This window comes from Dendrobates tinctorius, unplaced genomic scaffold, assembly GCF_039654945.1.
Source record: "Dendrobates tinctorius isolate UK_male_01 unplaced genomic scaffold, ASM3965494v1 ptg000069l, whole genome shotgun sequence".
NCBI lineage: Eukaryota > Metazoa > Chordata > Amphibia > Anura > Dendrobatidae > Dendrobates > Dendrobates tinctorius.
The window spans coordinates 34,526,656-34,598,744 of record NW_027361737.1 but is presented as its reverse complement, the minus strand read 5'-3'; the positions used below and the strand labels follow the sequence as shown (position 1 = coordinate 34,598,744).

Sequence of the window (72,089 nt, the reverse complement as noted above, 5' to 3'; positions counted from 1 at the left end):
CCACAAGTGTCCAGTGTCCAAAAGTGTGCGCAGAGATTCAAAATCTCCATTATCCTCTCGTCACTTTGGTCACAGGCAGCTGTGCCATCGAGCGTGTCACATAGCGCTCAGATATCAGTGGGCCTCACACAATCCACAAGTGTCCAGTGTCCAAAAGTGTGCGCAGAGATTCAAAATCTCCATTATCCTCTCGTCACTTTGGTCACAGGCAGCTGTGCCATCGAGCGTGTCACATAGCGCTCAGATATCAGTGGGCCTCACACAATCCACAAGTGTCCAGTGTCCAAAAGTGTGCGCAGAGATTCACAATCTCCATTATCCTCTCGTCACTTTGGTCACAGGCAGCTGTGCCATCGAGCGTGTCACATAGCGCTCAGATATCAGTGGGCCTCACACAATCCACAAGTGTCCAGTGTCCAAAAGTGTGCGCAGAGATTCAAAATCTCCATTATCCTCTCGTCACTTTGGTCACAGGCAGCTGTGCCATCGAGCATGTCACATAGCGCTCAGATATCAGTGGGCCTCACACAATCCACAAGTGTCCAGTGTCCAAAAGTGTGCGCAGAGATTCAAAATCTCCATTATCCTCTCGTCACTTTGGTCACAGGCAGCTGTGCCATCGAGCCTGTCACATAGCGCTCAGATATCAGTGGGCCTCACACAATCCACAAGTGTCCAGTGTCCAAAAGTGTGCGCAGAGATTCAAAATCTCCATTATCCTCTCGTCACTTTGGTCACAGGCAGCTGTGCCATGGAGCGTGTCACATAGCGCTCAGATATCAGTGGGCCTCACACAATCCACAAGTGTCCAGTGTCCAAAAGTGTGCGCAGAGATTCAAAATCTCCATTATCCTCTCGTCACTTTGGTCACAGGCAGCTGTGCCATCGAGCGTGTCACATAGCGCTCAGATATCAGTGGGCCTCACACAATCCACAAGTGTCCAGTGTCCAAAAGTGTGCGCAGAGATTCAAAATCTCCATTATCCTCTCGTCACTTTGGTCACAGGCAGCTGTGCCATCGAGCCTGTCACATAGCGCTCAGATATGAGTGGGCCTCACACAATCCACAAGTGTCCAGTGTCCAAAAGTGCGCGCAGAGATTCAAAATCTCCATTATCCTCTCGTCACTTTGGTCACAGGCAGCTGTGCCATCGAGCGTGTCACATAGCGCTCAGATATCAGTGGGCCTCACACAATCCACAAGTGTCCAGTGTCCAAAAGTGTGTGCAGAGATTCAAAATCTCCATTATCCTCTCGTCACTTTGGTCACAGGCAGCTGTGCCATCGAGCGTGTCACATAGCACTCAGATATCAGTGGGCCTCACACAATCCATAAGTGTCCAGTGTCCAAAAGTGTGCGCAGAGATTCAAAATCTCCATTATCCTCTCGTCACTTTGGTCACAGGCAGCTGTGCCATCGAGCGTGTCACATAGCGCTCAGATATCAGTGGGCCTCACACAATCCACAAGTGTCCAGTGTCTAAAAGTGTGCGCAGAGATTCAAAATCTCCATTATCCTCTCGTCACTTTGGTCACAGGCAGCTGTGCCATCGAGCGTGTCACATAGCGCTCAGATATCAGTGGGCCTCACACAATCCAAAAGTGTCCACTGTCCACAAGTGTGTGCAGAAATTCTAAATCTCCCCTGTCCTATAGACACCTTGTACCTTGTTTTACATTACTATATAGTTTGTTGGATTTTGTCTACATTTCTACCAAAAATGAGGAAGGCTGGTGGAAGAGGCCGTGGAATTGGGCGGGGGTTGGCAGCTGGTAATGATGGTGTTGGTGGTGGATCTGATGGTAGTGGCAAGAGCAAAATAGGACCGAATGCAGGAGGTGCTGACCCTGCGTCATCGTCTGTCTACATAAGGCCTCGAACGCTTAGTTTTCTAGGAGTTGGCAAACCGCTTTTAAAGGCAGAGCATCAGGAAAAAGTTTTGTCTTACATTGCTGACTCAGCCTCCAGTTCTATCGCCTCCTCTTCTTCAGTTGTAAAAAGTAAAAGCACTGAGTCGTCATTGGAGGCTCATGTTCATGAACCACACCTTTCCTTGTGTCCTTCACCCCAACCAAGATTGAAGGATGACGCAGGCCATACTACTGATTACTCCATGGAGCTGTTTTCACATACCATGCCTGGATTATCAAGTCAAATGGTGAATTACCCAGGCCAAGATGAATCTGACATGGAGTGCACTGATGCACAGCCGCTGATGGATGATTCTGCTGGTACATTCACTCAGAGCACTACATTGTCCTCGCAGTGTACAGAGCCAGATTTTGACCCTGATGAGACTCAGGTGCCCCTTCCCGCACACTATACCACCATACACGGTGACACAGAGAAAGGTGCACATGACATAGAAGAGGAGGTGATGGATGACCCAGTTGTTGACCCAGATTGGCATCCATTGGGGGAAGAGGGTGCTGCTTCCAATAGCTCAGATGAGGAGCATCCACAGCAGACATCGACATCGCAACAGCTGTTATCTGGCAGGCCCGGAGCACTCCAAAGACAGGTTCCAAACATCAAAAGAGTTGCTGGACAACTTGTCCAGAGGGTAAAAAGATCACAGCGTGCTAGGCCGCAAAATGTCTGCCAAAGTAGGAAGAGTGCAGTGTGGCACTTTTTTGAACAAAATCCTCATGATCAGGCCAAGGTTATCTGTAAGGAGTGCGCAAAGACCTTTAGCCGAGGGAAAAATCTGAAAAATTTGAATACCAGTTGCATGCTTAGACATTTAACCAGCATGCACTTGCAAGCGTGGACACAACACCAAACCTCAAGTGCCACATGTGCAACTGATCACAACGAAGGAAGTCAGCAACGCTACATTGTTTCCCCCACTGTAAGCCCACCGGTTAGCACAGCAGCAAATGTTGAGGTGTCGTTGCAAGGCCACAGCAGTCAGGGAATCCCACTGTTATATCAACGAAAGACTGATTCTAGGCCATCAGAAAGAACACCAACTCCATCACCATCATCAACCCTCTCTCAGTCCGCCCTGTCCACCGCTACTTCCACCATATGCAGCTCTCAAGTCCAGCTCACCCTCCCAGACACTATGAGTAGGTCAAGAAAGTACTCAGTCTCTCATCCACGTACACTGGGTTTGAACGCCCACATTGCCAAACTAATCTCGTTTGAGATGATGCCCTTTCGGTTGGTGGAAAGCACAGCTTTCCGCGAACTCATGGCCTATGCAGTACCACGCTATGACCTACCCAGTCGCCACTTCTTCTCTCGCAAAGCCATCCCAGCCCTCCACCATCATGTGAAAGACCGCATTGTCCATGCACTCAAGCAGTCAGTGAGCGGAAAGGTGCACCTCACAACTGATGCATGGTCCAGTCGGCATGGCCAGGGCCGTTACGTGTCCATCACTGCGCACTGGGTTAATGTGGTGGATGCAGGGTCCACAGGGGACAGCGGTGGTGGGACAGTGCTGCCTAGCCCACGGTATAGGAAACAGTTGGCTGTAGGCGTTCGACCCTCCTCCTCCTCCTCCTCCTCCAGAAGCGACAGCTCGTCCACAGAGCGCAGTCGTACGAGCACTCCATCTGCAGCTGCCACTGTTGCACACGATGTGTCCCCCTATCGAGCAGCTAGTGGAAAGCGTCAGCAGGCTGTGTTGCAGATGATGTGTTTGGGCGACAGACACACCGCCGAGGTGCTGGCCGAGTACTTGAAGCGACAAACTGAGTCATGGCTGGGCAGTGTACATCTTGAGGCAGGCAAGGTAGTTAGTGATAACGGCCGTAATTTTGTGGCAGCCATAGCCCTTTCAAAACTCAGCCACATACCTTGCTTGGCTCACACCTTGAACCTGGTGGTGCAGTGCTTCCTCAAAATTTATCCGGAGTTAACAGCCCTGCTCCAGAAGGTGCGAAGACTGTGCGCGCACATCCGCCGGTCACCTGTACACTCCGTTCGTATGCAGAAGCTGCAGCGATTGCTCCACCTTCCCAACCACCGCCTCATTATCGACATTGCAACAAGGTGGAACTCCACCCTGCACATGGTGGAGCGGCTGTGCGAGCAGAGGCAACCCATAATGCATTTGTGGGAGGATACACGGCCAGGCACTTTGAGAGCAGACATGGAGTTGACAGGCGTGCAGTGGTCGAAGCTGAAAGACCTTTGTAAAGTCCTTCAGTGTTTTGAGGAATGCACACGGCTGGTAAGCGCAGACGACGCCATCCTAAGCATGAGCATCCCACTTATGCGTCTGCTCATGCAAACTTTGACGCACCTTAAGGAGCAGGCGTCTGCAGCCAATGTTGATGAGGAGGAAGAGGAGGAGGGAATCCTTGATGACATTCAGCCATTGTCTGCTCAGGGACCTCTCCTGGACGAGGTGGAGGAAGAAGAGGAGGAGGAGGAGGAGGATGATGGGGATGATTACTTAGGGGAGGAGGATGCATCTCGTGGGGCAAGTGAAAATGTTGGCGTGGCAAGGTCTGGTACAGGGTTTGTGCGTGACTGGAGGGATGTGGATTTGCCAGAAAGTGCTCCTCCAACCAGCACTCGCAGTGCATCATTGACACCGGGAACATTGGCCCATATGTCAGATTATGCCTTGCGGATCCTAAAAAGGGACCCCCGCATTGCCAAAATGATGAACAATGACGACTACTGGTTGGCCAGCATCCTGGATCCACGCTATAAAGGCAAATTACAAAACATCATGCCACAGGAGAACCTTGACCTAATATTGGCTAATAAACAAGCAACTCTGGTAAATCGGTTGCTTGAGGCATTCCCAGCACACAGCAGCGGTGATGGTTCTCACACGAGCCGTACGGGCCGGGGGCAGCTTGGCAGAGGTGTTCGTGGTGCACACAGTAGAAGTGGCGTTGGAGACAGGGGTTTCATGACAATGTTGTGGACTGATTTTTCAAATACCGCTCACACAACTGGTAATACTGCATCGATGGAAAGTGACAGGAGACAGCAGTTGTCAACTATGGTTACAAACTACTTTTCCTCCCATATCGATGTTCTCCCACACAGGTCATTCCCCTTTGACTATTGGGCCGCTAAACTGGACACCTGGCCTGAATTGGCACAATATGCCTTACAGGAGCTCGCTTGCCCAGCTGCAAGTGTGCTATCGGAAAGAGTCTTCAGTGCAGCTGGATCAATCCTGACAGAAAAAAGGACCCGTCTGTCAACCCAAAATGTGGATGATCTAACTTTCATTAAAATGAACCACGCATGGGTTTCCAAGGATTTTGTCCCACCTTTCCCTGATGACACATAGGGTGACAGAAAAATGGCTTGCTTTGGTCCACCTCTTCCTGGTACTTCACCTATTTCGCCTTTTGCATCAGCTGAATGTCCAACATCAACATATGCCACTTTCTAAAACTCCATAACTGTGCTGCCTCCCCCCCCATGGCCGGGGTCACCACCTACCGCACGACACCGTGCGAGTTTCGTTGCCCTGGACAGGTGGGTAGGTCGACTCTTGGGCGCGGGCACTAGCACAGGGTCCCTCATAGTGCAATCAAGTGTCTCTGACGGTGGTGGTGCACACCCGCCGTCAGACACACCGCTGTACTATGAGGGGCCCAGTGCCAGTACCGATGCACACGAGTGGGCCCCCCTTGCTTGGGCAGGGCCCCAGCATTTGCAATCTTTACCTCTCCCTGCTCCTCCGCTGTGTAATCTGGGCCGTCAAATCCATACTGTGCCTGACACCGTCTGAGCCTGCCTCCTGAGACATATATTTTGAATGTGTACGCTATCCATACATGTTATCCAGGGATACGGTACCCTTTCTAACCTTTGTGCAATCACGTGCAATCCATACTGGGCCTAACACCGTCTGAGCCTGCCTCCTGAGACATATATTTTGAATGTGTACGCTATCCATACATGTTATCCAGGGATACGGTACCCTTTCTAACCTTTGTGCAATCACGTGCAATCCATACTGGGCCTAACACCGTCTGAGCCTGCCTCCTGAGACATATATTTTGAATGTGTACGCTATCCATACATGTTATCCAGGGATACGGTACCCTTTCTAACCTTTGTGCAATCACGTGCAATCCATTCTGGACCTAACACCGTCTGAGCCTGCCTCCTGAGACATATATTTTGAATGTGTACGCTATCCATACATGTTATCTGGGGATACGGTACCCTTTCTCACCTTTGTGCAATCACGTGTAATCCATACTGGGTGTGAGAACGGCTGGCGAGCTGTTAAGCAAGCTACAGCACCTGTCCAGACAAGTACAGGGATTCCCTAGCGAGGAGACTTATTTGATTGTTTTCAATGTTGGGACAGCAATTTTTGGGGAGCACTATACTCTGGAGAATGATAGATGGGGCCCACCATACACTGGAACATTCCAAAGGTGGACATCAGACACTGGAGCAGCATTTACAGGGCCCATTATACACTAGAGCATTAGAAATGGGGCCCATTATGTTTGGAGCATTATTTGGGCCCATAAGACAGTGGAGCTTCATCCATGGGGACCAACATATACTGTAGCATTATGTGGAGCTCATCATATACTGCTTCAAACATTATATGGGACTAATGATTCTGTATGGAGAAATAGATGGGCCTCGTCATGAGATGTAAAAAGTGAGGTATTTTTCATTGTACTATACCGCTATTTCTCTGCCGTATCGGAGCATGATGAGTTGTGGTATGTGTTAAAGGGGCGCTCTTTCGCCCAGGGCACATGAAAACCTGCAGCCAGCCCTCCCCCCCCACAACTTTAGCCAAATAACCCCCATTTTTCAGTGCGTAACTTGTATTATGAAGTTAATTAAGGTTGACAAGCTTAAGAAAGAAGAATTGATGCTTTTGGCATTCAAATGGGCACTGTAGGTGTGTTTCCTGTCCTCCTCTCACTGCCGACTTTTATTCCCCATTGACTTACATTGGGTTTCGTGTTTCGGGACGACCCCGACTTTTCCCTATAATCGGACGATCTTGCTCGACCCGACTTTTGGAAAAGTCGGGTTTCACGAAACGAAACGCGACCCTAAAAAACCAAAAGTCGCTCAACTCTACTCTTCACCCTTAGGTGCTGTTTTTTTTTGTGGCTAAGAAACATGGTTCATTAAGGCCTTGTATTGACTATCATTCCCTTAACAAGATTACGGTTAAATATCAGTATCCGTTACCCCTGATTTCTGATTTATTCTCCAGAGTTAAAGGTGCCTGCTGGTTTACTAAGCTTGACCTCAGGGGGGCGTATAATCTTATTCGCATCAAGCATGGGGATGAATGGAAGACAGCGTTTAATACGGAGGGACATTTTGAGTACCTGGTGATGCCTTTTGGGCTCACTAATGCCCCTTATGTCTTCCAATACTTCATGAATGATATTTTCCGGGACTTTGTGGATAAATTTTTGATCATCTATTTGGATGACATTCTGATCTTTTCCAGTGATTGGGATTCTCATGTGGAACATGTTCGGACTGTGTTCCGGATTTTGAGGGAGAATTCCCTGTATGTTAAGGGATCGAAATGCCTTTTTGGTGTACAGAGGATTTCATTTTTGGGATTTATTTTGTCTCCGTCAACTATTGAAATGGACCCGGCCAAGGTACAGGCCATTTATGATTGGGTTCAGCCCACTTCTTTGAAGGCTCTCCAAAAGTTTTTGGGTTTTGCTAATTTTTATCGTAAATTTATAGCTAATTTTTCTGGTATTGCCAAACCACTGACTGATCTGACCAAGAAGGGCGCTGATGTGCTGAATTGGTCTCCAGAGGCTGTTTTGGCATTTCAGGAGCTGAAGCGGAGGTTCACTTCTGCTCCGGTTTTATGGCAACCTGATGTCTCACTTCCATTTCAGGTAGAGGTAGATGCTTTGGAGATTGGTGCAGGAGCTGTTTTGTCCCAAAAAGATCCGGTGACTTCTAAAATGAATCCCTGTGCCTTCTTTTCCCGAAAGTTCTCCCCATCTGAACGCAACTATGATGTGGGGAATCGGGAATTGTTGGCCATGAAGTGGGCATTCAAGGAGTGGAGACATTGGTTGGAGGGAGCTAGACATAAAGTTGTGGTCCTTACTGACCACAAGAATTTGATCTACCTGGAGTCGGCCAAACGCTTGAATCCTAGACAGGCTAGGTGGGCCTTGTTTTTCACGCGTTTTGATTTTGTGGTCTCCTTTCTTCCGGGCACTATGAATGTTAAGGCAGACGCCCTTTCTAGGAATTTCTTTGCTGATTCTCCTATTGTGACAAAACCTACTACCATCCTAGGTGAGGGGGTAGTTCTTTCTGCCATCTCGCCAGATTTGAGATGTGCCCTGGAAGAATTTCAGGAGGACAAACCTGAGCATTGTCCTATGGGAAAATTGTATGTTCCTGACCAGTGGAGGAAGAGAGTGATATCTGAAGTTCATTGCTCCGCGTTGGCTGGTCATCCAGGTACTTTTGGTACCAGAGATTTGGTGAGTCGGTCTTTTTGGTGGCCCGCCTTATCTCGTGATGTCAGGAATTTTGTGCAGTCTTGTGGGACTTCTTCCCGGTCTAAACCCTGTTCTCATCCTAGTGGGTTGTTGATGCCCTTGCCGGTGCCCAAGAGGCCATGGACCCATACTTCAATGGATTTTATTTCTGATCTTCCTGTCTCTCAGAGAATGACTGTTATCTGGGTGATTTGTGATAGATTTTCTAAGATGGTCCATCTTGTACCACACCCAAAGCTGCCATCTTCCTCAGAGTTGGTGCCTTTGTTTTTACAACAGGTGGTTCGGTTGCATGGGATTCCTGAGAACATTGTGTCGGACAGAGGAGTCCAGTTTGTCTCCAGATTTTGGAAAGCTTTTCTTTCCAAGCTGGGAATTCAGTTATCCTTCTCCTCTATGTTTCACCCACAGACCATTGGGCAGACTGAGAGAACAAACCAGACTTTGGAGTCCTATTTGAGATGTTATATCTGCTGATCAGGATGATTGGGTCTCATTTTTGCCCTTGGCCGAATTCGCCCTAAATAATAGAGCTAGTTCTGCCACATTCATGTCACCCTTTTTCTGTAACTTTGGGTTTCATCCTCGATTTTCTTCAGGGCAAGTGGAGTCTTCAGCCTGCCCAGGAGTTGACATTGTGGTAGAGAGAATGCAGCAGATTTGGGAACAAGTGGTGGATAAGTTGTCCCTCTCTCAAGAAAAGACCCAACGGTTTTCCAACCGGCATAGGACCATTGGTCCCCGGTTCAAAGTGGGTGATATGGTTTGGTTGTCGTCATAAAATATCTCTATGAAGGTTGCATCTCCAAAGTTCAAGCCAAGATTTATTGGACCTTATAGGATTTTGGAGATTCTTAACCCGGTTTCTTTTCGATTAGCTCTTCCAGTTACGTTTAAGATCCATAATGTGTTTCTTAAGTCTCTGTTGAGGAGGTTTGTTGAGCCAGTGGTTCCTGTGGCGGCACCTCCTGACCCTGTGTTGGTGGAAGGTAATGTGGAATATGAGGTAGAGAAAATACTGGATTCTCGTCTGGCTAGACGGAGACTCCAGTATTTGGTCAAGTGGAAGGGTTATGGCCAGGAGGCCAATTCTTGGGTCACTGCCTCTGACATTCATGCCGATAGATTGGTTCGTGCTTTTCACCGGGCCCATCCTGATCGGCCTGGTGGTGTAGGGTTCGGTGACCCCTCCTCAAGGGGGAGTACTGTTGTGAACTCATTTTCTGGTTTACCTCTGGCTTCTGGTGAGGGTGGTGGAGCTGGCTGTGTTGACAGAGGATTCGTGAGTTCCCCATCCGGGCTCCCTCTAGTGGTGACAGTAGGTAATGAAGCTGATCTAAATGGCAGAGACCTGCCACCTGAGGAGGAGGACTGTGAGTGGACATCATGAGTCTCTGACTGGATTTAAGACAGCCAACTCCCTAATTTTGTGCTGGTGATTTTTCCTGCCCTGAGGTTCTGGTTTCCAGTTCTGTTCCTGCCTTCTCAAGCTAAGTGTGCTCAGATATTTTTTCACATGAGATTTGGTCTGGTTTACTCAGTTTTTGTGGTCAGCCAGCCCCTGCTGGGGCTGTGCTGAATTTCCATTCTTATGTCTCTGTTTATGCCAGTTTGCTTTTTGTCCCTGATCAGATTGGTCTCTTTTTGCGCTGTCTTCAGAATATACCAGAGTGCTGATATAGGGAATTGAAGTCTAGCGGCTTCAGGGCTTTTTTTGTTATCAGAAGGTGTTGGACATTTTTTGGCAGGGTTTTGTGCGTGATTGCAGACAGCATCTTTCCTTTCCTGTCCTTTCTAGTTAGTGTGGGCCCCATCGTTTGCTCAGCCTATTTTTCTATCTGTGTTTGTGTTTTCATCTTGTCTCACCGACAATACATGTTTGGGGGCTGTCTATTGCTTTGGGGTCTGCTCTGAGGCAGTTTAGATTTCCCCTTCTCTTGCTTTAGGCTTACTTAGTTCTCCGGCTGTGATGAGGCGTCTAGGATCATCGTAGGTACGCTCCACGGCTACTGCTAGTTGTGTAGATAGGATCAGGGGTCTGCAATCTGCTTAGTTACCAACCTCTCTGGCTTTCTGTGGCTTAGTTTGTTTTTGTTTTTCCTCCTCGGTGACTCATTCATAACAGTGGACCATTCCCATTTACTACAGAATCTCTCATCTCTTGGCATCATAGACTTGGCCCTATCTTTGAGCTCCTCATACCGAACAGACCGACATTCAGTGTCTCCCACACACACACCACCTCCTCATCTCACCCTCTATCAGTCAGTGCCCCCAAGGCTCAGTTTTAGGACTCCAGCACTACTCCATCTACACCTTCACCTGGGATAGCTCATAGAGTCTCACAGTTTTCATTATCTACCTCTCTGGACCTGATATCACCTCCTTACTTACCAGAATCCCATAATGTCAGCCCTCTATTTCATCTTTCTTCTCTGCTAGGTTTCTAATACTTAACATGGATAAAACCGAATTCATCATCTTTCTACCATCTCATTCAAACCCACCCCAACTGACCTATCCATTAAAATCAATAGCTTGACTATGATCTTTCCTTCAAATCTAAGATCCAAGCCCTTTCATTTACCTGCTGACTCAAGCTCAAAATATATCTCCCGAATCTACAGATTGCTATGAATCTGCTAAACCACTAGTGCATGTCCTCATCATCTCCTGCCTCGACTACTGCAACCTCCTGCTTTGTGGCCTCCCTTCTAACACTATTGCACCTATCCAATCTATCCTAAACTCTGCTGCCCGATGAATCCACCTGTCACTCTGCTATTCCCCATCTTCTCCCCTCTGTCAATCCCTGCACTGGCTCCCATTGCCCAGAGACTCTGGTTCTGAACCCTGTTTGGCATACAAAAAGAGATCCAAAACCTGTCTTTTCCATACATCTGTGACCTAGTCTCCTGGTACCTACCTGGATGCAACCTCTGATCGTCACAAAATCTCCTTCTCTACTCATCTTTTATCTCCTCTTCCCACAATAGCATACTAGATTTCTCCCATAGATCCCCTCTCCTCTGGAACTGTGTCCCTCAACATATCATACTCTCGCCCACTATGGGAACCTTCAAAAGGAACCAGAAGAAATTCCTCACCCACTATGGGAACCTTCAAAAGGAACCAGAAGAAATACCTCTTCTGACAAGCCTACAACCTACAATAACCATCGCTCCACGCTCCACCATACCACTGCGCAAGCAGCTCTCCCCTCACCTATTGTATCCTCACCCATCCTTAGTAGGCTGTGATCCCTCATGGGCAGGGTCCTCTCTCCTCCATATGCAGTCAGTTACTTGTATTGTTTAAGATAATTGTACTTGTTTTTATTTTGTATACCCTTTTCACATAAATGGTGCTATAACAATAAATAATAATAATATTATTATTATTATTATTATTATTATTATTATAATACCATTGTGCGGCTGCCAAAGAATGGGAGTCTAGTAAACTGTACAATAACTGAAGTTATAAAAAAAAAAAAACGCTTAATTATAATATTTCTACTCTGTGAAATTGATGACACTTTAGTGGTGTGTAATATTGGGAAATCTTTGTACTCCAAGTTGGGACTCGTTCATAAGTGTTGCTTGTAGCAGTAGGGTTCCCAGACCGGAAGGCCTGCAAATACTTTCAGTCAACTAGCTGTGTTACTATCATTAAATTTTTATAACATTTGTGGTCTACCAAGCTGATATTTGTGCCACCTGAGTGTGCTGATCAAAAATCACTTTTAAGATGTTGAATGAAGTACCAGGTCTCTCTGCACAGCAGGCTTACCAGTCCCTCACCTATCTTGTTTTAATTGAAACTTAATTTCAAAGTTGTAAATGCTGGCCCAGACCCTGATTGCTTATGCATGGCTCATGGCTAAAGGCTTTGTGCCATTATAAAACATTCTACCGTGGATCATTTGATCATTCAACTCCCTGTGCTACTATGCTTACATTAATCACCATGTCCTCATTGAAACTTCAATTCTAAGCTGTAAATGGTAAATGCTGGGCCAGGTCCTGATACCTCATGCATGACCCATGATTGACTGCTGCCATTTGCAAATTTCTACCGTGGGTCAATTGATGCCACTTTTAATGGTGTCTGCCCCTAATTTTAGCTGTTTTGGAAGCTTTTTGTCATCCCTTAAGGTGTTGTCTATGCGTTTGGTTTTGCCTCTCATTGAATCTAAAGGGATGCGTTCGTCGAACCGTTTAGCAAACTGTTCGGCGAACAGTGGTCCATTAGGTGAATCCGAACCATCTATAATTACAATTACACATGTTTTGTTATACACAGGTTTATTTTCTTTGTGTGTATTGGAACAACACAAAAAAAACAGAGAAAAAAGCAAATTAGACATATTTTCAAACAAATCTCCCAAAATGGTATTGACAACATTAGCATTTTTTCAAATGATGGCTGTTCAAACTCATCTGTGGCAAGTAAAATGTATGAGCAATATGAAAATCCCACCTGAAACCAGATTAAAAGGGGAGAATTTGATGCAATATTTGCATTGTGTGTCTGTTTGTGCCACACTAAGCATAGAGTACAAAAGAGGAGAACAGAACTGTCTGAGGACTTTAGAACCAAAATTGTTGAAAGATATAAAAAATATCAAGGATACAAGTCCATCTACAGTGATCTTGATATTCCTTTGTCCATGGTGTGCAACATAATCAAAAAGCTTACAACTCATAGTACTGTAGCTAATCTCCCTGGACTGGACGTGCACGGCAGAAAAAAAATTGATGAAAGGTTACAACGTAGGTTAGTCTGGATGGTGAAGAAGCAGCTTCAATTATGTTCCAATGAAAATTTAAGTTGTCCTGCAGGCTCGGGGTGCATCAGTGTCAGCACAATCTATCTGTTGACATTTGAATGAAATGGAATGCTATAACAAGAGACCAAGGAGGACCTCACTGCTGACAAAAAAGCTAGACTGCAGTTTGCCAAAATATAAGTGAGTAAGCCAAAATCCTTCTGGGAAAGTGTCTTGTAAACACATAAGACAGAGCTTTTTGTAAAGCACATCATTCTACTGTTTACTGAAAACAGAATGAGTCCTACAAAAAAAAGAACACAGTACCTATGGTCAAATATGGTGGTGGTTTAAAGATGTTTTGGGGTCATTTTGCCGGCTCTGGCACTTGGTGTGTTGACTATGTGCAAGGCATGAAGAAGTCTGAAGATTACCAAAGGATTTTGGGCCGCAACATAGTGCCCAGTATCAGAAAACTGGGTGTGCATCCTAGGTCATGAGTCTTTCAGCAGGTCAATGACCCCAAACATACTTCAAGAAGCACCCAGAAATGGCTGGAAACAAAACACTGGAAAATTCTGAAGTGGCCAGTCATGAGTCCAGATGTAAATTTCCCTGCCAGTTTCAAAACATGTTTTGCCTCCCAGGAAGAATAAACTGTGATCCCATGCTGTCCTGTCTGTATATTATTTTGCTTCCTCCCCTGCCCAGGAGCTGTGGTATGATCAGACCACGTCCCCGTACGGTCAGATACAGCCATTACACAGTACACAGCAAAGGCACATTTATAACATTATCTCTGCACAGGAACTTTTTTTAAGAACATTAGTTTTATTCCCACATCAATTAATTAAAATGTGCTTTGCCCGTGGGACAACCCCTCTAATAATTTAGTACAACCCTTTTAAGAATACATTCTTAAAAGAGGTCCGGTGCCTGTGTACTGCAGTATTCTGCTCTGCCCTCAACAGGGCAGAGCAGTGCTCCTGCGCCGGAGCCACGACAGGAAGGGAAGAAGAGGACGGCATCGTATGAAGATGGGAGGCGCCGGACCGCAACACCCATCGGACCAAGACCGGACCACCCCTGGTGAGTATAATATAACTCCTTTTTCTTCTCTTTCAGGTTACATCGGAGGCTTATCTACAGCATTACAGAATGCTGTAGATAAGCCCCTGATGTCAGTGCCGGCAGCTCATAGTCCAAAAAAAGGGTGACAGATTCCCTTTAATATAATACTGCTTGGCAGAATGTTTAGGAGCTCTGTAGAGCTATTTGCAGTTTATATGGCACTGGCTGCAGCTCCGTTAAGTGGTTTGGTCTCAATTATGGCAAATACTGTCTTTATCTCTGTTATTTGCTGCAAAGTGCATCCAATGTTTTTCTCATTACATCAGTTCACGATGATATTAGGCACAGTTTACATGCACAGATGCCAGGGCAGCAATATGTATACAACACCTGGGTAGCGGATTCTCACTTCACATAACAGCAGGGTACAGATCTGTACCAACTCTTCACCCACTCATTAATCACATTGCCTCTTTGCTCCACCAAAACTCTACTAGTAAAGGCACTAAGAATGGAGCGAATCTGCAAGGAAAGGGATCACAAAACCTGTTTATTATATTTATATCAATTATTTAGTTTTTACTTCTAGGGTGTTATATATACAGAGATTTTAACTATACAGAAATACTGAAGTGTATAAATATATAATATAAACCAAACAACAGACTGGTAAAGAAGGAAGGAGAGCACTGTGGTGGTATAATATGATATGAGGTCACTAGGGAAAGGCATTGATGGCAAATCACTAGATAATTTCAATTGTCGTCCAGTCACTAGAATTAAGTGGTAGAAATAATAAAATAAAGAAAATGTATTTTTTTCTGTTTTTCCATTAGGGCTAGGATTGGGCTAGATTTAGGGATGGGGCTATGGTTAAAGTTGGTGCTAGGGTTATGGTTGGGCTAGGGTTAGGTTTGGGATAGGGTTAGGGATGGGGATAGGGTTAGGGATGGGGATTGGGTTGGGATTAGGGTTAGGGGTGTGTTAGAGTTAGGGTTGGAATTACAATTAGGGGTTCCACTGTTTAGGTACATCGGGGGTCTCCAAACACGACACGGCACCCACCATTGATTCCAGCCAATTTTGCATTCAAAAAGTCAAAAGGTGTTCCTTCCCTTCTGAGCACTGCCATGCGCCCAAACAGTGGCTTTGCCCCACATACGGGGTATCGGCATTCTCAGGAGATATTGCCCAACAAATTTTGTGGTCCATTTTCTCCTGATACCCCTGGGAAAATAAAAAAATTTGGTTCCAAAGTAAATTTTTTGTAAAAAAAGTAAAATGTTCATTCTTTCCTTCCACATTGCTTTAGTTCTCGTGAAGCACCTGAAGGGTTAATAAATTTCTTGAATGTGGTTTGAGGACCTTGAGGGGTGCAGTTTTTAGAATGGTGTCACTTTTGGGTATTTTCTGTTATATTGACACCCCAAACTCACTTCAAATGTGAGGTGGTCCCTAAAAAAATGGTTTTGTAAATTTTGTTGGAAAAATGAGAAATCGCTGGTCAAATTTTAACCCTTATAACGTCCTAACAAAAAAAATGTTTCCAAAATTGTGCTGATGTGAAGTTGGCATGTGGGAAATGTTATTTATTAACTATTTTGTGAGACACCACTCTCTGATTTAAGAGTACAAAAATTAAAAGTTTGAAAATTGCAAAATTTTTTGTTTTTTTCATAAATACACGCAACTTATATCGAAGAAATTTTACCACTAACATGAAGTACAATATGCACTCAGAATCAATGGGATATGTTGAAGCATTCCAGCACTATAATGTCATAAAGTGACAGTGGTCAGAATAGTAAAAATTGGCTTAGTCATTAAGTACCAAATTGGCTCTGTCACTAAGGGGTTAATATTTGCCAAATGCCAGCATAATGAGAGAGAGAGAATGTTTTAAGGCATTTTATTACTGCAAAGCCAAAAGTTTACATACATTTCATTAGCATTTGGTACCATTGCCCCTTACACTGAATGACTTGGGTCAAATGTTTTGGATATCCTTTCACAAGTTTCACAATTGTTGGTCAGAATTTGGGCCCATTCCTCCTTACAAAACTGGTGTAACTGATCCAGGCTTGTAGGTCACCTTGCTTGCACCTGCCTTTTCAGCTTTGCTCAGAAATTTTCAATAGGATTGAGATCAGGGCTTTGTGATGGCCACTCGAAAACATTGACTTTGCTATCCTTAAGCCACTCTGTTACCATTTTGGCAGTATGCTTCGGGTCATTGTCCATTTGGAAGACCAATTTCCGCCCAAGCTTTAACTTCTTGCCTGATGTCTTGAGATGTTGCTTCAGTATTGCCATATAATCTTCTTTTCTCGTGATGCCATCTATTTTGCAAAGTCACTAGTCCCTCATGCAGCAAATGAAGCCCACAACATGATGCTGCCACCCCCGTGTTTAACAGTTGGGATGGTGTTCTTAAGCTTCCAAGCTTCTCCCTTTTTCCTCCTCCAATGCTCAGCACACTGTCTGGAAGCAGTTCCAGGAGAGTTGATCTAGGAGGGAGAGCTTAGATTAGAGCAGGCATATAAGCAGTGTTTAATTACTAGTGATGGTCGAATAGTGAAATATTCGGATTCAGGAAAATCGGCAAGAATAATTTCTAAGGCTGGTTTCACATTGGCGTTTTTTAGCGCAGCGCATCCATGCGCATGCGCCTCTATGTTTAACATGGCGGGCGCATGGTCTAGAGTTTGCACACGTTTGTATGCGTTTTTGTGCGCATGTGGTTTTTTGTAGTGTGCGCCTAGGCACGCCCAATGCAACCTGTTGCATTTTTGGATCCGTCCAACAGCGTAAAAAAAAACACATGCGCATGCTTACACACGGAATGCGACAAAATAACACAATACAGTCTATGGAAATGCAGGCGTGCGCATGGGTATGCGCACGCCTGTGTTTGAAATCGCATGCGTTTTAAGAGTTAACATGGCTAGAAACTGGTTAAAACACATGCGCCCAAAAAACAAACGCATGAAAAACGCATGATGCGTTTTTTGCATGTTTCTATTGCACACGAAGCGCAGCGCTAAAAAACGCTAATGTGAAAGCAGCCTTATAGCCATGTTTTCGTACTGAATAACGAATACAATGCAAGTCAAATGGAAAGCAGAATATTTTTCTGCTGGACCCAACAAACAAACAGGTCTGGGGACATGAGAAAAAAGCTGAAATGGATGAGAAAGAGCAAAAGCTAAATGAGAACAGCATGGAGAAGATGCCTGCATGCCTTTTTGTCTCACATATGGTATCTGGGAATAATGTTGCCAGACTATTGCGCCGCTTGTACAGATTTTTAAAAAGTCCTACCAAACCATACAAAAACATTTTTTTACAGGGACAAATGCTAAGAAACATTATTTCCTTCATAATTACATGTATATACCACAAAATAAAAACCTCACCTTTAGCATATGTTCACACAGAGCGTTTTGGCTTTCGTTTTAATTTAATATTTGTGATGGCTAGCACTCCTACATTTCGGAGGACCCTCCCTCATGCCAAATAGTTAGCAAGATAGTGAAATACATATTCTCCATTCCTTTACAATGCCATTTCAAACATGCATATTTGAATTTTGGGCTTTGCTGCCACCACCACCATGTCCATCGCCATGTCATTATGCGGCCTTCACTGACAATTAGCAGAGTGCCAGCAGGTGCTATGACATCTGAGTTTGGTAAGGGCCCGGGGTCGAGCCCATATGAGCGTCCAATCTGCTCGATTTGAGTAATGAGCACTCAAGCATTTTAGTGCTTTATCATCACTAATTGTTACCCTTTTGCTCGTCAGTGTAATCCATGGGGTTTCTGATCACGTTCTGCAAAGCATGGGGTATCATGATAAAGTCACAGGACTGGCGCATAGCAAATGTAGTACCAATATTCAAAAAGGGTTCTAAAAGTGAACCTGGAAATTATAGGCCAGTATGTCTAACCTCTATAGTTGGTAAAATATTTGAAGGGTTTCTGAGCGATGTTGAGAATGAGAATAACTGTTTAACTTCATATCAGCATGGGTTTATGAGGAATCACTCCTGTCAAACCAATCTAATCAGTTTTTATGAAGAGGTAAGCTATAGACTGGACCAAGGTAAGTCATTGGACGTGGTATAGCTTGATTTTTCCAAAGCATTTGATACCGTGCCACATAAGAGGGTGGTACACAAAAAATGCGAGTGCTGGTTCTGGGGGAAAATGTGTGTAAATGGGTAAGTAACTGGCTTAATGATAGAAAGCAGAGGGTGGTTATAAATTATATATTCTCTAACTGGGTCGCTGTGACCAGTGGGGTACCGCAGGGGTCGGTGTTGGGTCCTATTCTCTTCAACATATTTATTTACGATCTGGTAGAATGTTTACACTGTAAAATATCAATATTTTCAGATGATACAAAACTATGTAAAGCAGTCAATACAAGAGAATATAGTATTCTGCTACAGATGGATCTGGAAAACTTGGAAACTTGGGTGGAAAGGTGGCAGATGCGGTTTAACAATGATAAATGTAAGGTTATACACATGGGAAGAAGGAATCAATATCACCATTACACACTGAATGGTAAACCACTGGGTAAATCTGACATGGAGGAGGACTTGGGCATCCTAGTTAATGATAAACTTACCTGGAGCAGCCAGTGTCAGACAGTGGCTGCCAAGGCAAACAGGATCATGGGGTGCATTAAAAGAGGTCTGGATACACATGATAAGAGCATTATACTGCCTCTGTACAAATCCCTGGTTAGACCGCATATGGAGCACTGTGTACAGTTTTGGGCACCGGTGCTCAGGAAGGATATAATGGAACTAGAGCGAGTACAAAGGAGGGCAACAAAATTAATAAAGGGGATGGGGGAACTAGAATACCCAGAGATATTAGCAAAATTAGGATTATTTAGTCTAGAAAAAAGACGACTGAGGGGCGATCTAAAAACCATGCATAAGTATATAAAGGGACAATACAAATATCTCTCCCAGGATCTGTTTATACCAAGAAATGGGACGGTCACAAGGGGGCATTCTCTGTGTCTGGAGGAGAGAAGGTTTTTCCACCAACATAGAAGAGAATTCTTTACTGTTAGGGCAGTGATAATCTAGAATTCCTTGCCTGAGGAGGTGGTGATGGCGAACTCAGTTGAGGGGTTCAAGTGAGGCCTGGATGTCTTCCTGGAGCGTAACAATATTGTATCTTACAGTTATTAGGTTCTTTAAAAGTACGTAAATCTGGGGATTTATTCTGACGGAATATAGGCTGAACTGGATGGACAACTGTCTTTTTTCGGCCTTGCTAACTATTTTACTATGTTACTAAAGTCACAATAAAGTGCATCAAGAGAAGCTGTACCAACATTGGGTAGAAGTTGCATGTTCTCTGCCAACAAGTGTGATCAAGGACCTAAACTAAACTAATAATACAACGTGGCAAAAGCCTGAAACTGCCAAACATCTGTACCAGTGTTAGGAGATAGACCGGACCTCGGGTACCTGCATGCCGAGTCTGGAACTAGAAGGGCTGCATCCTCTGTTCCCGGGGGGAAAGCCTGAGTGGGATGGACCTCCCTCTGCTGCATGAGAGAAGTCTGAGAGAGACAGAGTTTAATGCTGACAGGAGGGGGTGGGGAGGGCCAGAAAAGGGCACGCAGCAGCCGGCAGTAAAAATGAGAAAGCACGCCAAAAAAGTCAGTCTGACGCCGGCGCAGAGCAGTGCAGAGGGCAACGTGCAGAGCAGTGAGCAGCGCGCTCTGCTTCCCCTATCAGAGTATCCCGGTGTGGTGACAGGCCATATAGAAGGAGCCCCCGTCACCTGCTGAGCAGAGCCTTGCCAGCAGAGCAGAGCTTTGTCAGCAGGGAGAGCTGTGTCAGCTGAGCAGAGCTGTGCCAGCAGTGAAAGCCGTGCAAAGCCATGCACTCAGAGCGGAGCCGAGCCGGGTGTCGCAGCAGACCAAGAGAGGGGTGCTCCGACCAGGAGTACCAGTGCCAGGCAGACCAGCGTCGCCCGCCGTCAACAACGCGGACCAGGAAGACCTGGACATCTGTGTCCAGTGACAGCCAGAGAGTACCAGGTGCCGTATATGAACAGACCGTGAGTACCGCACACGTGATGCCTAAAAGAAACCATACAGGACTGACACTCGCACCCTGACGTGGACACAGAATAGTTGTCCTGACCTTTGTGACCTACAGTTAAGGAGCCACATTGGGCTTGTACCGGTCTGAGACTCGTGCCTTTAATAGCCACAGCAGTATATGGACTAGGGGCAGTGGAAGGTACCGGAGACCGACCACTGTTACCAGAATACGGGGTATTATTGTATACCTGACCCCACTAGAGAGGATACCATGCCAGCTGTTGCAGCGCAATTGAGTTCTCAGCAGAAGCTGCAGTTTAAGGACTGCCTTACATCTATGCTAATGAACTGCCATCATCTGAACCGTTGCTATATCCTTTGCCTTTAATGTACCGCTTGTCTCCCCTGACTAACCCTTTATCTTCTGACTGTTTAACTATTTAATTCCCTGCATGGAGTATTCCCCTGTAAATAAACCTGTTAACCCTTGCTCTGCCTGCGTCCCGTCACTGCATCCCGCGTTCCTGCTCACAACCTTACACCACTAGACTATGAACTCCAGGCATTTGTACCACCAGACTGTAAATGCCAAATATCTGTGAGAATAGACTGTAACAATCAAGTATTTGTACCATTAGACCGGGGTTACATTAGCGTATGGCATTCGATGCAAGAGCATCAGATGCGATATGCTAATGACTCTCGGCTCCTGCTTTGCTGGGGGCCAAGTGTCATGTGTCTGTGCGCCGAGCATCTCGCACAGAGAGGATTGGAGCACAGCTGCAGAGGAGGCGGAGAAAGTCATTTCTCCATCTCCTCCCTTGCCGGGGTCAGAGAATATCGCAGAGCATTCGGACCTCCGATCCTCACAAGATCTCCTATTGTACTCCCCTCTTATCTCCTCTTCCCACAATCACATACAAGATTTCTCCCGCGCATCCCCTCTACTCTGGAACTCTCTACCACAACATATCAGACTCTCGCCTACCATGGAAACCTTCAAAAAGAACATGAAGACCTACCTCTTCCGACAAGCCTACAACTTGCAGTAACCACCGATCCACCAAACCGCAACCCGACCAGCTCTACCCTCACCTACTGTATCCTCACCCATCCCTTGTAGATTGTGAGCCCTCGTGGGCAGGATCCTCTCTCCTCCTGTACCAGTCATGACTTGTATTGTTAAAGATTACTGTACTTGTATGTATTATGTCTACCCCTCCTCACATGTAAAGCGCCATGGAATAAATGGCGCCATAATAATAATAATGATATCCGAATGATGTGCGCTGTCACTCGCACCCATAGGCTTACATGGGTACGAGTGAGCCGAGACTCGGCATGCTGCGATTTCACTCGCACGAGGAATACGGTCGAGAAAAGAAACGCTGATAGAAGCTGCCCTATAGATGAATACTGGTCCGAGTGCTAGGCGATGTTTTATTACATAGCACTCGTCTGTATTCATCGCTAATGTGACGTCGGCCTCAGACTGTAAATATTAAGCATTTGTGCGGATAGACTGTAATCGCCAATCAGCTACGTCTATAGTCTGTAACTTTCAAGCATCTGTATACCCTTGATTTGGATTACATAGAGGTGACACATCTCAGAGTCTCTCAACCACAGCCAGTTTTGTTCCCAGGGAAACTGTCATCATGAGTTATTGCATGCATATGCCTTATGTGACCTGTGTGATAGCACTTTTCTTTTCTAACGAGACTTTGCTATCTTAAAAGAGGGAAGATTCCGCATCTATGACATTGCTCCTTTACACCTTTAACCTCATCATTGTCCATGTGAATAGATAAGGAACATCTTAACAGATTTTGTAGACCTATGCACAGGGTCCTAGCACCTATACCATTTAATATTAATAAACAAGTTCTTTGTGGCTCTGCTCCAGACCGCAACATGAAGATTAACCCATTACTTTCTTCTCGTTATAGGAAAATAGCGTTACAAAGCTGCATAGTATGATTGAACAAAATCACATGTCCTTTAAGTCCAACCAAGGGATAGTTAAGGGTAAAGGGAAGGGGTATAGGTATATCCATAACTCATGACTCAGTCTGCTCTAAAGTGCAAGAATTTTGCACCTTTACATGTTATTTTCTTATGAAAAAGCATCATAGCCTTTTTTTAAACCATCGCGGTCCTAGCTGTTTCCGACTTTTGAGGTCGGCTGTTCCACAGATTAATATATCTAAAAAAGAAAAAAAAAAGACTTGCCTTCCATGGCGATTGAATCTTTTTTTTTCTCCAGGCAGAGGGAGTGAACCATTGTTTTTTTTGGGAGTTTTACGTCACACAGCTATTGGCCATATTTTTTGTATGCATCATTTATGTACTTGTACAAGTTTTTTATGTAGCTCCTTGTTTTTTCTCAAGATTAAATAAATGTAATTCTTTTCATCTCTCCTCAAAACTAACATCCTTCATGCCTACACTGTTTGCACGATTATTAGGCAGTGAGCATTTTGACCATATCATTATTTTTATATAGATTTTCCAACTTGAAGCCATATTATCGTGAATGCTTATTGGATGACGCGGATCAGGTGATGTGTATTTGTGGAATGAGGGAGGGTGAGGCCTATGGATACGGTTTCTGACTTAATTAAGGTGTCCAGATTTATTGGATAGCTTGTTTTCCTCAGGCAAAATGGGCCAAAAAAGAGATTTAACTGACTCTGAAAAGTCAAAATTGTTAAGTCTTACAGAGAGTTTCAACACTCCTGAAATTCCTAAAATACTGAGTTGTGATCACAGAACTAGTGATCAGCGAAACCGTGGATGTTTGGGTTTGCCAGGTTCGGACAGACTTCTTAACTCCTTCACTCCTCCGTCTTGCTCGGCTGGAACTTACCAACATTGGACGTACTGAGCACGTCCAGGCAATTTTGCATGCACATGGCTGTGGGTGTGCAATTGCCACTGGGTGTCAGCTAATTATGACAGCAGACACCCAGCAGTTAGTGCAGGAACAGTGCCTGCACCGCTCCCAGCACTTTAACCCCTTAAATACTACAAAAAACAATCCGCCATACAGCTCCAACAGAAAAAAAAAAAAGCTATAGCTCTCAAAATGAAGGTAAGCAAAAATATTTTGTTTTAGAAAATAGTTTTATTGTATAAAAGCGACAAAACATGAAAAAGACAAATGTGGTATCGCTGTAATCATACCAACCCGAAGAATAAAGAAAGTGATCAAAAAATGATATCTGATTGAAAATGGGACCAATGAAAATGTCGACTCGCCCCACCAAAAACAAGCCATCACATGATTCTGTCGGCATAAATATAGAAACATTATAGCTCTTAAAATATGGCAATGCAAAAACTAGTTTTTGGAATAAAAAGCATTTTTTAGTGTGTGATAGCAGTCAAACATAAAAAACTATATACAGTAAATTTGGTAATCACACTTACCCGAAGAATAAAGTCGCCTAATCACTTATACCGCACAAGGAGCAGCGTAAAAAATAAATCAAATCAATTCTTCACCTGCTTTTGAGTTTTACATTCTGCATCCCAAAGATCGCAGCAAGGCTAGGCCCACATTTATCCTCTGCTCAGCGCTGAGAGCTAGAGTAGGGGAGAGGGCCCCGGAAAAAGGGCCCGCCGTGTGTCTGGGCCGGAACTAGGAGGGCTGTCATCCGAGTTCCCAAGGGGTACGTTTCCGGGGGGAACAATTACAGGCCAGGACCGACAGTCGACCAGGAAATGTTGGGGCGGGACAAAGTAAGGGGTCGGAGCGACAATAAAACGAGCGGTGGAGACCAGCAGGGGATGCTCGGTGGGGAGAGAGACCAGAGACAGAAGGGAGGAGTCTAAGTTGTGTCCAGGAATGAGAGTGAGTCAGCACTTTCGGGACAGCAGTGACGGGGGCTCACCTGACAAGGGAAGTGGATGGTGCCGAGCAGCGTGAGGAGGATGCTCAGTGAGACCCGCGGCCGCCTCTGCCCCACTCCATACCGCGGCTGCAGCCTGTACAGCGAGACCTGCAGCTGCCTCTACCCCGCTCCATACTGCGGCTGCAGCTTGTACAGCGAGACCCGTGGCCACCTCTGCCCCGCTCCATACCGCGGCTGCGGCCTGTACAGCAAGACCCACGGCCGCCAATGCCTCGACTCCCGAGGAGACTACACCATAGAATCATAGAATCGTAGAGTTGGAAGGGACATCCTGGGCCATCTGGTCCAACCCCCTGCTCAAAGCAGGATTTGCTAAATCATCCCAGTCAGAAGTCTGCCCAGCCCCTGTTTGAAGACTTCCATTGAAGGAGAACTCACCACTTCTCGTGGCAGCCTGTTCCACTCATTGATCACTCTAACTGTCAAAAAGTTTTTTCTAATATCTAATCTGTGTCTCCTCCCATTCAGTTTCATCCCATTGCTTCTAGTCTTTCCTTGTGCAAATGAGAATAAAGTTGATCCTTCTACAATGTGACAGCCCTTTAGATATTTGTAGACAACTATTAAGTCTCCTCTCAGTCTTCTCTTTTGCAAACTAAACATTCCCAAATCCTGCAACCTTTCCTCATAAGACAGGGTTTGCAGAACGGTCACCATTCTGGTCGCTCTTTTCTGAACTTGCTCCAGTTTGTTGATGTCTTTTTTAAAATGTGGTGCCCAAAACTGGACACAATATTCCAGATGAGGTCTGACCAAAGAGGAGTAGCGGGAAATAATGACTTCACGTGACCTAGACTGTATGCTTCTGTTAATACATCCTAGAATTGCATTTGCCTTTTTTGCTGCTGCATCACACTGTTGACTCATATTCAGTCTGTGATCTATTAGTATACCCAAGTCTTTTTCACATGTGCTGTTGCTTTGCCCTATTCCTTCCATTCTGTATATGCTTTTTCATTTTTATTGCCCAGATGTAGTACTTTGCAATTTTCCCTGTTAAAAACCATTCTGATAGTTGCTGCCCACTGCTCCAGTTTATTTATAACTTTTTGAATCCTCTCTCTCTCTTCTCTAGTATTAGCTATCCCTCCTAGCTTTGTGTCATCAACAAATTTAATCAGTTTACCCTCAATTCCTTCATCTAAATCATTGATAAAGATGTTGAACAATACAGGGCCCAGGACAGAGCCCTGTGGTACCCCACTTGAGACATTCTTCCAACTGGATGTGCAGCCATTTGCGACCACTCTTTGGGTCCGATCACTAAGCCAGTTATGAATCCACCTAACAGTTGCCTTGTCCATTCCATACTTAGTCATTTTTTCAATAAGGATTGTATGAGATACTTTGTCAAATGCTTTGCTGAAGTCAAGATATACTATATCTACAGCATTTCCTTGATCCACCCAATCAGTGATTCCGTCATAGAAGGAAATTAAGTTAGTCTGACATGACTTATTAGTTACAAACCCATGCTGACTCTGTTTAATCACTTCATTCTTATCCAGGTACTGACATACATGTTGTTTAATAATTTGTTCAAAGATCTTTCCTGGTATAGAAGTCAGACTCACCGTCCTATAGTTGCCTGGGTCCACCTTCTTCCCCTTTTTGAAGATAGGAACAACATTTGCTCTTCTCCAGTCTTCTGGGACTTCTCCTGTTCTCCAAGAATTTTCAAAGATTATGGAGATGGGTTCAAAAATGTCTTCTGCTATCTCCTTCAGTACTCTGGGGTGTAATTCATCTGGACCTGGAGACTTGAATTCATTTAGGTTAGCTAAGTGTTTCCTCACTATCTTTCTGTTTATAGATATCCTGGATTCTTATATTCCCTTAATAGGACAGTGAAGAACAGTTGATGTTACATTTCCTTTCTGAGAGAAAACAGATGCAAAATAGGAATTTAAAAGTTCAGCCTTCTCAACATCCTGTCTTACCATTTCATCATTTTCATCCTGTAAAAATCCTATAGCATCTTTGACTTTTCTTTTACTTTTGACATATCCCCAAAATCCTTTATTATTGCTTTTGACATCTCTTGCAAGCCTCAATTCATTGTCAGCTTTAGATAATCTGATTTGTGCCCTGCAGGATCTGCAGACAGCATTATATTCTTCTTTAGATATGCCTCCCTCTTTCCATTTTATAAACATTTTTTTCTTCCTTTTTAGTATGTGCTTAAGTTCTGTGTTCATCCATCCTGGTTTCCTCAAATGCTTCCTATTCTTCCCTCTTTTCGGAATTGTTAACAATTGTGCTTTGAGAATTTCATTTTTCAAGATTTCCCATCCTTCCTGGACATTTTTGTCTTTAATGATATCCAGCCATTGGATCCTTCCAATTCTCTTTCTGAATCCCTTAAAATCTGCCCTTCTGAAATCTAACCTTGACGTCTGAGTCTTCACAGGTCTTCCTCCTCTAGTTATCCAAAATTCTAAAATAGCATGGTCGCTACCTCCTAGGGTCCCAGCCACTTTTACCTCCTCAACCATTTCCTCCCTGTTGATAAGGATTAGATCAAAGTTAGCAGTTCCCCTTATTTTTTCCCCACCTTTTGGAAGATAAAGTTGTCAGCAAGAGAGGATAAGAATTTCCTTGACCTGTTAGTTTTGCCTGAGAGAGATTCCCAACAAATGTCTGGATAGTTGAAATCTCCCATGACAACTATGTCATATTTTTTGGAGAACTTGGCCATTTGATGCATAAAGAGTTCATCCATATCTTCAGCTTGCATAGGCGGACTGTAGTAAATGCCTACAATGGTGTCCTTTCCATTGTTCTGTCCTTGTATTCTTACCCAAACAGTTTCCACAGAACTCCCAGTCTCTGAAGCTTCAATCTCTGTGCAGATATACGCATTTCTAACATACAATGTGACACCTCCTTCTCCTCCGCCTTCGGCAACTCTTCTTTGGCTGAACCCGGCGGCTAAGGCACCGCCCGGACATTCCCCAGACTCCAACTCTGCAGGACGTCAGAGACCGATAAGTGAAACTCCTTTGTTCATATTCCCGTTTAGTCCAAGGATTTGTAGCCGGCCATACCGTGGCCATATAGCCGTCACTTCTCGTCGTACCTTTTAGTTCTGTGTTATTTGTGTATTTGTGTTTTGCTTCCCTGCGTGGAAAACCGTTGTCAGCTTTATCCTTTATCTATATATAAAAGTTGGGTTTAACCCTTGCTCTGTCTCCGGCTCGTCACTGCATCCTGCGTACCTGCGAGTACCACACTTGCACCAGGGTTTCCGTGTAAATATCTGAAATGTGTCATTCAGATAGAACCCCCTGTCAGAAGATTCCCTATGATGCAGATGAAAGCACTGTGGGTGCTGTCTGGACTGTGATCCAGCAGTGTCCGTCCTTTAAAGGGCATGTCACACTAAGAGATATCGCTAGCAATATCACTATAACTTGTGACGTTATAGCGATATTGCTAGCGATATCGCTATGTCTGATACTTACCTACGACCGGCTCCCCCGCTGATTATCGCTGATCGCGCGAGAACATCCTGGACCGTTTCTCGTCGTCAGCTTCCTGTGGCGACGAGCGACGCGTGGAGCCAGGCGGGAGGACGCAGGATCGCCTGGTGTGACAGGTAAGTAGCGACCCACGACCCCTGCAATGTCGCTAGTGAGATCTGCCTGTTTGGCAGCTCACTAGCGACCACTTAGTGATGTACCAGCGATACTGACCGCATCATATCGCTGGTCGGGATCGTTGGTACATCGCTAAGTGTGACAGTACCTTTAGGCATGCATAAAAGTGCAATCAGCCACAATTTTGTGCACTTTAGAAAAAGAAGGAAACCGCTGAACAGAGGCCAGACAGAGTCCAGAGAAAGTCTGCTGCCTCATTATACTGAGTGACTCTTCATATGAATCACGTCACTCGGAGATTTAGATGGAAACCCCAAAGTAAGTGCTCAGCGTAGGGCGCTGGATAAATGGGATCCCAAGCATTATTTAAAATGTTCCCAATAAAAACTTCAACTCAATTCACAAAAATAGCAAGTATCCACTCATGATCATCACCTGTCAATGGAAATATAGGGGGCTTCCATGTTACTGGTAGTACAAAGGCTCTGGAAAAGCGCTACAGCTTCTCGCATGGCAAAAGAAATCCAGCAAATTCTGAGCTCCCAAAATCTAAATGCCCCTCTCCCTTCTGAGCTCCAGTGTGCTTAAACCACATTTATAGTCAACGTTTGGCAATTCTGTAGTGATGAGAGATGCTTATTTTACAGGTATGTGTCTCCAGAAGCATGAGCTGGCCTTAACGTACTGGTCACTACAACGTACTGGTCACTACAACGTACTGGGCACTACAATTTGCTGGTCACTACAATGGCAGTTTGCAATTTACTGAATAATATCAACTGCTTCTTGTTTCTGGAAAACCCCCATGAAGTAAAAATCATTACTACACCTGTAGATAAATTCCCAAAGATGTATACTTTCCAAAATGGGGTCACTTGAATTGGAATTCTGCTCTTCTAGAACTTAGGGGCTCTGTATATGGAGTCCGCAAACTACAGTATTCTAGGAAAATATTGGCTTCAGGAGGCAAATAGCGCACCATCCCTCCAGAGGGAAATTGTGGGACAAATTTCGGCACAATTTTTACCCATTTCTCCTTGTGAAAATGCAAAATATGGGGCTAAAACAAAATGGTATAAAATTCTGTGCCACACCTGTTATATCAATGTGCACTGCAACCCTTCAGCACAGGGGCTCTCACAGTGGGTCATGCCACCCGCAAACCATAACAATAAAATCTGTACTATAATATGGTACGCCTTCCCTTCTGAGATTTGTACTGTGCCTGAAAAGTATTTTCTGTTTACACGTAGGGTATTGGTACACAGGAGAAATTTTTACAGCAGGTCCATTTTTTTCTATTAGCCCTTAGAAGAATTAAAAACTTGGGGCTAAACAACATTGTAATGGTAAAAATGTAAATGTAACCGTCCAATAGTATAACATTCTGTGAGGCACATATTGCGTCAATATGATCACTGCACCCCTAAATTAATCATTGGGGGAGTGTAGTTTGTAAAATGAGGTCATATATGGGGGAGTTTGCTGTTCTTGCACTTTAGGGGCTCTGCCAATGAGATATGGCATAAAACACAAAAATTGAGCTTGATTTAAGTTGGTATACATGTAGCATATAAACGCATGTTCACTGTGGCCATAAAGCATACAAAACCTACAAGAAGCAAAATAAACATAAGCCCTATTGTAAAGAAATAAGTAAAACGCAAAAATGCATTTAAATAACACAGGGTTCTTAGTAATACTGCTTTTGATCAAAAATAGCATAAAAGCCATTCCACTGCCGACAAGGTGACCATGATTGGGATGATCCTACGCTGTCTAATATTAAAAAACCTTGCCATGTGCCAAAGTTGATCTCAGTGTGTGAATAAGGGCAGACAAAAGTACCACACCAGTCTAGGGAACACTTTAAATGTTATGTCCAGCTCAGGAGAGAGAGAGGCCACACCCCGGCTTGCACAGAATGCAAAAATGCAAAGAAAAAAAACACAAATTGAGCTTGATTTAAGTTGGTATACATGCAGCATATAAACGCATGTTCACTTTGGTCATAAAGCATACAAAAACTAAAAGAAGCAAAATAAACAAAAACTCTACTGCAACTGAATAAGAAAAAAGCAAAAATGCATTTAAATAACACATGGTTCTTAGTAATACTGTTTTTGAGCAAAAATAGCATAAATGCCACCATCAACAAGGTGTGCCTCATCTGGAGGGACCTATGCTGGCTAATATTAAAAATCTTACCATGTGTCAAAGTTGACCTCAATGTGTGAATAAGGGCAGACAAAAGGACTGGGTTCCGACCTGTGGACACCAGTTTAGGGACATGGCACCCTGAAACCATTCCAGCAAAATTTAAACTCCAATATGGCACTTCTTCCCTTCTCAGCTTTGCACTGTGCCTCAAAAGTAGTTTTCGACCACAAGTGGTGTATCAGCGTACTCAGGAGAAATTGTACAGCACACTGTGGGGTCGATTTTCTCCTGCTATCTTTGGGAAAATTAAAAAAATGAGGCTAAAGCAACAGTTTTGTGGGAGAACTTTTTTTTCATTTTCACAGATCAATGTTGTGTAATTCTGTGAAGCACCTGGGGGGCTCAAGGAGCTCACTAGACATCTAGATACATTCCTTGAGGGGTCAAGTTTCTAAAATGGGGTTATTTGTGTGTGTTTTCCACTGTTTAGGCACACCAGTGGCTCTCCAAACATGACATGTCACCAGCACACAATTCCATCAAAGTTTGCATTTCAAAACTCATTTTCTGAGCCCTTTCGTGTGCCCAAACAGTAGTTTTCCCCCCACATATAGACTATCGATGTATTAAGGAGATATTGTACAACAATTTCTAAAGTGCTATTTCTCCTGTTCCCCTTGTGAAAATAAAAAAAAATTGAAGCTAACATAACTTTTTTTGTGAGAAAAATTTTTTCTTATTTTCACAGCTCAGTGTTATAAACTTCTGTGAAGCATATGGTGGTTCAAGATGCCAACCACACATCTAGACACATTCCTTGAGTAGTCTAATTACCAAAATGGGATCACTTGTGGGGGTTTTCTTTCGTTTAGGCACATCACGGGATCCCCAAACGGAACATGATGTGCACTAGGCCATTACAGCAACCTGCAATTATATAAATACAGTTAGAACATTTGCTGCTACAATAATACCATTTTATTTTTTTATCATAGCCCATTTAAAGTGGGGGGTCAGTAGGTGAGTTCAATTTTTTTTACTATTTTTAGGCCTCACTGAGCCCTGCTTAAGTATAAAGAGGAAAAAAAAGAGATACATAACCCCTTTGAGGGAAAGAAAGTGAGAAAGAAAGAAAGTGAGAAAGAAAGAAAGAAAGAAAGAAAGAAAGAAAGAAAGAAAGAAAGAAAGAAAGAAAGAAAGAATTTCCAAATACTAAACTGTTGCCCTGGAGTAGAACAGTTTATGGTGTGCTCATTTAGTAAAGTACATTCAGTAATTTTGCTGATATATTTCAGCAATACACGCTCCTGCATAAATTAATGTCAAAGACTTTCTTGTCTCTTACATCTTCATACTGTCTAGTGCTGGTGAGGATCCTTAAGTTCATTAGAAGTTATTTTTGCTCATTTTCTGTACCGTTGCTATCCGTCAGTAGATACATTACTGCTGAGGGTGTTATTATTTTAATTAAAACAGAACATGAGGCAGCATTACAATTACGAGTAAATTGCATCCATAAACATTGCGGGAAGTATTGCAGCTTCCACAGTAACAGAAGTTAGGGATCTAGGGAGGTAATTGAATATTATTCATCCTTCGCTCTGTGGAAGCAGTGTACAAATATGTGTAATCTAATTCATAGATCAAAACAGACAGAAAGTGATTTACAATCACGTGCAGAAGAGGCTCCTGGAAAAGTGGGAACCTCCCAGACTCCTAGAAGACTTTACTAAGGGTATGTGCACACGCTGTGGATTCTACTGCGGATCTGGCCTCTGCGGATCCGCAGCAGTTCTGCAGACAGTGTACAGTACCATGTAAGTCTATGGGATTTACAATCCGCAGTGCACATGCTGCAGTTTTTTCACTGCGGAAAAGCTGAGGTTTTAAATTCGCAGAAATAATTGACATATCAATTCTTTCTGCGGATTCCGCTGCGGTTTGCCACCTATTCCATTGTCCAGGTGTCAAACCGCAGGGGAAAACCGCATCCGCAGGTAAAACCGCAGGTCAATTTACCTGCGGTTTTACCTGCAGATCCGCACGGAAAAATCCGCTGGTGAATCCGCAGCATGTGCACATAGCCTAATTGTTTCCTGTGTGTGATGCCGGAAGCCGTGTCATCAGATGGAGTTCCGGTGAGCAATTACACATTCGGATAACAGATATGGAGGGCTGTAGCTTCCACAAATGGCAGTATGCAAGTGTCTATTAAACCTGTAGTAAGTACAAAAACTACTGAAAGGAAAGACAAACTTTCTGTAGCCTCATGTGTATAGTAATTTATAAATACATATAAGAAAATAATATTGTCTTACTGCCTTCCTGATTACCGATGGTCTAGATCAGGGTTCCCCAACTCCAGTCTTCAAGGCCCACCAACAGATCATGTTTCCAGGATTTCCTTAGTATTGCTCAGGTCATAATTGCTTCACCTGTAGAATACGAGGGAAATCCTGAAAACATGATCTGTTGGTGGGCCTTGAGGACTGGAGTTGGGGAACCCTGGTCTAGATCATGTCTCTCAAACACTTGACATGAGAGCCGCTTTTGGTTTTTATCTGTGTGTAACGGGGGCCCGAGGGCCAGCTGTGATGAGGGGTTTTAAGGGTGTGTGCACACGCTGCGGATTCTGCTGCGGATTCGCAGCGGATTTGGCCGCTGCGGATCCGCAGCAGTTTTTGCTGCCGTGTACAGCAACATTCAAATCTATGAAAAAAAACCGCTGTGCAGATGCTGCGGAATTTTCCGCGCGGATTTGCTGTGGTTTCAAAACCGCAGAAAGAATTGACATGTCAATTCTTTCTGCGGATTCCACTGCGGTTTGCCATCTCCTCCATTGAGGAGTTGAAAAACTGCAGGGCAAAACCGCAGGCTAATCCGCAGGTAAAAACGCAGGTCTTTTGACCTGCGGATTTACCTGCGGATTTTACAAAATCCGTTCTGCCAAATCCGCACCCCAATCCGCAGCGTGTGCACATACCCTTACTCTTCGGCACCCCGAAACTACAACTTTGGAGTGTGTCTTGGTGTTAGTGCAGCATATGTGCAATTCTTCACTCACCTGCGGGACCGGAGCCAGGTCAGGATACAGTGTCCCATGGGGATCTGAACGTGCACAAATGTCCGCAGAATTCTTGTTCTTTTCTTTAAGGTTTTATTTGAAACAAGTTTTGGCAGCACAGTTACAGTCCTTCCATTCCAGTAAAACATAACAATCTGTACAGTTGCTGGTCTGGCCCTGCCACTTCTTGTCCTGCACGTTCTCTGATCCCAAGGCCTGCAGAACCCTCCTGTTGGCAGTCACTAGATGCTCCTGTGGCGCCCCTGAGGCTTCAGTCGCCACAGAGGTACTGCACCTTCTCCTAAGGTGTAGTGCCCCACCATCGAGGTAGGGTGGGAACTCCTGACCACACTCCACACCTGCATTTCACACACAGGATAGTTGAGTGGGGCCACCTAACAGCTTCAGGCTGGGGGTTAGCAGAGCACCCCTCGTGGAACCCTGCTTCGTAACACGAGATGTGCTGGGAGGCGGGTGGAGTGAGATGATACAAAAGAGTGGGAAGAGTGAGAGTTAGTGAGTAGTTGGTGAGAGGAGAGAGAAGAGAGAAGATGGATGTCTGAGGGACGTGCTGCAGCAGGTCCCAGTGATCTGGGCTGTTGGCACGAGAAAGACAGAGAAAGAGACTGATAAGATTGATAACCTAACCTTCCATGAGAGAGATAGAACAGGTCGGAATGAAGGAGAATAGAAGGACGGTGGGAAGCTGGTTGAAGAAAGATAGAGAACCCTTCCAGTCCAGAGAGCACAAAGGCCGGGGCTCGGTCCCCAAGGTTGATTGGATCTTTAGGTCCGACAACAGACATCGGAGGAGTAGTGAGCCGCTAACGCCTTGCTCCCATCATAGACTTGGGACACAACAGCAACTGAATAGAGAACCGGGACGCAGTGTGGAGTCCCCAAAGCAGGCTACAGCTGTCTGTCATACAAGTAAAGACTAGGAACACCTAGAGAGAGGCATTCCAGGGTAAATAAGTACTGGAGTGCTTCACACCTAAAGGCGCATTGGAGGAGTCGTTCAGTAAGGTACATGTTGGTGGAGTGTGGAAGGGAGAATCCTATCCTGCCTGGAGGTTGGCTGGAGCCCTGACCTGGAGAACACAGTACGGAGGCAGGCAGTTGTGTGAACTGCAAACAGTGAGTAAAGCTTTGGAACCGCATACTCGGTTGTCCTCCAGTTATTCCCACACCACTACACCTGGGTAACAGCATCCATACCATTCTGTGCCTCTCCTCATCCATTGCACCTACACTGCCCTGGGACTACAGCTCCACCTGTGGGGAGCTATACCATCTCTGCTGCACCACACCATCAGTCCCAGTGGATCTGTATGCAGCGTTGGCTTACCATCTCCCTTGCCAAACACCATGGGTGGCGTCACAAACTATTCATATAAACTTTAACACCATTAACATCACCGCCATTGATATTGGGCACCCAGGGCCACGGACCGGGTCACTGCTGCTGTGACACATCCTCCTGACACCGGCCCGGTACCGAGTAACCCGCTGCCCTGGGCGAGCGAGGGCGACCCACTCCCTTCTACGTTGCCCATCTTTGGCAAAAGAACCAGACTGCCACTTGCAGCCTCAACTGGACCTTAGGTCCCTGACAGTTCCAGACGGTGTCCCCAGACTCCAACTTGTGATCCTCTTCCTGGCCTCTCCCTGAGAGTGCTCCCCAGAAGTGCAACTAAAATCTTTCTTCAGACCACTGTCCCACGTCTTGCCTGTACTCACACTCCAACTGCAACTGAACTGTTGTTCTGCTCCATTTGCTTCCTCACACACACTCTGACTAACTTTCTAGAACAATTCTGTCTCCTCTGGGTAACTACTCCCACCAATAATTCCATTGGTACAGCTAATTAACTATTTCTATTCTGGCCAAACCCAGCTAACTACTGCTATCCTATCTAGCATCTAATCTCCCTATATCTATAGCTAACAACTTATATTCTAAGGGTACAGTTACAAGTAGTGATGCACCAGCGATCCCGACAACGATATGGATCGCTGGTGCATCGCTAAGTGGTCGCTAGTGAGCTGCCACTCAGGCAGATCTCACCAGCGACATAGCAGGGGTCGGGGGTCGCTACTTACCTGTCAGGCGCGGCGATCCTGATGTCCTCCCGCCCGCCTCCACGCCTCGCTCGTCAGCGCCACAGGAAGCCCAGCAGGAAGCGCCCGACGAGAAATGGTCCAGGAGCTTCTCGCGTGACCAACGATGAGCAGCGGGGGAGCCGGTCGGAGGTAAGTATCACATGCAGCGATATCGCTAGCAATATCACTGTAACGTCACAAAATCGGTGACTTTACAGTGATATTGCTAGCGATATCGCAGTGTGTAACGGGGGCTTAACCCTACAGTGCCCTCTAGTGTCCTAAGCACTACATAACTATGCTATCCCTACAATACTTTGTCATTACAACAACACATATTATATATATATATACAAAACAATTAAAGGGAGAGACACATAGCACATACAATACCCCCTTTACATGTGGACATGGTAAACTGGAGCTCACAAGTCACCCTCAGGACAGCTAAGAGCCAGCTGAAGGAAGAGCGTGCCAGTGGCCCTTAATGAAATCATGCTAGAGCTCAGTGTGTCAGAGCGGGGGTGTCTCCTTCCCATGAGGCTAAATTGCTGGTTGTAGATGAATATCTCCTTCCTGGTATCAGCCATACATGATCGGCACAGCGGGAGGTAACTTCATCAAAACTATCATATAGAGTATATGGGGTGCGATGATTGGCCAGCTTGCAGATAGAGCCGGTACCATCATTAGTAGATGACAGCTGTATTCCATAGCTGACATATTCACACCAATTGTAGTCATATAATTCTTTAGATACCACTGCCAATAGTGACCTCAACACCATCGGAGCTACTGCAACCCCCCAACCTACTGTCTCCTTCCCCATCATCCTGTATAATGTAAGCCCACAAGGGCAGGCTCCTCCTCCCTCTGTACTAGTCTTTCATTGTTAGTTTACTGTAAGTGATATCTGTAATTTGCATGTAACCCCTTCTCATGTACAGCACCATGGAATCAATGGTGCTCTGTAAATAAATAATAATAATAGTGACAACGATATCCTGATGGTTATTTGAGAGACGAGGCTCCCTTGTTAAGCCTATCGGCACATTGCGATCACGGTAGTTGAAGACAATCCAAACGCTCAGTAATGACATTTGGACCAGTCAGCTACAGTGGTCTGTAAGGCCCTACAATAAGCAGGGCCTAATAGCAGAAGAATTTGGCTGGAGTCACACTAACCAGCGCAAAATACGGTCCATAGTTTACATGCGTAATACGGATGAATGACCCCTAAATAGTGCTCCGTAGGTCATCCGTAAGCCAGGTGTGGTCGCGTATTTTGCGCATGTCTGCATCCGTATGTAATCCGTATGGCATCTGTATGCAATCCGTATGGCGAGATTTTCTCGCAGCCTTGCAAAATGGACATTTAACGGTTTTGAGGCCTGCTAACTATTTAAATCATTAGCCTGCACCCTATTTATACACTCAGAAACAGGTGGCTGCCTCCATTCTGTCCATTTGTGAGCTTGCTTTCACGAGGTGTGTTGGTGTTCTTTGTGCAACATGGCAGAGGGTCTGAGATTCAATACAACTGAGCAGGTTCTGTTTAACTGGCTTTTGTCACGGCGCTTTGGGCAACCATACCCAGTGATAGTGGATCCGCGGAGGAGGAGATGCATGTGGGTCCCTCCACTTTTGAGGCAACGACTCACAAGAGGTCATTTTCACCTCCTCTATTCTTCTCTGCGGGAGCATCCTGAGAAATTTTACCAGTACTGTCGCATGAGCATTTCCACATTTGATCGACTCTTGGAGACAGTGCGCCCTGGGATAACCTTTCAGGACACAAGGATGCGCAAAGCTATATCTGCAGAGGAGCGACTTCTACTCACAATACGGTATGTACTACACAACCACATTCTCTATGTTGATAATGTGTGTGCTAAAGTCTGTTTTTTTGCCTTCTTGGACAAAGTTTAATGCCCTCATCTTACTCCAAATATGTTTCAACTTACACACCAGAATGTTAGCTCTAATATGTCCTGCATATCACTTAGTCATTGTGCAACCAAATATGTGTGTGTTATTCTATCTCAATTCCTACCAAGTTTGGTCGGCATGTAACTGATGTTTTTGGACTTTATGCATTCTAAACTTATCAATTTATGTTGTTCTACAGCTTCCTGCCCACTGGCCTGTCTTATGCCACCCTCCACCATGAGTTTCTCATTGGAAGATCAACCATTTCAGGCATAGTGAGGTCTACATGTACAGAAATCTGGACAAGACTCCATCAAGTGGTCACGCCCGAGCCCAGGATGAAAGACTGGTTGAGGATATCGAGGGACTTTGAGGAGGACTGCCAGTTTCCAAATTGTATTGGGGCCCTGGATGGCAAACATATCCGGGTGCGTAAGCCGCCGAACTCTGGCTCCCAATTCTTCAATTATAAACAATACTTTTCTGTTGTATTGTTGGCTCTGGTAGACCCTCAATACAAGTTTATAATTGTTGACATTGGGGCCTATGGAAGGACGGGAGACTCTAGAGTCTTCAATACTTCCATAATGGCTCGGCGGCTACGCACCAACCAGTTGGATCTACCACCACCAAGCCAGCTACCAGGCTCCCCTGAAGAATCAGTCCCTTATGTCCTTGTGGCAGATGAGGCCTTTCAGTTATCGCGCAATGTCATGAGGCCATATCCCCGGCACAACCTTGACCACAGGCGCAGAATTTTTAACTTGCGCCTATCACGTGCTAGGCTACTGGTGGAGTGTTCCTTTGGGATTCTTTGTACCAAATGGCGGTTACTCCAGTCTGCCATTCAGTTGAGTGAACAAAATGTGAATGAAGTTGTGAAAGCCTGTGTTGTTCTCCATAACTTCACCAGGATACATGATTGTTCCTCCTCTGATGGTGTTGTGCGTAGGCCGGACAATGTGCGCAGGGTGATTGGAAAACATTGTTAAAAAATTAGAATGCTAAATTAGGTAACAAAGTTTGGTGATGGAGAACACCTGTTTTTTCCTTTGTATTTGGAGCACCAGGTAAACCGCACTGGACATCTACGGCCATCAGACTTATAAATCCTCATAGGTTGGGGAAGGGGAACGTGGAAGAGCAGCCTGTGGGTGCTGCTGGACACTGTGGCCAACATCGCCCTGTGTGGGGCCATACTGTTGCCCATGATGTTTGAACTGTCCTGCCTCCTGGGACTGTTGGGGATACTGGCCAGAGTAATGATGATGGTGAGGGGCATCTTGTTGGCTGTGGTAGGCACATGGCTCATACCCACCAAGATAGCCAGATCGTCCCCAACCAGGTTGGGACCAGCCTCCAACACTGGGTGGGTACAAGTGGCCATATTGGTGGGGTTGGCTAGAGGCTGACATTTGTGGCTGCTGAATAGAAGGTTGGGTAGTGGGAGGAAGGGGTTGAGGTGTAGGCCCACGTATTAGAGGATGTTCGGACCCTGCTTGAGCAAGCATCTGTGTGGATGGTCTCATGCGCATTAGATTTCGGGGGGAGAGCTGCCACCTCTCCAGATATTCGAATAGCTCATATGGGGTATTGGGGGGGGGTGCTTGCATCAAGCAGGATCTGAAAACATCCCCTAATACGGAGCCTGACCTCACGGGTAAGGGCATGGAGATAAAGGGTGAGGCTACATGAGTAGGCCTCCTCCCCATCATCTGTAGTTACTCTTGATAAATAATTGAGCACCCCTGTGTTCACATTGGTCCTGCTCTCTTGAATTGTGACCTGGCGCCTTCTTCGTGTTCGCCGTGATGTAAGAGCAGCCTGTGGGGATGCCCTGATCTGGCCAGTTGGGCTGCTGCTCAAGTTGCCTGGCTCTTCCAGGATGGGTGATGGGGCAGCAGCAGACCATCCTGGTGGTGTTGTGTGTTGGGCAGCCAATGGGTTGTCCTGTGATGCCTCATCTTCTGCCATCCTTCTTGTAGGGGGAGAAGATGGGCCAGCCACCTCATCCCCTACAGGATCTATAATGGGCTCTGCCTCTGAGGCCGTTCCTCGATCCGTAAGGTTGGATTGAGTTCTGTTATGAAATAGAACAGAGGCAAAAATACATCAATATTTTTGGCCCTGTAAAGTATTTGTGTAATGTGGTGTGAGGTATGTACTTAAGGTCTCAGATCCAGAATTGGGGCGAGGAAGGAGAGACGGTCATAATAGATGTACTTCCTTTTTACATATCCAGCATCCCCACTCCTGGACCGCTGCTGGCGTTCCCGGCGGTACTGGTCCCGGATGCTTCGCCAGCGTTTCATCATATCTTCCACTGCAATGTGACAGGAAATATTGTCAAATTCACATATTTGAGAGGTCACATTTGCTACCAATAGTCTAGGCATGGGGCCTTCTGGGGTGTGCTTTCTACCCATGGTGGCATATGTAATTGGGCAGATACACAGGGTCTCTTTAGCTACACTTAATAATTGTTTGGTCTAGGAGGATAAGGAGCTTGTGGCCTAACCCCAAATTATGGCTGTGTGAATCCACGTGTCACATCCAAATCTAACGGCCTCATGAGGCAAAAAGTACATGCACAGGAAGGGGGGTGCTGATTCTATATTCCTTTTTTGTTGTGCGCTAAGGTTACTCATGTTTTGCGTTGTACTTACGAATTTTATGCTGCTCCTCACGTGGTCGGTCACCAAAGTCATGGTACATCTGGCGACAGATGCGCCTCCATGACGCCTCCTTTCTTGCCCGGTTTGCATAATTTGCATATCGTTGGTCCCAGATTTCGGGACGCTCCTGCACCAGGACAATGAGCATCTCAACATTTATGTAAGTGGATGCCATGCTGCTGCTGTACTCCGTGGAGGCGTACTTCCGGGATGTCTGGAGCGCTTTTTGAGCTCATTTGCATGTCTAGGCTTCCTGATGATGGATTGGCCCATTTCCTGTCACCAGGAAGCCTGTGGGCTTGCATTTGCGACATTGCTTCCAGATCTAAGATCTCCACAGTCCCCATTAATGCACTTTGTGCAGAACTGTCCCGATTAACCCTCTCAGTCAAGAAGCCAGACCAGCTTTTATAAAGGGTGTTCTTTTATGCACAGTCAAACAGGTGAACAGGGAGTATCAGGTTATGCATTCTTCATCACTTCCCACACAGTACACCTATCTCCATTCTCAGAGTTACAGTTTGCAATTTGTTTCTGGCAACAGGGACGGTGAAGTAGTGAGATGTTAAATGTCTGCATTTTCCTTTGGAATATGGTCATACGAGTCCACGTGTTTTGCTATGCCCTGGTACCCTGTGTGCATGCTTATATCAGGCTCAGGGGCCGCTCGTAGAAACGTGCTTCCTGTTTCAGTACCCACAGCAGGGTGATGTCTTGTCCCAATGTCTCTTTCTTGACAGACAGTACCTTCAGTACCCACAGCAGGGCGCTACTTTGCCCTAAGGTCCCCTTCTTGCTAGACAGTACACTTCCTGGACTTGTAAGCCTCTCTCTTGCAGGGCTCACCACTTGGTTGTGTCATCCTGCTGCCTCTGTAACTAGATCCTTTTCCTCATGGACCTAGTAGTTCCACACTAGGAAAAACAGGCCTGTTTTCTTTCTCTTCCTTGTCTAGACTGACTAAAATGGAGTTCCTTTTTCCAGAAGCCACAGAACTCCCTCTCACTATGGGCTGTACTTTAAGTTAACCCTCATACTGTCTTTGTGCCTGCTGACTGTGTTAGGCTAATTTCACATTAGCGTTCGGCAGGGGTGTGGATGGCAGCCTACTTCCTTTTTTCGTCCTCCGTTAAGCCCCGGCCACTGACACACCTCTTAATTTTGCTCCGCCTATGTCTGCATGCGTCCCCTATCTTTAACATTGGGTTCGCAGGCCATACAGATGTATGCTGATGCATCCGCATGGGTCATTTTGATGCGTCCGCCGACCCCAACAAGATGCAACTTGTCGCATTCGGCGCAGCGTCAAAACGACGAACGCGGATGCACCAACATATATCCGCGTGGCCTGCGAACCCAATGTTAAAGATAGGGTATGCAAGATGCATGCCGACATAGGTGGAGCTGAAGGAAGGGGTGCAGCAGTGGGCAACGCTTAAAAGAGAATGGAAGAAGGAAGTAGGCTGCCATCCGCAGTGCTGCAAAACACTAGTGTGAAGCCAGCCTTACCTGGCAGACTTCACCTTTCACCTCCATTCTATACAAGAGTGAAAAAGAAGACAATTACATCTTGTGGACATTGGTTAGTAGTGCAGCCCACAGATAAATTAACAGTTGTTACTTCAAGAAAAAAGATCAGTAACAAAACATTATTCGCATTCTGTATAATTTATACCACAATAGCACTGACATCTTCAGGGAGGAAACATGGCAGCTGGTCCACCTTCTCACATGCATACAAGTCTATGGGTGTATGTGAAACATTGGACTGCACTCAGATTACATTTGAGTGCAGTCCAATTACCGTGGTCACAGAGAATGGAGAAGATGGAGAAATTAAGTTCACAGTTTTCTCCGCATCTTTGATATGATTATGTCATGAGTGTTACGATCACGGACGCAGCGTGGCTTACCCAGGTGATCATGGAATGTGGACCCACTGGACCACAGAGGGGAACCCGGGCCTACCCGGACTAAGGAAGGGTAGAGACTGGGCTCTCTGTGGCAGCTGAGCTTGTGGACAAGATGGCCATATGCAGGACTAAAAGACACCGCACAACTTCAGGTAAGAGGAAACAAAGTTTACTTAAATAAAGCAAAATGACATCTAAACACCAGGTTCCAGATTACGCATGTGGCGCCCCCAGGAGTATGGTCGCCACAGTGGCATTGCCTTACTCCAGGGAGGGTGATGTCAGGCTTGGAAGCAATGAAGGGTCTCTCTAGCAGTTAACCATAACATGCAACATAGTTCCCACTCCGGGCCAGCAGAGGGAGCTCTGAACCAGAATTGGGGGAGGATTGCTCTCTGAGGGTCAGGAAGGGAAGTGAGGAGTTAGTGTGAGGAGGCCGAAGTGTGTAGACATGGAGAGAGAAGCTGGGGGACTGAGCGGAGTTGAGAGCTCGTTCCCAGCTGGAGCGCATGATCTGGAGCCTGGTCTCCATGGTTGTATGGATACTAATGGTCCTGCAACAGAAACCAGAGGAATAGGAAGCTGTAAATGCTCTATTCCCATCTAAGACTCGGAGGCACAACAGCGACATGTGAGCCAAAGGAGATAGAAGGCTACAGCTGTCTGCCATACGAGGTAGATCCAAAAGGGAAGAAGAAGGAGGAATGTCAGTGTAACACAGTACTGCATATACCTCAAGTAAGCGCTAGGAAGGAAACTACACAACCTATCTGCATAGAGAGATTCCTGAGTTGCTTCCAGGCTAATCAGCTCCTGTGCCATCTGTAATCTGGACCCTGGACTGCACCTACAAAGTAAAGGTAAAGAAACTACATTCTGCTGTGTCCTTGCTTTCTTTCTGCAACTTCTCCAGCACTGCTACATCTCTGTGCCAGACACTGCAACCTCCTCCCCAACACCGATCTACAATGCCCTGGGACTACAGCCCTGCCTGTGGAGGGCTACACCATCATTGCTGCACCATCTGTCCCAGAGGATCTGTCTGCAGCGTTGGCTTAACATCTTCATTGCCGAATACCACAGGTGGCGTCACGAATCACTCATAAACTTTATTCCACCACTCCACCCCTTTTACATGGGCGTCCAGGGCCACGGACCGGGTCACCGCTGCTGTGACATTCCCCTCTGAGAGACCGACCCGGTACTGAGTACCCCACAGCCCTGGGAGGGCGACCCATTTTGACGTCACGAACAGGATTTACGGAGCCCGGTGTCTCCGGGTCCTGTGTGCCAGAGACTGTGTTGTGTGCTATAGACTGTTTGTGAAAGTGCCGCCTTTATCCCGCTGCTTGGCGCGCGCGGAAACCCAAGGAGGCGGGCCGTTGTGGACGGAGCCAGCCGAAGAACGCAAAGTGAAGTGCCGCGAGGGAAGTGACAGCGCGCAAGAGGTGGGAGGAGCAGAGGCCTGCAGCCCCGATCATCCAGCCTGCAAAGCTGCCTCCGGTAAGCCTGCTCAACCCCGGGGCCTGGCTAACATTAACTAGGGGGGAAGAGAATGTCGGAGGCACGCGCCGATGCAACGGCGGACACCCCCGCCAACCCCTCAGCGCCGCAAGATGCAGGGCCCAACACAGCTGCGGCTCCAATAGCACCCACCGCAGCGGTCCCCATAATGCCACTGTCTATGCCTTACATACCGGGAGCAGCATGGCTACCGCAGTATTCAGGGGAGTCACATACCCTGAGTGACGTCAAAGAGAGACTGTGCAGTTTGTTTGAAGTGTATCCGCTGTCTGAAAGCCAGAAGGTGAACATCCTTATTGGGCAGCTAACAGGTGCAGCACAGAGAGAGGTAAAAGCCTGGCTGGACACTGATAAGGAGACTGTTAAAAAAAGATCCTGGCTAAGCTAAGAAGCACCTTTGACACCCGTACTGCCGCTGAAATCAAGATGAGATTCTTTGGGTGTAAGCAGAAAGTGCAGGACAGCATACAGGACCATGCTCTTAACCTGCAGGAGGCGCTGCGAGCCGTCAAGCAGATTGACCCAGACAGTGTGAAAGATAGAGAAGGACTGTTAAAGGAACAGTATATTGAAGGACTCCTATCCAGTACCCACAGAGCACAGCTGCGCATCATAGCCCTACAAAACCCTGACCTAGACTTTGCTGATTTCAAAGACAGGGCTATCCGGGTGCTGCATGAACCAAATGTCAGCTGTCGAGCGCCCCCTAGGCGCACAGTGATTACATACCACCAGGAAGCAACATCTTTCCCTTCCATCCCTGTGGAGGCTGATGCACAGACTCTGGACAAAGATCCATCTGCAGAACTGCGTCTTCGGGTCCAGGAGATGACCAAGGGTATGGCTGCACTTGCTAAAACCGTGCAGTCCCTGCAGGTATCCTCCAAGGAGAAGATCCAGCTCGCCTCCAGTCCAGAGGATGTCCCGTAGCTAAAGAAGAAGAGGATCCCGCCACTCCGAGGGAGAACCAACGATCGCTATAACCAGGACGGACGTCCCATCTGTCATCACTGCCACAAGGCAAGTCACATCGCAAAGATTCTGTCATTTAAACGAGCAACCCCTGGGGCAGAGGGCCAACCCCCAGGAGTAGGACTGCAAGACCCAAAGAACTGGCGAGCCAAGTATGTTGGAGGGCAACCGGTCCTCCCAGTGGTGATTGATGGTATCCCTATGAACGCTTTGCTGGACACTGGCTCCCAGGTGACAACCATGCCCTATATCCTTTACAAGCCGTATTGGGCTGATTCTGAACTTACTCGCGGCCCAAGTGATGAACTCACAGTAGTTGCCAGTAATGGTCAGTCTTTACCGCAAGTGGGATGTAAAGAAATTACTGTTAAAGTGGGTCGAGTAGAGTTAAAATCTCAAGGTCTGATAGTTGTGGATATTGATCAATGAAATTGTAACCCAATGATGACTCTTGGTACCAATGTGATTGAAAATTGTCTTTCCGAGGTTATTGTCTTGTTGCAACAGGTGACTGAGACTGCTGGTTCCAGTGAACAACGAGTCCTGCAGAAGGAGATCAGTGCCCTGATGCAAAGACAGCAGGTAGAACTCTCTGGCGGCGAAATTGGCAGCGTCAGAGTGAGTGATTCTTTCCCAATCGCAATACCCCCCAGATGTGAAATGTTGATTTGGTGTCGGGCAGCCATAGGCCTCAGAGGAAAAGATTGCCAGTCAATGGTAGAACCAGTGTACTCTGATAGCAGGCCCACTGTCCTGACAGCCAGAGGGGTAGTTGATGTCCGTAAAGGGAGGGTACCTGTACGCCTCTTGAATTGTGGGGAGGAGGAGGCCACAATACCTCGGTATGCCACAGTTGCTAAGCTACTTACTGTCAGTAACAATGCAATGCAGGCAGCAGAGCCCTTGGTCTCATCCGACCAGGTGGAGGACAATGGCTCTGTAAAGCAGCTGGAGGACTGGTGCCAGCAACTGCAGGAGGGGACTGACTCCACCCCTTCATACCGAAAGAATGGGGTTTACCGAGTGACTCAGGAGTATGAGCGGGTATTTAGTAAACACCCTCTAGATTTTGGGAAGGCAAAAGGGGTTCAACACCATATCCCCACTGTAGACCATCCTCCCATAAAAGGAAGGTACCGGCCTATACTCCCAACACAATACCAGTGTGCCGAAATTGCGGGAAATGAAGGAGGCTGGGGTGATCAGAGACAATTGTAGCCCCTGGGCAGCTCCAATAGTCTTTGTGAAAAAGAAAGATGGTACCATGAGAATGTGTGTTGATTACAGAAAAATTAACAGCATTACACATAAAGATGCCTACCCATTACCCAGAATTGAGGAGTCATTAGCTGCACTTAAAACTGCTAACTATTTTTCCACCTTGGATCTCACTAGTGGGTATTGGCAGGTTCCCGTGGCAGAGGCAGACAAGGAGAAAACATCGTTTACCACCCTAATGGATCTCTGTGAGTTCAACTACATGCCATTCGGGCTCTGTACCGCTCCAGGGACATTCCAACGGCTAATGGAATGCTGTCTTGGGCACAAGAACTTCAAGACAGTCCTGTTGTACCTTGATGATGTCATTGTTTTCTCCAAGACTTATGAAGACCATCTGAAGCACCTGGCTGAGGTGTTTGAAGCCTTGTCCAACTTTGGCCTGAAGGTGAAGCCTTCCAAATGCCACCTCCTGAAGCCCAAGATCCAGTACCTCGGTCATGTAGTGACTGCAGAAGGTGTAGCACCGGATCCTGACAAAGTCACAGTCATCCGGGACTGGCAGAAGCCCAGCAACCTCCATGACGTACGTCAATTCCTCGGGCTGGTAGGCTACTACCGAAGGTTCATCAAAGGCTTCACTGAGATAGCCACTCCTATGCAAAATCTTCTGGTGGGTCAGCCCAAGAAGGCCAGAAAGCAGAGTCCTACATTCGAATGGAATGAGGAGCTGGAGAGGTCCTTCACTCGACTGAAGATGGCTCTCTCAGGAGATGAAGTTCTGGCCTACCCAGATTATGACCAACCCTTTGTGTTGTATACTGATGCCAGCAACGTGGGACTTGGAGCAGTACTGTCACAGGTATAGAATGGCAATGAAAGAGTGATCTCCTACGCCAGCAGGAAGCTTCGTCCCACTGAAAGGAACCCTGACAACTACAGTTCCTTCAAGCTGGAATTCCTCGCCATAGTGTGGGCTTCAGCCAAGTTTACCATCTTCATGGACAACAACCCGTTGACTCACTTGGAAACTGCCAAGCTAGGTGCACTGGAGCAGCGATGGATGGCTCGGCTGTCTAACTATGAATTCACCATCAAGTACCGAGCAGGGCAAAAGAATGCCAATGCTGATGCACTGTCCAGAATGCCTAATCTGCCAGATGCAGGAGAAGACTCTGAGGCACTTGAAGAAATAGAGTTACGTGCCTTGCACCGGCCAATTGCGGCCCAACATGCTCAAGGAGTGAGAAACAGATGGTCTATCATGAAAGAGGCCACCCTAAACCCATTGCCTCATCATGACTGGGCAGAAACGCAGGATAGTGACCCCGAAGTCTGCCTCGTGAAGGAGCTACTGTCACAAGCTGACTCACGCCCAGAATCGGATGCTCCTGATGAAACCCAGCAGTTGTGGAAGGAAAGAGGCCGGCTGTTCATCTATGAAGGAAAGCTGTGCCCCCACTCATCAGTTGGTTTGGCAAGTGGTAGTCCCAAAGAAGGAAGCATCAATGTTCTTGGAAGCATACCACAATGGAGCTGGACACTTCAGATGGAAGAAGTTGGAGGCCTTGCTCTGAGAGAGATTCTACTGGGCTGGTATGAGGAAAGCCATTTAAAATTGGTGCCGGGAGTGTGGACAATGTAAACTGCACAGGAAGGACCGTAGCAGCCAGCGAGCTCCTTTGCAGCCAATAGTAACCAAACAGCAACTCGAGTTGGTCGCCCTGGACCATGCGAAGTTGGTCCCAAGCCGCTCAGGCCACATTTATGCTTTTACCATCGTTGACCAATACTCAAGATTCTTGATAGTTGTGCCTGTCAAGGATCAAACAGCCAGGACAGCAGCCAGAGCCTTCCAACAGCACTTTTGTCGACCACACGGATATCCCGAGCGAGTGCTTACAGATCAAGGTCCAGTTTTTGAGGCGGAAGCGTTCCAGGAATTCTGTATCTTGTACGGTTGCAAGAAGATCAGGACCACGCCGTTCCATCCACAGACCAATGGCATGTATGAAAAGATGAACCAGGTGGTGATCGACCTACTGAAGACCTTGCCTTTGGAAGAGAGGAATCTGTGGCCAGAAAAGTTGCCAGATCTGGTAGACCTCTACAACCACATTCCTGTGAATTCCACCAACTGCACTCCAGCCTACCTAATGAGATCGAGGCCTGGCAAGTTGCCTATTGATTTGGATATGTGAGTCCTTACACCTGAGGTGAAGTCAAGAGATACTGACTGGGATACAGAACGGCAGCAACAATATTGAAGAGTACAAGAGTGTGTAGATAAGAGTCTAGCTCAGGCAAGACAAAAACAAGAAAGGCACTACAATCACCATGCACCTGCAGTTCCCTTATCACCAGGAGAACAAGTCCTAAAAAGGAAAAGAAGGATGCATAAATTGGATGACCAATGGGAAGCTGAACCCTACACTGTCTTACCATCAAACTTCGACAACACCAAGGTGTGCCTTATCAGTAAGGATGGAGGAGAAACCTCATCAGCAGTATCGAGGGATCACTTGAAATTGTGCCCTGACCAGAAGGAGAAAAGGTCAGCACTGTACTTGGGGAATTCCCTGCAAATTGGACTAGAGCAAATAATGCCATAGTGGTGCCAGTTTTGACCTTTCCCCAACTGGTAGTACAAGAAGTGACTCGAGAGAACTCTGAAAATCAGGAAGTTCAGGCAGCAGATGCCACACCAGCAGTGGAGCCAGAGAATCCTCACCTTGCCAGTGGTCAATCTGTCATACCCATGGTGAGTCTAAGAGTCCGTAGATGGCTACTACCCAGTTTACCCAGTTTACCCACACCAGAGCTACGTAGGTCTGTCCGTAGTACCCAAGGTATACCAACCCTCAGGTTTCGCATCTAAATAAGTTATGCAAATAATGTAAATGTTAAATTGTATGTATATATGTAACGTTTAAGTTTTGTGCCTACAGAGACTCTGTAAGAAATCTCCTTTTTGAATTTTCCAGTTTGTTTTGATGGACAATTGGGCCACAGGACTAGGTGTGGTCAAAAACTTCTTTTGTAGATAGTTCACCATTTGCCCAGGAATGGACCATGGACATTGACGCATGGACTAAGCATCACAGGACTATTTTTGGAGCTTTTGGTTTTTGTATTTTTCATTTTTTTTCTCTAAATCTTGTACATTTATAAGTGTTAATGTGTTAATAGGTTCATATTTGGTTTTTTTATCAGTCCAGGAGTACTGAATTGCATTAGGGGGAATGTGGCACCCCCAGGAGTATGGTCGACACAGTGGCATTGCCTTCCTCCAGGGAGGGTGATGTCAGGCTTAGAAGCAATGAAGGGTCTCTCTAGCAGTTAACAATAACATGCAACACAGTTCCCACTCCGGGCCAGCAGAGGGAGCTCTGAACCAGAATTGGGGGAGGAGTGCTCTCTGAGGGCCAGGAAGGGAAGTGAGGAGTTAGTGTGAGGAGGCCGAAGTGTGTAGACGTGGAGAGAGAAGCTGGGGGACTGAGCGGATTTGAGAGCTCGTTCCCAGCTGGAGCGCATGATCTGGAGCCTGGTCTCCATGGTTGTATGGATACTAATGGTCCTGCAACAGAAACCAGAGGAATAGGAAGCTGTAAATGCTCTATTCCCATCTAAGACTCGGAGGCACAACAGTGACGTGTGAGCCAAAGGAGATAGAAGGCTATAGCTGTCTGCCATATGAGGTAGATCCAAAAGGGAAGAAGGAGGAACATCAGTGTAGCACAGTACTGCATGTACCTCAAGCAAGCCCTAGGAAGGAAACTACACAACCTATCTGCATAGAGAGATTCCTGAGTTGCTTCCAGGCTAATCAGCTCCTGTGCCATCTGTAATCTGGACCCTGGACTGCACCTACAAAGTAAAGGTAAAGAAACTACATTCCACTGTGTCCTTGCCTTCTTTCTGCAACTTCTCCAGCACTGCTACATCTCTGTTCCAGACACTGCACCCTCTTCCCCAACACCGATCTACACTGCCCTTAGACTACAGCCCTGCCTGTGGAGGGCTACACCATCATTGCTGCACCACACCATCTGTCCCAGAGGATCTGTCTGCAGCGTCAGCTTAACATCTTTATTGCCGAATACCACAGGTGGCGTCACGAATCACTCATAAACTTTATTCCACCACTCTACCCCTTTTACATGCGCGCCCAGGGCCACGGACCGGGTCACCGCTGCTGTGACATTCCCCTCTGAGAGACCGGCCCGGTACCGGGTAACCCACAGCCCTGGGAGGGCGACCAACGCACATCACAAAGGAAACACATCTCAAGTTGACAGACGAAGCAAGAGGTCATCACAGGTTGACGCAGTCCAGGGACATGTGGCAGCGATCGACAGGCTCCGGACATCAGGCTGCGGACATCAGGCTCCGGACATAAGGCCGCAGTCATCAGGCTCCGGATATCTGGCAGCGATCAGCAGGCTCCAGGCATCAGGCAGCAAAGGATAGGATCCGGACATCTGGCTGCGGACATCAGGCTCCGGACATCAGGCCGCAGTCATCAGGCTCCGGATATCTGGCAGCGATCGGCAGGCTCCAGGCATCAGGCAGCAAAGGATAGGATCTGGACATCTGGTGGAGGACATCAGGCACCGGACATCTGGGAGTGGTCATCAGGCTCCGGGCAAGAGGCCACGGTCATCAGGCTCTGGACATCTGGCAGCAACCTAAAAAGGAACTCAAGCAGTCTGGTGCAACACCGCCAGATTGGACTGGAGCCGGCCAATGATTGCACCGAATAGCAAGCTGAGTACAGAGTATTAGAAACTTCGCAGAGACACCGGACTCCAACTTCCAAGATGAACCCAGGTTTGTTCACAGAAAGTCAGTTTGAAAAAAGTCACAGTCACTGGGTACAGAGTTCAAGACACAGAAGGACTTCAGGAACATAACACAGCAGGAATCAAGACAAGGACATTGGTACCAACACATAACCAGGACAAGTCCAGGAACTCAGACATCAGCTGTCCCAAGGCTGATAACAGACTGAATAGAAACGGATCTGGGTACTCAGCCCCCAGAGCAGGCGGAAAACAGGCATCAGCTCACCTAGAACTGCAGGCAGGCAGAACAGGCGCTGAACACCAAACATACATAGCAAGACTCAGAAACTTAATGCAAAGCTCTGGCAACGCCCCTCAGCGCAGGGGAACTTTATATAGGAGCTGCCTCTCAGCGATAGGCTGGGGCCAGCAATTCAAGCACACAACTATTCCTCATAAAAGCAGGGGAAGTGTGGCCGAGCGCACACTAAGCACAACCATAAACAAATCAGCATAGCAAAGGACACCTGACAGCGGCTGCAAGCCTAGACACACATGGTGAGTCATGCACAACTGCAGAGGACCTAGCAACCCGCAGGTAACTTCCACAGCGGCAGCCAGGGACCACACATGCGGGTGGTCATGCAGTGCAACGGAGACACTCATGCATGTACAGCTACGCAGTGGAGTCAGGAACTGAGCAGCATCCATACAGGTAACTGACAACAGCATTACAGCTCATTAGAGGGAAAGGAGCAAAGGGTTAAAGCAGAGATATGCAGATTAACACTGGGGAAACAAAGTACAAACACAGTGGCATAACAATGAGAGATAATTTTATCACAGTAAGCTGACACTTGGCTCAAACTTGATATGAGTGACATTAACATAATTGATCCAATTCTCTCACATGCAAGAATACATGGCTGTTTGGCCCCAGCCTAAAACTGACAGATGTAATATCCTGCAGTACAGAAATATTGCAGAATATTAGATCAGTAATCAGGCAAGTAAAAGTTAAGGCTCCATATAGGGACTAGGTAAAAAAGAGAAAATAAAACTAAAAATAAAGTATTAAAAAACGAAAAATATTTTACCACTAAAAACATTGGTTTATGTAAAAAAAAAAGTAGATAAAAATATACACATTTGGTATCACCATGTCTGAAATGATCCAAGCTATGAAACTATAACATAAACCAAACAATGAACAAAAGAAAATAAACACTAAAAATATAGTTTCTTCAATATACTGACACACAAAAAATGGAATAAAAAGAACATTATAGAAAAAAATGGTATCAATGAAACGTAATCTCACAAGGAATGTGACCCATCAACATCAATTTTTTTCTATATGCGGCTCAAACACCCAGATAATTTTGAGACCCCTAGTTTAGATGACTGCATTCTAAAATCATTTTGCTCTTCCTATCAAAATCAAGAAGGGGGCTGGAGAGGGCACAGCCTAAGGGAAGCCCCCCATGACTGCAATGGGCGGGTAAGTTTTTAAACTTGTTATGGCCGGATAATAGTGATTGGCTGGGATGGGCCAGGGGGGGAGTTTGGGGTGGGGGGGCAGCCTGGTCAGTGGAAAAGTGCGGGAAAAGCCACACTTCACCAACGTAACTGATGGAGAGAAGACCCTACCTTACAGACGGCTAGCAGATGGAGACTGTGGAGCAGCTGATGGCCAGACTTCAGGAGGCAGCCCGGTCCAGGAGGGGAGGATGGCTTCAAACCCAACTGTCCTCCCTCCTCAGAGCAACAGACCTTCCAGGGACCAGCCGGCGAGGAAGAAGGACCAGGCCCCCCGAAAGGCTGTCACCGGAGGTGACTCGGCGCAGCAGGCGACGGCTGCGGAGCCCCTCTAGGGACCCTGCGGGCGGCGCAGGCACTGGGGTTGCTTCCCCTCCTAGCGCCCGTCCCGGCAGGAATCCGCTTAGCCGGCCTGTGGGCGCTTACAGCCGGAGAACGGAGGCCGCGCAGGAGCAGGAGGCAAGACCAGAAGTGACGTCGCGGGCGGGAGACGAATCATCGCGGGGCCCAGTAGCGTCCAGCCGGCCCCAGGGAGAAGGAGCAGGCCGCGGCAGGGGACGGCAGCGGGCGGCGACAGGAAGGACGGCGGCTGTTGGAGAGGCGGCAGGTACCCCCACGGATGAGGACCGCTCCGGGGTGCCTGGCAGTCGGGGCACGATAAGCGGGCAGGGGCAGCGAGAGGACGCCCTGCCTGGCCTCAGCACGGCAGGGAGAGCAGAGGGAGCAGCAGGCGGGAGGGGGCAGAGGGAGGACACCCCACCTGGCCCCAGCACAGCACGGACGGCGGAGAGAGCGGCGGGCGGGAGGAGGCAGTTGGAGACCGCCCGGCCTGGCCCCAACACAGGAAGGAGGGTAGAGAGAGCGATGGGCACCCCCGACCGGATGTCCGGCAGTCGGCTGGAGTGTTATACGGACCGGTCAGGCTGGTCCGGGTCTAGAGACCGTCGCAGGTCCCGTTCAGGCGGGAGTTCAAGGGAGCGTCGGGATTCACGTGCTCGGGTCCCCCCTGGTGACGAGGAGGCCAGGGGCGCGGGCCTTGAGCAGCCGAGCGTGCTTCAGGATCACGGAAGGCGTCAGGATTCTGGATATCCAGCTGACGGGGACACAGCACCTGCGCAGCTTGGTGAGTATGGCTCTATGTCTTGTTTGTTGCCCGCAGGGGCTGTATTACAAGAGATTGGAGATAGGATGGGAGATGTTAGGGAGCAGGGGGGGCGTAGGGGTCCTACCGGGGCTGAGGTACCCGGACTGAGGGATATTTTAGATACTATGTCAAAAATATTGAGGAGAATGGGGGGGGGTAATTGGGGAAGCAGCTCCATCCCCGGCGGGGGCATGGTTAGTGGGGCGTGGTTCCGTCACTCAGTCAGTAGGCGAGGCGGTTCGCTCTGTGGAAGGTGACGAGGGAGCATCGGCGGGGGTATCTGTATCGGTGCAGACGGAAACGGATAAGGGGGATAAGATAAAACTGGACGATAGGGCAAAGTGGGAAGTTTATGTGTGTTTTGAGGGGCCTCTGGGTGCCCATTTGAAAAAAGAGGTGAAAGAAAAGATTTGGCGTGACGAGTATGTTGAGATATTTTCCCTGCTTCCGTTAGAAAAATTTAATCTGGATAAGGGGAAGAAGGATGATAGTAAGAAAGAAGAGGAGGAAAAGAGGAGGTGGCGTCTGATTCCACAGACTTTTGTGAACTGGATGCAGGCATTCGCTATTTTGGCGAGTGTCATAGGTGAAAAGTCTCCGGATAATTGTTCTGGCTTGTTCTGTTATTTGGATGCTATTGGGGAGGCGCATCGTATATACGGGGGGGCAGGCGTGGCTGCGATATGACGAGCAGTTTGGACAGAGGAAGACGGTAAGGCCAGAGATAAAGTGGGACCAGAAAGATATCGGGCTGTGGTTGAAGGTGATGGCTCCAGTGAGGTATGGGCAGTCCTTTGACGGGAGCGGGGGCGGTAGTAGTCAGCAAGCAGGTCATGGAAGCGGTGGTCAGGCAACCCAGGGAGGAAGAGAGAAGTCAGGGACATGCTGGCAATTTAATGATGGGCAGTGCAAGTACGGGAACAACTGCAAGTTCACGCACGCGTGCTCCCACTGTAACGGTGGCTCCCACGGGGCTTCAAAATGTTCTAAGAAGGGGAAGGGTAAGCCAAACGTGGGTGCCGGTCAAGGGGGAGAGCCCGGTGAGAGTTCAAAAGATGGCCCCCTTTCTAAATAGGTACCCATCTAGGGCAGAGGCTAGTGTTCTTTGGCACGGTTTTGTTGAGGGTTTCAGGATTCCGGCTCCCGGCCATGTGGTTCCGCTTTCGTTTAAAAATTTGCGGTCGGCAGCAATGCATGTGGAGGTGGTTGATGCAAAGTCAAATAAGGAAGTGGAATTGGGCAGGATGGCGGGACCGTTCCCCGCGGCTCCAGTGGCGGGTTTGGTTGTTTCCCCGTTGGGGGTAGTGCCGAAGAAGGAGCCGAACAAGTTTCGTTTGATTCAACATTTGTCTTACCCGAAGGGCTTGTCAGTTAATGACTGTATTGATCGAGAGTTGTGCTCAGTGGAGTATACCTCCTTTGATACGGCGGTGCATTGGGTGCGACGTTATGGTTCACGGGCTTTGTTGGCAAAGACGGACATCGAGTCCGCGTTTCGGTTATTGCCGGTTCATGCAGAAAGCATTCCGCTGTTGGGTTGTTTTTGGGACGGGAATTTCTACCTTGATAGGTGTTTGCCGATGGGTTGTGCAATTTCGTGTTCGTTGTTCGAGATGTTTAGTACTTTTTTGGAGTGGGTGGTAAGGGATGTTGCGGGTGTGGAATCGATCATTCACTATCTGGATGACTTTCTTTTTATTGGTCCCCCGGATTCACCGTTGTGTAGGAATGCGTTGGCAGCCATGGTTTGGATGGCAGAGCATTTTGGGGTCCCGCTTGCATCAGAGAAGACGGAAGGACCTAAAACCGTTATAAGTTTTTTGGGCATAATCATCGATTCGGAAAGAATGGAGTGTCGTTTGCCAGAGGACAAGTTGTCATTGTTGAAACAGGAGGTTGATAGGATTGTGAAGTTGCGTAAAGTGACCCTGAAGGAGTTGCAATCAGTATTGGGGCGTTTGAATTTTGCCTGTAGGATCATGCCTATGGGCCGCATTTTTTCTCGTCGCTTGGCAGGTGCGACGGCAGGAGTAAAGGCTCCGCACCATTTTGTTCGTTTGACTAAAGAGCATAGGGCGGACTTGTTGGTTTGGCAGTGTTTTTTGCGGAATTACAATGGTCGGTCACTGATGCAGGAGGAGACTTTGAGCAATTTTGATTTTGAGATTTATACGGATGCAGCGGGTGGTTCTGGTTACGGCGTCTACTGCAAAGGAAAGTGGAGCGTGGGGCGTTGGCCTCAGGCATGGAAGTTGCTGGGCCATACAAAAAACTTGGCATTGTTGGAACTGTTTCCTATTGTGGTGGCGGTTTTCGTGTGGGGTCCTATGTTTGCGTACCGGAAAGTGCGTTTTCATTGTGACAACGCCAGTGTAGTGGCGGTGATTAACAGCTTGTCGGCCTCTTCTCCCCCAGTGATCAGATTGGTTAGAGTTTTGGTTCTTCGCTGTTTGGAGTTGAATGCAGGGATTTCGGCAGTGCATGTGCCCGGTGTTACGAACTCAATAGCAGACTCTTTGTCTCGTTTTCAGTGGGGGCGTTTTCGAGAGTTGGCACCAGGAGCGGATGCCGCGGGCGTGGAATGCCCTTCTCAGCTGTGGAAGGTGATTTTGGAAGAGCAGGAAGACTAATCCGGGAATCGTTATCGCATCAGACCTGGTCGGCCTACGAATCCTCGTGGCGAGTATGGCAGCGTTGGATGGCAGAATGGGATGGGGTTGATAGTGAGGAGGATAGGATGTTAGCGGTATTGTTTTTGGTCGGGAAGGCGGCCGACAGCGGTTGGTCCGCCGCTAAGGTAAATAAATTTGTGTCGGGCTTGGCTTTCGGTTTCAAATTACAGGGGATGACGGACGTGACAAAGAATTTTTTGGTAAGACAGGCGTTAAAAGGCTTTCGAAGGGGTAAGAAAGTTTGTGATAAACGAAGGCCTATTTCGTTTAATACGTTGGAAAGCTTAGGCAGAGTCCTGGAGGGTATTTGTACTTCAGGATTCGAGTTGGTGCTGTTTAGGTTGGCTTTTTCTTTGGCCTTTTTTGGAGCAATGCGGATTGGTGAGGTGGTGTCATGCAGCAAGGTCTCACCTGGTGGGGTGCAGGCAGAAGATGTGGAATTTTGGTCAGGGGGCATCGTTTTTTGGATCCGGCGTTCAAAAACTGATCAACTGGGTAGGGGCAGAAGGGTAGTTTTGGGGCGCATTGGAGGGGCACTAATGTGCCCAAGTAGTTGTTTGGAATCATATTGGGATATGTGGGCAGGTAGGACGGGGCCTCTTTTCTGCCATGAGGATGGCACCTATTTGTCTCGCTTCCAGTTTATTGCAGTCTTGAAGAGGGGATTGTTGGAGTTGGGCCTGCCCCAGGACAGGTACGGGTCCCATTCTTTTAGGATCGGGGCGGCAACTGAAGCGGACTGTCTTGGTCTGGGGGCGGATGCAATCAAAGGAAATGGCGGGTGGCAGTCAGATCGCTATTTACTGTATGTTCGACATTAATCGGGGTTGTGGCTTTGTCCAGTAATTTGTTTTTCCATAATCTGTTATGTTTTTTCAGGTGGCGACCCCTTGCTTGCCTGGATATTTGGACATTCGTATGTTTATTGGGGTGCGCTGCGAGCTGATGCGAGGCCAGATGGTAGGCAATTGGGTTTTAGGAGGGGACAGGTTCTGGTTCGTTGGTTGGGTTTTCGTGGTTTGGTGTGGAGCAGGGTGTTCCCGGAATTTGCCAAGTCCGTCCGCCTGGACCGAACCCCCGACTTTATTGTCATACATGCTGGCGGTAACGATTTAGGGGTCAGGCCGGTGAGGGACTTAATTAGGGACATACGTTCCGATTTTTTAAGATTGTGGGCATCTTTCCCGAAAGTGTTGACTGTATGGTCGGACGTGGTTCCGAGGAAAAAGTGGAGGCAGGCGAGGTCTTTAAAGGGGATTAACAGGGCAAGGGTCAAATTGAATCGGGCAGTGTCGGGATTTGTGTCTAGGAATGGGGGCATTAGTGTCAGGCACTTTGAGTTGGAGGCAGGTGTCGGTAATTTTTGGTTGGGTGATGGGGTTCATTTAAATTCTATCGGCATTGACCTGTGGGCATTGGCAATACAGGAGGGGATCGAGAGGGCCTTGGTGGTTTTGGGGCACTCACGAGCCTGAGGTGGTCAGGGCTGTTCGTGGTTGGTGGGGGGTGGGGTTCTTGGAGTTGACGGTGATTGGTCAGGGAAGGAGTTGGAAGTAATATTCCCGACAGTTTTAAAAATGGTATGGGGGATCTGGCTTTTTGGTTATGGGCTCTGGACGGGGTTTTTACCTCGGGAGCTCTGGTGGTGAGTCTCCCAGAACGGGAGTTATGGTGCCCTTGAGCTGGGATGGACGGCTGAGGGTAACATGGTGGTTGAGTTTTTGGTTTTGGGCCAAAAAGGTTTTATAGCCAGATCTTTTTAGCTCCAAGAACCCTCCCCTCATATTATTTGCATTTAATATTTGGATGTTTATTGTTAATGTTTATTGTTTGTTAATAAAATCGGCCGCTGTGGCCAAAATTATCCAAAGAAAAAAATGGTAGTCTGTGTTATTTTAAGGGTAGGGGATACTAGGAGTCGGGGAGGTTTTGGGAGAAGAGAGAAAAACTGGAGTCGCCATATGCGGTCAAGAAGGGGGCTGGAGAGGGCACAGCCTAAGGGAAGCCCCCCATGACTGCAATGGGCGGGTAAGTTTTTAAACTTGTTATGGCCGGATAATAGTGATTGGCTGGGATGGGCCAGGGGGGGGAGTTTGGGGTGGGGGGGGCAGCCTGGTCAGTGGAAAAGTGCGGGAAAAGCCACACTTCACCAACGTAACTGAAGGAGAGAAGACCCACCCACCCTCCCTTTTGGGCAGTAGGAAGGAATTGAAGGTGTTAGGGGATTTATGTATTGATAAAAAAAAAAAAAAAAAAAAGAGAACGTAGCAGAGGAATTTTGGTGGGAATCTATACGAGGCGCTGCTTGTTGCTGTCGTCACAGTGGCTACGGGGCGGGGGGTGGGGTTCTTGGAGTTGACGGTGATTGGTCGGGGAAGGAGTTGGAAGTAATATTCCCGACAGTTTTAAAAATGGTATGGGGGATCTGGCTTTTTGGTTATGGGCTCTGGACGGGGTTTTTACCTCAGGAGCTCTGGTGGTGAGTCTCCCGGAACGGGAGTTACGGTGCCCTTGAGCTGGGCTGGACGGCTGAGGGTAACATGGTGGTTGAGTTTTTGGTTTTGGGCCAAAAAGGTTTTATAGCCAGATCTTTTTAGCTCCAAGAACCCTCCCCTCATATTATTTGCATTTAATATTTGGATGTTTATTGTTAATGTTTATTGTTTGTTAATAAAATCGGCCGCTGTGGCCAAAATTATCCAAAGAAAAAAATGGTAGTCTGTGTTATTTTAAGGGTAGGGGATACTAGGAGTCGGGGAGGTTTTGGGAGAAGAGAGAAAAACTGGAGTCGCCATATGCGGTCATGACCTCCTGTCATTACTTTCTGCTGATGGGGACCGACAACCAATGAACAAGAAGAGCTGAAGTGTAATGCATAATACATACTGTATACTAAAAGCAGAGCTCTGTTAGACACCATCCTCTAGGAAACTGTGTCCAAAATGTTTAACATTCAGATGAGTGAAAATTCTTAAGAAATGTTGCCACAAGCTGGTGTCTGTTTGTGCATCACATTTCCAGCAGGTCATAACAGCCAAAGGGGCTATACAATTCACCAAAGACACTTGTCATGAAAGGGTGAATAATTCTGAGACTGCTTAGGAGAATAAATGTGGAACTTTGTGCTGGATATGGAGAAACCACTTTTTATATTTGCTGTGTTCAGCTATTTACATTTTTCTTGTTTCGTTGGTTTATTGCAAAAAAGCAGAAAGTTTGTAAATTTTGCTATTATCCTAATTGATACAGGGGGTGGAATAATATTGATACAGCTGGATATGTGTTGTACACAAAGAATATCTAATTTAACTTATTTTGTTATATTTTCAAAATGTTGATTAAATTAATACATTAGTGATACTGAAACATACATGCAATAAATCTAATATTAAAGTAATGTAACATTAGCAAATGGTGATTGTCATTACATAGAATTGGACTCTGCAACACCTTCCTGTAGGTGTACTGTGCCTCTAAGTCACTCCGTGTACTCTGTACCCCCTGACTGTGGGAGTTCTGTGCCTTTATGGCACTGCGTGTACTCTATACCTCTTGGCTGTGGGAGTACTGTGCCTCTATGCCTCTGTGTGTACTCTGTACCCCCTGCCTGTGGTAGTACTGTTCCTCTAAGCCACTCCATGTACTCTGTACTCCCTGACTGTGGGAGTTCTGTACCTTTATGGTGCTGTGTGTACTCTGTACCCCATGGCTGTGGGAGTACTGTGCCTCTACACCTCTGTGTGTACTCTGTATCCCCTGCCTGTGGGAGTACTGTGCCTCTAAGCTATGGCGCATACTCTGTACCCCCTGACTGTGGGAGTTCTGTGCCTCTAAGCCACTGTGTGTATTCTGTACTCCACGCCTGTTGGAGTAGCGTTCCAAAAAGCCACTGAGTGTTTTCTAATAGTGATGCAAATAAATAAATCGCATCAGCCATCTTATTGCCATTAGTAGGCCAAAGTAATAATTTTTTTGGACCGGTGTGTGCTTTTTAGTAGTATGGGAAATAAATAATTGGGTTCAGCCATCTAGTTGCCATTCCTTGGCCAAATAAATTTTTCTGGACCGTTGTCTAAATAATCGGCATCAGCCATCTCATTGCCATTTGTAGGCTAAAGTAATAATTTTTCTGGACCGGTGTGTTTTTTAGTAGTCCAGGAAGTAAATAATGGGCATCAGCTGTATAGTTCCTATTTATAGGCCAAAGAAATAATTTTTCTGCACCGCTGTCTTTTCTAATAGTATGGCAAGTAAATAACTGTCGGCAGCCACTTTGTTGCCATTTATAGGCCAAATTAAAGCCCTCCTGATGAGTGTGGCAAGTCTTCTGGCGAATGTGTGTTTCCCAGGTTTTGTGAGGTGTATCCCATCTCTGTTGTGTACAAAGCCTGACCAGAATACCAATGAGCGTGTTGGAATGGGTATTCGACAACTGGCCTCTGCTGTTTACTTTGACCAAAAGCTCCCAGCAAATCTTGGTAGATTTTCAGAAACCATTGAACTACCAAGTAGAGCACATGAGCCAAGCATGGGACGTGTGTGAACTTGCCAAGCTTCACAGCCACTACGCTGAGACAGTGCTGCAGGGTTTCCAGCTTCTGGCTAATGTAGTTGACGTTCTCTGAGATAACACATCGAGATGGAACTGGTATAGGAGGTGAAGGAAACCCTGATAAAAGTAGGTCAGCAATCCTCAGCGTCGGTAGTACATGTGCCGTGTCAGGGTGGAACTCGGCCCCCGGCCTCCACAATGTTTACTCAGTGTGCCGTGAGGGAAATGTAGCATCCCTGGCGACAAGCGCTTGTCCATGTGTGGGTTGATAAGTGGAAAATCCCAGTAAGTGAGTTGGTAAGGGCATAGGTAATGTTCCTGGACATGTGCTCGTACAATACGAGGACGCCACACAGGGAGAAATTGTGGCCCTTGGGGACCGAGTACCAAGGGATGGCCATGAGTTATCACAAGTCTTCCGTGTGTACAAACCTAAGCGACAACATTTCCATGGCTGGCAGGTAAGTGTTTTGGCCTGTGGGTAGGTGGCTGGGAACTTTCCTTTTCATTCCAAGACCTGAGGTAAAAGATATATTGTCAAAACGCATTGATCACTGCATGGATGTGCTAGTGTGATTACTTGTTGGATGCCATATGTTGGATTTTTATATTTATACACGCCTATTCGCTGGATTCATCCTCTCCTATTCGAGAACTGAGGTAGCGACAGCTGAACGCTGTGCTGAGACAAGGATTTGGAAGTGCCTGATGATGGTGCCTCAGAATTTTCAAGGACAGGTGCAGGGGGAGATGCATCTGAGCCAGCGTCATGAGCAGTGGATTTGCAAGCACCTAGAACAGAGGAAGAGGCGGTGGGGTCACTCAGTGTCATCAACTGTGGACCCAGGCATACGCCCCACTGATTCGGGTGCTTAGATAACATGTGCCTGATCATGCTGGTGGTGGTTAGGCTCTTAGTGGTCAGGCCCCCGATGATTTTGGCATGGCACAGGTTGCAACTGATTTTTTTTTGTCTCAGAACTCTATTTAAAAAATCCCAGACTGGTTAAAACCTAACTCTTTGACGGAAAAAATCAAAGTGTTGGTGCTCTGTGGAACCGTTGCCAGCCTTCTCCCTCTGGTCACTCCACTGCCTCTTCCTGCCTGATTTGGTGCTGCTGAATCCCTTTCCCTCAGCGCTGCTGGCCTCTATCTGCATGCCAGCTTTCCAGGTTGGATCAGTGACTTTGTCATCCACTGCTGCAACCTGGTCCTCCTGATTTGGTGACTTAACAACAACCTGACTTATGGGAAACTGTGTTTCATTATCATCTACCTCCTTAGATAAAATTTGTCATTCCTCACCGTCATCTTCTTGTGACTGTGTTGGCTCTAGGTTTTATGCATCACTAAACAGCATATCCTTCTGTCCCTCTTGGAACATGGAAGGTGAGAGGCCACAATCAAAAAAATGATGATGTTCTTTAGAGTGTCCAAGTTTCCTGGTGAGAGGATGAAGTATTGGGTGAGGATTAAGTGATCCAGACTCTTGGGTGGTGTGACTGGACCATGTGGAAGACTGGGTGGTGCTGGCAAGCATGTTTGCACTGCTGTTGCTTCAGAAGTGGTGTCCCGTGCCTCCCTGCTAAGTGGGACAGGAAGCTATGTGTCTTCGATGGCTGCATTGTTTGTGTTCCAGCAACAGGTGCAGTCGCACCTGCCCCACGTCCTCGCCATCTGCATGCACCATCATCAGCACTGCTCCATCCCATAACAGCTGCCTTACACATTTTCTAATTGCTAGGTCCATGGAAACCTAGTTTATTATTATTATTATTATACATTTATATAGCGCCATTTATTCCATGGCCCTTTACATGTGCTTTGCTTGATTAACTGAAACAAACTTTATTTGATAAAAAAAAAATGTGGTCACCTGTAGCAGGCCAATCGTTTTTTAAAGGGACCTCTAGGTTCGGATTTCTTTCTTAATAATAAAGACCTTCATTTAAAAACTACATTATGTGTTTACTGTGTTATCTGTGTCTAATATTTAAATTTGTTTGGTGATCTGAAACATTTAAGTGTGACAAATATGCAAAAGAATAGGAAATCAGGAAGGGGGCAAACACTTTCCTTGACAATCTGCCTTCAAAGTTTATTTTAAGTGAAGGGGGCATTACATGTGTGACACATGTAGATCAATAGCACAGACTATCAGTCATTACATGTCTCACACTGGTAATGCCCCCGTTCATTTAAAATAAGCTCTGGAGTCAGATTCTTGAGGAGGTCTATGTCCAGCCCATAGATCTTAACAGCTAATTTACATATTAAGAAAAACATGTATTTCGCTGGAATAAGACCTCAGATGGCAGATATCAAGGTATCATTTTATTCATCTTCCTGTGACCTACATGTCCATATAGAAGGATTAGGAAGGCTGATCCTACTGACAGATGATTCTCTTTAAGGTAATAAAGTATTACATAAAAAGAGTGAGTGGAGTAACTTGAAGCTTGTGGGCCCAATTCAAAATCTCTCACACAACCCCCAACTGTCGCGTGTCTTTAATAGTGATAGATAGCCTTGTTATAAGGGCCAAAGGGACCTTTTGAAAGATAAACTGTATAAAAACAAAAAGACAGTAATGCATCTCTAAGGTAGTAATGCTCAGACAGTGAAGGATATAACACTGGATTGATTGTCACCATTCTGTATGTAATATACAAGTGTGATTAAGTCCAGGCTGTTCCTCCTAGCTGTGACCTGGGGTCCAAAGAGGTCCTTTCCCAAGTTAATGAATCAATGAATCGAGAAAAATCAGCATAGATGACTGGACACCAGGAGCTTCATTCACTGGCAAATGTTCATTTAATTTCCTTCATTCATGTATAGCAGGCAAAGTGTCCCAGATAAAGGATGGTTTTGCTACCTCACTGGTTAAACAAAAAAAAAACATTTTTATAATAGATTCCTCTGCAAACCTTTCAGAAAAAGGAACAAAAATCATCTCACCCACGTCATTTTCCCACTATGAATAATTCTGCTTTCTATTAACAAAGTGTATTTGGAGCTACCAGAGCATTACATAGAGTTAATTATAATTTTACTTATTCCTCACTTATCACTGTGACAGGAACTTGCTGAACGATGTAAAATAAGATTAATGACCCCAGTATTCTGGAAACTGAAAGATTTTATAAAATATACTTAAACTATAATTTCTATCGCTGCAAGTTGAAATAATATATTTTATCTATGTATATGTCAGGTACTCAGTTTCTTAAGTAGTGAAATATTTTTACAGCGAGCTGTAGTAGAATACTGAATAATACTATATGTAATTTAAGTAGTTTAAGGAGGGGCAGTGGCATAAATATAACCGCTACGCTCATGGCGGTCATGTAATTAGTATTGGCATAATATAAAATCAGGTTGATGTTAATGTTAATTCTCAGTAGTTTAATTTTATTCTGCTCAGAAAAGTCTACCATAGAGAAGAGAACATGCAGCAAAGACTAAGGTGATGTCAGCAGACTGCTACCGGTACTCTGCAAGGTCAAAAGCTTTATGTGTCCTTGTTAGAATAGTAATCAGTATTTAGTAACAGCATCTAAAAACTGTGTATTACCTCCTAAGATAAGTAAAATTAACTTGGCACTCAACAGATGATGTGAGCAAAGTTTAATGCAGTCCACACATAGTAGTACTAAATACAGACATTTCGGTCCTTCCTCAGTGTACTGACTACTTGGTGAGAAATTGCAGGAAATATTGTTAGGGCTCAGTGTCCCTCAGGGGTATGTCCCGTGGGATTAATGATGCTGTAACCAACAATGTAAACACGGTATCCACCTTAGGTTTCAGGTTCCCTCTTGTGCCCGTATGTAGAGAAGTGCAGAGCCGGATCTCAATGCGGTATCCATCCACCGCTGGTCGTGGTTATATATATATATATATATATAAAGGGCAGCACTACCAAAACTACACAACCGGTGCAAAACCTATTCAGCAGTGTCCAAACAGCTGAGTCAATAAAACAAAAAAATAGGCAGCACTTCAAATCAAATGCGAAAAAAGTGGATACTTCACCGATCCTCAGGTGGCGACGTTTCAACGGTGACCAGTCTTTATTGGCTTGATAAAGACGGATCACCGTTGAAACGTCGCCACCTGAGGATCGGTGAAGTATCCACTTTTTCCGCATTTGATTTGGAGTGCTGCCTATTTTTTTGTTTTATATATGTATATATATATATATATATACACTCACTGGCCACTTTATTAGGTACACCTGTCCAACTGTGTGTTAAGACTTAATTTCTAATCAGCCAATCACATGGCGGCAACTCAGTGCATTTAGGCATGTAGACATGGTCAAGACAATCTCCTGCAGTTCAAACCGAGCATCAGTATGGGGAAGAAAGGTGATTTGAGTGCCTTTGAACGTGGCATGATTGTTGGTGCCAGAAGGGCTGGTCTGAGAATTTCAGAAACTGCTGATCTACTGGGATTTTCACGCACAACCATCTCTAGGGTTTACAGAGAATGGTCCGAAAAAGAAAAAAAATCCAGTGAGCGGCAGTTCTGTGGCCGGAAATGCCATGTTGATGCCAGAGGTCAGAGGAGAATGGGCAGACTGGTTCGAGCTGATAGAAAGGCAACAGTGACTCAAATTGCCACCCGTTACAACCAAGGTAGGCAGAAGAGCATCTCTGAACGCACAGTGCGTCGAACTTTGAGGCAGATGGGCTACAGCAGCAGAAGACCACACTGGGTACCACTCCTCTCAGCTAAGAACAGGAAACTGAGGCTACAATTTGCACAAGCTCATCGAAATTGGACAGTAGAAGATTGGAAAAACGTTGCCTGGTCTGATGAGTCTCGATTTCTGCTGCGACATTCGGATGGTAGGGTCAGAATTTGGCGTAAACAACATGAAAGCATGGATCCATCCTGCCTTGTATCAACGGTTCAGGCTGGTGGTGGTGGTGTCATGGTGTGGGGAATTTTTTCTGGGCACTCTTTGGGCCCCTTGGTACCAATTGAGCATCGTTGCAACGCCACAGCCTACCTGAGTATTGTTGCTGACCATGTCCATCCCTTTATGACCACAATGTACCCAACATCTGATGGCTACTTTCAGCAGGATAATGCGCCATGTCATAAAGCTCGAATCATCTCAGATTGGTTTCTTGAACATGACAATGAGTTTACTGTACTCAAATGGCCTCCTCAGTCACCAGATCTCAATCCAATAGAGCATCTTTGGGATGTGGTGGAACGGGAGATTCGCATCAGGGATGTGCAGCCGACAAATCTGCGCCAACTGTGTGATGCCATCATGTCAATATGGTCCAAAATCTCTGAGGAATGCTTCCAGCACCTTGTTGAATCTCTGCCACGAAGAATTGAGGCAGTTCTGAAGGCAAAAGGGGGTCCAACCCCTTACTAGCATGGTGTACCTAATAAAGTGGCCAGTGAGTGTATATATATATATATACATATATATTTAGTTAGTATATACACAACAAAAACATGACTTTTGATGCACAGATAGTTTCCTGAATGTGACCCATAACAAGCTTGTAGCTTTGGACAATAATCTATCTATAGTGACAGTTGATAATTTCCAGGATTTCTGATCTAGAGATGGCCAACCTAAATCTTGTGGGCCATTAATCTTGTATCAGGAGCCACTGAGGAGTAGTTTTTTCACTCAACTATCTCAGTACTGACAATGAAGCACATTTTCTCCAGTTGAGAGAGACCTGGCAAACATCTTCAGTGTCTTTGAAGTCTCTTCAGATGGAAAATCTAGAGCTTAAACCCAAGTTGCACTTTTGCGCGACAGATAAACAGCACCTGACTACATTAGTACAGAAACAAGTGGGGCTTTTCATTTGCCCTTTATGCTGAATGGATGTCACGATCCATTTTTGGATCTGTCAGATTCTGGATTCTCTGATATAACCTTTTTTCTCCCAGTGCCCACTGGTGTTACTACAACTGTAGTTGGTCTGCTTGTGTGTTTTTGCCCCCAGTGGCCGCTGGTGTTACTGCATGTTAAGATTAGTCAGCTGCTAGTGACCACTTCCTCCTTCCTATATAAGGTCACCTGGTACACCAGCTAGCTGTTGGTAATACTGGTCATTCACTACCAGTATTTGTGGACAGTGGAGTGGGAGTCAATTTGGTGGATGCTCACTTTGTCCAGATTCATGGCCTGAAGTGTCAGACGCTGGCCAAGCCCCTAAGCATCCAGGCTATTGACTGTTATGATTGAGTCACCGTAGGAGGCAGACACAAAAATAGAAGCTGCGTCCAGAAAACCAGAGAAGTTGGCAACTATCAGATTGCAGACCCCTGAACCTATCAACACAACTAGCAGTAGCCGTGGGGGGTTCCTACGGTGCCCTAGACCCCTCGATCACAGCCGGAGAGCTAAATAGCCTAAAGACAGAAAAGGAAATCTAAACTGCCCCAGAGCAGACCCCAAAGTAAAAGGCAGCCCCCAACATATAACGACGGTGAAGCAAGATGAAAAAACACTCACACAGATAGAAAGATAGGCTGAGCAAACAATGGGGCCCAAGCTAACTACACAGGACAGGAAAGGAAGGTTGCTGTCTGCAATCTGCCAAAACCCTATCAAATGATGAATCCAAAGGGAGTTTGTAGCTATATTCCGCGCTGCCGCTTTAGACAAATTCCAGGAGAATGCTGTATGATTGCAGTGGTTTTATTCTACGCGTTTCAGGGGTCTCATGCCCCCTTCATCAGGAAATACCACCTGGTGGTATTTCCTGATGAAGGGGGCATGAGACCCCTGAAACGCGTAGAATAAAACCACTGCAATCATACAGCATTCTCCTGGAATTTGTCTAAAGCGGCAGCGCGGAATATAGCTACAAACTCCCTTTGGATTCATCATTTCTTTGGTCACTGAAGACCTGTGGATCTGCAGCAGCCGCTACCTACACGCTCTTATCTCATCCTAACCAGGTGAGCATATTTCATGATATACTGTCTTTTGTAACGTGGATAAGACCCTATTGCGCTTTTTTGTCTCCCCCTTTTTTTGCAAAACCCTATCAAAGACATAAGCCAACAAGCTGATATGGAAAAAGACCCTGAAGCAGCTAGGCTTCAAAAACTAAATCAGCACTCAGGTATTTTCAGAAGACAGAGCTAAAGGAATTCAGCTCACCCCAGCAGGGAATGGCAGAAATCCAGAAAAACAAAGCAAAACAAAGTTAAAGCACAAATGCAAAAAGCCGAGCAGAAAACTTAGCTTTAGAAGAGCAGGAATTCAGACTGGTCTTCAAGGATCCCACAGAGAAATCACCCGCAGGGCAGAAGGGCGTTGGCAGCCTTATATCCAGTCAGTAACTCCACTCAGCCAGTCATCATCATTAGGCTCAGGTGTTTGATAATCAGGCTCACTACCTTTCTTTACCAGAAGTTGGAGTTCCTCGGGCCTCAGTAGTGAAGGGGAAAATGAACTCACAACAGTACCTCCCCCTTGAGGAGGGGTCACCGAACCCTCAACCACGCCACCAGGGCAATCAGGGTGAGCCCGATGAAAGGCACGCACCAATCTTTTGGCATGAATATCAGAGGCAGAGACCCAGGAATTATCCTCCTGACCATAACCCTTCCACTTAACCAAATACTGGAGTCTCCGTCTAGCCAGACGGGAATCCAGTACTTTCTCTACCTCATATTCCATGTTACCTTCAACCAATACAGGGTCTGGTGGTGCCACCCCCGGAACAACAGGTTCAACAAACCTCTTCAACAAAGATTTATGGAACACATTATGGATTTTAAATGTGACAGGAAGAGCCAAACGAAAAGAGACCGGATTAATAATCTCCAAAATCTTGTAAGGTCCAATAAATCTAGGCTTAAACTTAGGAGAAGCCACCTTCATAGCAATATTTTTTGAGGATAACCACACCATATCACCAACCTTAAACTGGGGACCAATGGTCCTATGTCGGTTGGAAAACCGCTGGGATTTTTCCTGGGAGAGAGATAACTTATCCACCACTTGGTCCCAGATCTGGTGCATTCTCTCCACCACAGTGTCAACACCTGGGCAGGCAGAGGGCTCCACCTGCTCTGAAGAAAATCGAGGATGAAACCCAAAGTTACAAAAAAAAGGTGACATCAAAGTGGCAGAACTAGCTCTATTATTTAAAGCAAATTCGGCCAAGGGCAAAAATGAAACCCAATCATCCTGATCAGCAGAAATAAAACATCTCAAATATGACTCCAAGGTCTGGTTTGTTCTCTCTGCCTGCCCATTGGTCTGAGGGTGAAAAGCAGAGGAGAAGGACAACTGAATTCCCAGCTTAGAACAGAAAGTTCTCCAAAATCTAGACACAAACTGAACTCCTCTGACAGATACAATGTTCTCAGGAATCCTGTGCAAGCGAACCACCTGTTGCAAAAACAGGGGCACCAACTCAGAGGAAGACGGCAACTTAGGGAGTGGTACAAGATGAACCATCTTAGAGAACCTATCACAAATCACCCAAATAACAGTCATCCTTTGAGAGACAGGCATATCAGAGATGAAATCCATTGAAATATGGGTCCATGGCCTCTTGGGGACAGGCAAAGGCATCAACAACCCACTAGAGCGAGAACACGATTTAGACCGGGAGCACGTCCCACAGGACTGCACAAAATTCCTGACATCACGAGACAAGGAGGGCCACCAAAAAGACCGACTCACCAGATCTCTAGTACCAAAAATACCTGGATGACCAGCCAAAGCAGAGCAATGAACTTCAGACATCACTCTCTTCTTCCACTGGTCAGGAACATACAACTTTCCACTGGGACAACGCTCAGGTTTGTCCTCCTGGAACTCTTCCAGAGCACGTCTCAAATCGGGCGAGATGGCAGAAATAACTACCCCTTCGCCTAAGATGGTAGCAGGCTTGGTCACCACAGGAGAATCAGCAAAGAAACTCCTAGAGAGGGCGTCTGCCTTGACATTCTTAGTTCCAGGAAGAAAAGAAACCACAAAATCAAAACGTGTAAAAAACAAGGCCCACCTAGCCTGTCTAGGGTTCAAACGCTTAGCCGACTCTAGGTAAATCAAATTCTTGTGGTCAGTGAGGACCACGACTTGATGCTTAGCTCCCTCCAACCAATGTCTACACTCCTCAAATGCCCATTTCATGGCAAACAGTTCCCGATTCCCCACATCATAGTTACGTTCAGATGGAGAGAACTTTCGGGAAAAGAAAGCACAGGGATTCATTCTAGATGTCACAGGATCCTTTTGGGACAAAACCGCTCCTGCACCAATCTCAGAAGCATCCACCTCTACCTGGAACGGAAGTGAGACATCAGGTTGCTGCAAAACCGGGGCGGAGGTGAATCTTCGCTTCAGCTCCTGAAAGGAAGAAACAGCCTCCGGAGACCAATTTAACACATCAGCACCTTTCTTAGTCAAATCAGTCAATGGCTTGGCAATACTAGAAAATTTTACTGTAAATTTCCGATAAAAATTAGCAAAACCCAAAAACTTCTGGAGGGCCTTCAAAGAAGTGGGCTGAACCCAATCGTAAATGGCCTGTACCTTGGCCGGGTCCATTTCAATAGTTGACGGAGACAAAATAAATCCCAAAAAAGAAATCCTCTGTACTCCAAAAAGGCATTTAGATCCTTTGACATACAGGGAATTCTCCCTCAAGATCCGGAACACAGTCCGAATATGTTCCACATGAGAATCCCAATCCTTGAGAAGATCAAAATATCATCCAGATAGATAATCAAAAATGTATTTACAAAATCTTAGAAAATATCGTTCATGAAGCACTGGAAGACAGAAGGGGCATTAGTGAGACCAAAAGACATCACCAGGTACTCAAAATGTCCCTCTGGAGTATTAAACGCCGTCTTCCATTCATCCCCATGCTTATTGCGAATAAGATTATACGCCCCCCTGAGGTCAAGCTTGGTAAACCAGCAAGCACCTTTAACTCTAGAGAATAGATCCGAAATCAGGGGTAAAGGATACTGATATTTAACAGTAATTTTGTTGAGGGCACGATAATCAATACAAGGTCTTAATGATCCATCCTTTTTGGCTACAAAAAAAAACCCGGCACCTAAGGGTGACGAGGATGGTCTAATATGACCCTTCTGCAACGCCTCCTTAATATAGGATTGCATAGCCTCGTGCTCGGGTACAGATAAATTGAAGAGCCGACCCTTGGGAAATTTACACCCCGGGCTCAGTTCAATTGCACAGTCATAACTCCTATGAGGAGGCAGAGACGCAGACTCATTCTCACTAGAGTTGAGCGACTTTTGTTTTTTTATGGTCGAGTTTCGTTTCGTGAAACCCAACTTTTCCAAAAGTCGGGTCGAGCAAGATCGGCCGATTATAGGGAAAAGTCGGGGTCGTCCCGAAACACGAAACCCAATGTAAGTCAATGGGGAATAAAAGTCGGCAGTGAGAGGAGGACAGGAAACACACCTACAGTGCTCATTTGAATGCCAAAAGCATCAATTCTTCTTACTTAAGCTGGTCAACCTTAATTAACTTCATAATACAAGTTACGCACTGAAAAACGGGGGTTATTTGGCTAAAGTTGTGGGGGGGTAGGGCTGGCTCCTGGTTTTCATGTGCCCTGGGTGAAAGAGCGCCCCTTTAACACATAATACCACAACTCATCATGCTCCGATACGGCAGAGAAATAGCGGTATAGTACAATGAAAAATACTTCACTTTTTACATCTCATGACGAGGCCCATCTATTTCTCCATACAGAATTATTGGTCCCATATAATGTTTGAAACAGTATATGATGAGCTCCACATAATGCTACAGTATATGTTGGTCCCCATGGATGAAGCTCCACTGTCTTATGGGCCCAAATAATGCTCCAAACATAATGGGCCCCATTTCTAATGCTCTAGTGTATAATGAGCCCTGTAAATGCTGCTCCAGTGTCTGATGTCCACCTTTGGAATGTTCCAGAGTATGGTGGGCCCCATCTATCATTTTCCAGAGTATAGTGCTCCCCAAAAATTGCTGTCCCAATATTGAAAACAATGAAATAAGTCTACTCGCTAGGGAATCCCTGTACTAGTCTGGACTCCTCGTCGTCCCCATCTTCCATCTCACTGCACAGTATTTCAACCTTGCAAGTGCTGTGATCCTGAGCAAGCAGGGGGGGCCCACTCGTTGGCGACGGCACTGGCACAGGGCCCCTGATAGTACGGTGGTGTGTCTGATGGCGGGTGGGCCGAACCTGCACTTTCATCTGCAGCTTCCTCTTTGTCACCGTGTAAGATGGAACTGTATATGGGAAGGGTAACCTGAGTTTCATCAGGGTCAGATTCAGGCCGGGTAGCGTGCGAGGGGAATGTAGTGGTCTGGGTCAATGTACCAGCAGATTCATCGAGCAGTGGCTGGGCATCAGTGCACTTGTGTCGCCCCCAGGAGTACGGTCGCCACAGTGGCATTACCTTCCTCCTAGGGAGTGTGATGTCATGCTTGGGAGCAATGAAGGATCTCTCTAGCAGGTTAACTGATTGGGCGGCGTTATTCCCACGAGTCATGACCCTCCAAACAGCGTTCATAAAGGCAAAGTGTTTGTTTTACGTGGGCAGTATGGTTGCAAAGCTGAACCTTAAAGGAATGTCCAGAAGGGCACCACCAGGAGTGGAGCCTACGGCGTAATTTGACTCAACACGGGCAACATCAACAATGCCAGCTACAGAACAGATGCACACATTGCAAGCTTAGTTCCGTTAACGAACGAGACTCCGTCATGCCCCGCGGTCCGAGTCCAGCTTACTAGAGGGACACGTGAGGCTCTGGCACATGAGATTGGCCAATAACTGGTGTGTCATGCCCTTACATGTCCGTGGCTGCATGTGCGCTACACTGAAAAGGCCAGCGTTTGTCGCTTACAGGTGCAGATAACCCGCTGAACAACGTTAGTGATGGGGATCACTGATTACAATTATT

General features: G+C 46.3%; 1 long non-coding RNA gene across 1 annotated transcript; it reads right to left on the bottom strand.

Moving 5' to 3' along the window:
• Positions 1-16,193: 16,193 nt before the first annotated feature.
• Positions 16,194-32,440, bottom strand: LOC141095380 (uncharacterized). The gene is made up of 3 exons (XR_012233371.1): positions 32,372-32,440; positions 30,888-30,980; positions 16,194-16,806 (listed from the first exon to the last, which is right to left on the bottom strand). It is a non-coding gene; the product is annotated as an uncharacterized lncRNA (long non-coding RNA).
• Positions 32,441-72,089: the final 39,649 nt, after the last annotated feature.